Source organism: Apteryx mantelli, chromosome 20 (assembly GCF_036417845.1).
Source record: "Apteryx mantelli isolate bAptMan1 chromosome 20, bAptMan1.hap1, whole genome shotgun sequence".
Lineage (NCBI taxonomy): Eukaryota > Metazoa > Chordata > Aves > Apterygiformes > Apterygidae > Apteryx > Apteryx mantelli.
In genome coordinates, this window is record NC_089997.1 from 86,423 (window position 1) to 158,095 (window position 71,673).

General features: G+C 49.2%; 1 protein-coding gene across 1 annotated transcript; it reads left to right on the forward strand.

The window, feature by feature from the left end:
• The first annotated feature begins 24,422 nt into the window (after positions 1-24,422).
• LOC136993760 (maestro heat-like repeat-containing protein family member 7) lies at positions 24,423-29,983 on the forward strand. Its single transcript, XM_067308704.1, has 14 exons — positions 24,423-24,515; positions 24,955-25,104; positions 25,302-25,456; positions 25,550-25,697; positions 25,952-26,142; positions 26,231-26,368; positions 26,703-26,817; positions 27,159-27,299; positions 27,518-27,694; positions 28,189-28,344; positions 28,675-28,776; positions 29,179-29,281; positions 29,467-29,526; positions 29,802-29,983. The coding sequence occupies exons 1-14, from the start codon at positions 24,423-24,425 to the stop codon at positions 29,981-29,983; spliced, it is 1,911 nt and encodes a 636-aa protein (XP_067164805.1).
• The last annotated feature ends 41,690 nt before the right edge of the window (positions 29,984-71,673 follow it).

Sequence of the window (71,673 nt, forward strand, 5' to 3'; positions counted from 1 at the left end):
CTGCAAAGAAGTGGAAAACTCAATCTGCATCCCACCTGAGGGCAGATTTGGGGGGCAAAAGGCTGGAGTTTGTGCTGCGCCTTCCCCTGCTCGCTCTGGCCTGCGTCTCCTCCTTCACAATGTCCATCAGCCCGAGGAGCCAGAACCCCCAATCTGCCCCCGCGAGGCCTCCCCTTCCTTATTCATGGAAACACATGCACAGCCCATACAGCTCTCCCCAGCGTGCCACATGCTGCATTTAATACTCTTCCAGGAGAAAAAGCAAAATCCATAGCAGAAAATCTTTTAATTCCTCTGCTGCCGAGAGCCCCCCTGAGCTGCCGGGGGGATCCCAGAGGCCAGGGGTCCCCATCGCCTCGCAGCTCCAGGGGGTTTCTCGAGGCTTGGCCAGGCTTTCGCACGCTCCCTGCAGGCAGGAGGATAAACGGGAGCGGTGAGCGGCTGCACGGGGACGAAGCCATCCGGCTCCGAGTGCCGCGGAGCATCCTACCTGCCGAGAGCCTCATCCGCCGGACGCGGTAGCCGTGGGTCCTCCAGCAGTGCCTCCCACTGGCTCTGAGCTTGGACAGCATCTTGGTGATCTACTTTGGGAAGCAGAGGGATGGCAGGAGCTCGGCTCACGCTCACCCCGCGGGAGCGGGTGCTCTGGAGGCCAGAGAGCCTGTGCCACCACCTGCGTGCAGCTGGGGGAACTCAGCGCTGCGATTTCTGGGCATTTAGAGGGGGAAAAGTGACTTACCAGCGAAACCACAGCCTGCTTTTGGACCAGGTGATGCTTCGCTTGCAATTGCCTGTCAAGAAGGGGAGAAAATCAGCAAGGAGCAAGGCAAGCAGGAGACTTGCATCCCCCTCTCCCAGAGGCACAGGGCACAATCCTGCCATCCCAGCTTCCCCCCCAGGGTCCCCTGCAGCATGGTGTGAGGGAGGATTAAAGCCGAACACCAAAGGCAGCTCAGCATTTCCCTGGCTCCCGGAGAGCCTGGAGATCTCTCCCTTCATCTGTGGAGGCACGGAAAGGTCCCCCAGGATGGTGGTGTCATCCCACTGGAGTTGTTTCCATCTCTCCTGGCCTCCTGCCTTGCAGCCAAACCCCATCCCGCCAGGAGAGATAGGACTCGGCACAAACAAAAGAGCGGCAAACGAGCCCAGCGGGAGGGCACGTATCGCGCATCTCCAGCAGGTGCCCAGCAGCAGAGAGGCAGGAGGCAACGGCTCCCTCCCTGGGGGCTCCCGCGCCACCTACTTCTCCAAAACGCCCCAGATCTGCACCTCCATCTGCAGAGCCTCCACGGCCGCGGCCACGCTCTGCTGGACGGACTGCAGGGAGATGCGGGGCAGGGCTCGGCGGGGCGAGCGGTGGCGCGGCCCTGGCTTTACCAGCAGCGGCTCGGCGTGCAGCTGCTCCAGCAGCGCCGCCTGTGCCTCGTCCTCCAGGCGCTCCCGGCGGAGGGGCTCACAGCCCAGCAGCCGCAGCAGGTTGGCAGCGTCAGCGCGGGCATGCAGGGCGCTGCCGACCGCCAGCAGCAAGTCCGCGCTCTGCGCGGGGCCTCCGTCCCGCAGGCGCCCAAGCACCTCCTCCACCACCGCCGCCGCCAGGCAGCCTGCGCCGGGGCCGGGGGCACCGTGAGGGATAATGCGCCTTGGCTGGCAGAGCCCCCTGGCGTGGGGACCACATGGGATGGGACAGGACAGGATGGGACAGGACGGGACGGGCTCACCCAGGTGGATGAGGTTCCGGGTGACTTCACACTGCACCGGCGCTCTGCTGCATCCACACAGCTGGAACAAAAAACAACCAGCAGAGCCCGGCAGCACCCAAGCCCCCAGCACCCGGCGGCTCTGCCACCACCCTCTGCACCACCCCCTTCTCCCCGTAACCCAGCTGTGGGCTGATCCCACACCCCGGGGTCTCCACCGGCACCACGCAGGCAGAAACCCCCCAAAAGCACATCAGGGACAGGTGCTGCCGCCAGCACTACGTACGTGTTCAGTAGAGTGGCCAGGACGGGCTCCTCCGTACTCCCAAGGCAGCCGAGGGCCTGGGGGGCAGAGCCGGCAAGAGGGGGGTCGGAGCGGGGCTGGGGGGGGCCGTGGGGCCGGTGCAAAGAAGAAAGCCCGGGCCGGGGTGCCCGGCTGGGGTGGCAGCAGGCGAAGCCCTTCCCTCCTCCCTGTCCCAGCCACAAAGCAGGGCAGCGCAACCAGGGGCCTCGCCACCCCCCCACGATGCTCCGCCGCCCCCTCGCCTGCACCGCGCAGACCTGCGCCTGCTGCGCCGGTGAAGCCAGGCCCTCGGCAAGCTCCTGCGAGGCACAAATTCGCCGCCAGGGACTTGGGGTCCTGGCCAGGTGAGGGGGCGGCGAAGGCATCGCACCTGACCGAGGACCCCCCCCCGCTTTAAACCACCCTTCAGGTCCTCGGCCAGGCGCGACATGTGGGGGGCTGGCACTGGGGTCGCCCCACCAGATGCGGGCCTGGGCCCGGCCAGGGGGAGACGGGCCGGCTTAGCCCCCTGCTAGCTGGAGAAAGAGCCCGCCGGCGGCTCCGCACCTCGTCACCCACGCCTCCTTTCCGGCGCCTTCCCGCAGGATCCCTGGCGGCGGGACAGGCACTGGCGGCGGCTGCGTGGCGGTGCCCCAGGGGGCAGGTTTCCACCCCGTGGGGTCTGAAAGGGGAGAACAGAGCCCGGTAAAATACCAAGCGGCTGCGGGCAGCGGTGGGGCGTCAGGCGCCGGTACCTGGTGGCAGGAGGGCTGGGGCAGCTGTGGGGGCTGGCCCCGGGGTGCGTCGCAGGTGCCACATACGTACACCCCGGTGCACACACCCACATACATATGCACGTGCCCACCCCTGTGCACATGTGCACCCCAGCACATGCTACCAAAAGGCCCAGACCAGAAAGAGTCTCAAAGGGAAGGGGGGGGAGGAAATTGGGGAACTGTTACCAGCTCGGACAAGGAGGAGTCTCAGCAGAAGCCTCAGACAAACATACCCAAGGACACAGGTGCAGCTGGGACTGATACATCCTGAGAAAGTACAGGTAAAGCAGCAGAAGCCAGTTGGAGCCAAAATTAGGACCAAGACAGCTTTTCTCAGACAAGCAAGCAGGCCAAGTTGAGACCATGTATGGAAAAGTAGAGCAAAGTTCATGGCAAGATGCTGAGTGACACCTCTTCTGACACCACTAGGGACCACCAGAAACCCCCACAGAAGACCCCCAGAGAGTCAGATCACATGCATAAGGATTATGTAAATATAATAATTAGTTCTAGGAAATAGAATGAATATGTATAATAATTCCTGGAAATTTAATGCATATGTATATGATAGAGCAATAGAAACTTTAGATGATGAGGCACACGGGGTGCACGTGGGTTGGAGCTATCCCCCGTGCACCTGGCGCCGTAATAAAGAGAATGTCTGCTTCTTAATGCTACATTGGTGTAGCATTTTCTCCCGATTTTGGTGACACACACGTGCACATGAAAGCATACGCTGCAATGCACACATGTACAAGCACATGTGCACCCTAGCACACACATGCACACGCACATGAAGGGCACCCACTATGAACAAGCACATACACAGCCCAGCACACACATGCAGCAAACACACATGCCAGTGCGCACACACACATGAACTTGCACATCCCAGCGGACACAGGCACATAAGAAACACACATGTTCCCCCCCAGCACACATATACACATGCAGGCATGCACAGACACCCCAGTGCACATGCACACACACATGCACACCCCATCATGCACTTGCACACACTAGTGCACACATGCACATGCCTCCATAGAACACAGCACACACACACACCCCTTCATGCACATGAACACACACACCAGCACACACGTGCACATGTGCACACATGCACACTCCAACATGCAGATGCACACACACTCCCAGTGCACACATGTACATGCACACACATGCACACCCCACCATGCACACGCACACACACCTCCACTGCACATATGCACACACATGCACACCCCGTCATGCACAAGCATGCAGACCCCAGTGCACACCCCTTCATGCACAAGCACACACATGCACACCCCAGCACACACATGCATGCACATGCACACCCCAGCACACACATGCACTTGCACACACGTAGCCCAGCACACCGCCCCCCAAACCCCAACCCTAACACAACCCTAACCCCCTAACCCCAAATAACCCTAACCCTGCCCCCTATTTATGGGGGGGGGGCGGGGAAAAGATTGACTCATAGTCATATTTGCATACTAGACCGGCCTTAGTTGGCACATGCTCAATTAGCCCCTACATATGTGCTGTTTACAGGGAAATCAGGTTGAGGGGGACAGAGCACATCAGTGGGGGGGGGGAAAAAGGAGCACACTGTCACAGAGCCCTCCACACTACACTCACTGTCAGCACGCACACACACACACACACACACACACACACACACACACAGAGTCAAGACACACCAACACCTGTGGCCTCTCAGATTAGCTTCTGCAGTGCTCTGGGTCAACATCTGTCTTCAAGACACATTCTCAATGGCAGCCGCATCCTCTCTGATCTTCCTCCAGTCACCACATTCACCTTCATCACCTGCCAAAACAGAACGCAAGCGGTCAACCCCACACCAGTCAGCTCCAGCCTCATCCGCAAGAGCACCCTCCACACCAAAGCCCCACCAGCACTGCACTCACCTGCACCGCGCCAATCCTAAACTCCAACATTGTGGCTGGCGGGACACCCACGGCACTTGCAAAAACAAAACAACATTTCTCCTCTGCCAGTCAACACTCACCAACCCCACAACACCCAACACCAGTCAACATTCCAGGCCAGCACTACTCTCCCCTGCACACTACCATAGCTAACACCCACAGCCAAGGCAGCTCCAGCCCCAAACAGACAGACACACACAAACATCAGACACAGACATGAAAGGAAAGCCCTACACGAAAAGAACTATTCCTACGCATAAGATGCTGCCAGCCAGAAAGCCCTATGAGGCCACAACCACATGGCTCTGATGCTCTGGGCAAGCCCAGAAGAGAGTCAAACGCCACCACCTGTGATGGAAAGGGCCCGGCAAAGCCAGGCAGATCGATGCAGAGGAGGCTGGCAAGAAAGACCTAACGACGTGACAACACAGGGAAGAAAACCCTGAAAGGAGGCCAGGAAGACGCAAAACGAGGGCGGCCTCAGAAGAAGAGCGGCCGACGAGGCCTCGATGAGGGCCACGGAGATGACCGGCCACAAACAGCCACAATGCAAAGCCAAAGTGACAGACCACCCCTTTTAGCAGGCTGCACAGAACAAGACGCCATCCATTGGCACAAAGCTGATGAGTCAGGTCAAGCAAAAGACAACAGATGCCTACCGCACTAGTGCTGTACAGTGTGGGCTGTACTCCTTGAGCACAAGGAACAAGAGCAACATCAAGACCTGAGCAAAAGATAGCACAGCTACAACGCGCACCACATAGACTACACAACAACACAGACACATGCTGCAGCTGCCCTGCCTAGCACACCCTCACCTTCTGCCATGCACACCCACTGCCTCTGCCTCACACACAGCACTCATCCAGAAGATCCCTCCACTCTACACTCACTGTCAGCACACATGTGCGCACACACACACACACACACACACACACACACAGAGTCAAGACACACCAACACCCATGGCCCCTCAACTTAGCTTCTGCAGTGCTCTGGGTCACCATATGTCTTCAAGAGGCATCCTCAATGGCAGCCGCATCCTCTCTGATCTTCCTCCGGTCACCACATTCACCTTCATCACCTGCCAAAACAGAGCACAAGTGGTCACCCCCAGGCCAGTCAGCTCCAGCCTCATCTGCAAGAGCGCCCTCCACCAAAGAGCCATGGGCGCTCCGCTCACCTGTGCCGTGCCAATTCCAAACTCCAACATTGTGCCTGGAGGGAGCCTGCAGCACCTGCAAAAAACAAAACAAAGTGACTCTTCTGCTAGGCAGCGCTTACCAGCCCTACAATGCCCAACACCAGTCTGCTCACCTGACATCCTCAACCATGCCTGGGAAAGGCCCACACAGGACCTGAAAAAGCAGAGCAAGAGACATCGCCGACAGGCAGCCCAGCACTACCCACCGCACAAGAAACCCCTGACCCAACAAGTGCCCCCTCTCACCTGCTCAGGCTCTTGTCAACGCTCAACTTTGCCACTCCACAACTTCCTGCAAAACCTGCAAACACAAACAGAAAGCAAGCGCTCGGGTCACACCTGCAAAACCACAGCCCACCCACATCAAGCATTTGCTCCCACACCTTAACCTGCTCTGCTTGCCCATCCCAACTACCATGCAACCGGCTGCCACGCCGAGGCCTGTCATGCACCTGTAAAACCAGAACAGCAGTGGGCAATGGGGACAGCACCGATGAGACAACAGCCCTGTGCTAGGCTCTGCCACCACTCTCAGACTGACACTCACCTTGCTGTGCTCCTCCCGCAGGCGAACGACCCACTCTCCACACCTACAAGCACAAAGCAAAAATTAACCAGAGAACCCCTGACCACAATACTCTGCTTCCAGCAACAACTCTCTAGCTCACCTTCCTAGGGCATGACCCTTTCTTCCTCCATCTCCCTCAGGCACTCCAACTGCTGCGCCACATGTACAAAAAATAAAATAAAATAAAACACACACCATAAAGTGGAGCGCACAGATGCTGACTAATCACCATTCCATCACTACTCTCCCCTGCACACTACCATAGCTAACACCCACAAGCAAGGCAGCTCCAGCCCCAGACAGACACACACACACACGAATATCAGACACAGACACAAAGGAAAACCCTACACAAAAACTACTATTCCTACACATAAGACGCTGCCAGCCAGAAAGCCCTACAATGCCACAACCACATGGCTCTGATGCTCTGGGCAAGCCCAGAAGAGAGTCAAACGCCACCACCCATGATGGAAAGGGCCTGGCAAAGCCAGGAATATTGATGCACAAGAGGCCAGCAAGAAAGACCTGAGTTCATGACAACACAGGGAAGAAAACCCTGAAAGAACACCAGAAACACACGGAAGAAGAATGGCCAAGAGGATCTCAAAGATGGCTGCAAAGATGACTGGCAACAAATAGCTACAATGCAAAGCCAGTGGGACAGACCGCTGCTTTTAGCTGACCACACAGAAAGGGACACAATCCATTGGCACAAAGCTGATGAGTCAGACCAAGCAAAAGTCAACGGATGCCTACCGCGCTAGTGCTGCACAGTGTGGGCTGTGCTCCTTGAGCACGAGGAACAAGACCTGAGCAAAAGATACCCCAGCTACAACACACACCACATAGACTACACAACACAGATGCAGGTTGGAGCTGCCCTGCCTAGCACACCCTCACCTTGTGCCACGCACACCCACTGCCTCTGCCTCACACACAGCACTCATCCAGAAGAGCCCATACTACACTGTCAGCACACACACAGCCGAGACACATCAATACCCATGGCCCCTCAACTTAGCTTCTGCAGTGCTCTGGGTCAACATCCATCCTCAAGAGGCATCCTCAATGGCAGCTGCATCCTCTCTCATCTTCCTCTGGTCACCTCATTTGCAGTCATCACCTGCCAAACCAGAACGCAAGCAGTCACCCCCCAGGCCAGTCAGCTCCAGCCTCGTCTGCAAGAGCACCCTACATCAAAGCCCCATGGGCACTCTGCTCACCTGTGCTGTGCCAATTCCAAACTCCAACATTGTGCCTGGGGGGATGCCCATGGCACCTGGAAAACCAAAACAAAGTTTCTGTGCTGCCAGGCAGCACTGACCAGCCCTAGAACAACTGAAACACCATTCTCATCACCCATTCTACCTCACCTGAAATCCTCAACCATTCCTGCAAAAGGCCCACACACTACCTGAAAAAGCAAAGCATACAGCCCCAAAAGCCAGGGTAGAGGTCAGAAGCAGAGCCACCAAAGACCATGCGGCAGTGGGTTCAGGGGCATGGACATAACAAAGGAGCTGGCAGGCAAGACTGCCGATAGTTCCTCACGGTCCAGAGAAGTCCAGCAGTTTATTCCCTCTCAGTGCTGAGGCTTGGCCAGGAAAAGAGGTGAGCTTGTTACTTGTTTGTAGGTTAGTTTCTGAGCCCTTGGGGCACATGCTCTTACTCACAGTTGCGTTTGGAGTCCAATGACATGACTTCTTTTCTCATCATACTGCACTTGCAGGGTGGAAGGGTGCTTCCTTCCCTCTTCAGACAAAGTCAGGACTCTTCTGCAAGTCTATATACCACAAAAATCCCACACAGTTTCTCCCTGAACAGGGCTGACAATATTTCTGAGGAGCAGCAAAACATCTACCAAGTGAGCCAGAAATCAGACTAGCTGATGAGAGCGATACCTCACACACATCCCAATTACTGGAGATACTTAAAAAAAAGACACCACACACACACACACATACCCCACAAGGGTATAAATGTAGGAGGAAATGTCTTCCCAGAACCTCTGCTGCGTCCTCTTGTCTGCAGTCTGCGACAGGGACAAACAATTCTTCAAGTCTGATCATCTTCAAAGAGTCCAGTGATGAAGCTGTGTCCCTTCTGCAGTAAACACAAAAACACCAGATAACAATACTGACAAGTAACAGAAGATACAACTGGACATTCACAAGCCCTCTTCCACCCCTGCACACCCCACACTGAGATACTGACCCAAGAAAAAAAACTGCCTGCTACAAGCAGTTTTTTGGCATGCTCACAACTCCAGCTTGAGTCGCCCCCTTCCTCTTACACTAAAGATAGGTCTTTGCTTCTCCAAAGGCAGCAATAAATCTTCCTGGGTAGCTTCACTTCCTCAAATTCCATTCTTTGCCAAGGCAATTCCAGAGCACTGCTCCCACAGCAGAACAAAAGCAGAATGAACTCCCTGGCCCCAGACCCTGGCTTTATGTAACCCTAACCCCACCCACTGACCCACCCACAAGCCCTTGGAAGGGGAGGGGAAGACCAATGGCACCCATAAATACACAGGGCTAGGCAGAAGCAAGGCTTTTTCTTCCGCTCGGTATCTAGAATGGAGAGCATAGAAAGGATAAACAGACCTCTTTGATGAAGCAGACCATCTGCTTGGTTACTGAGACTTCATATACTGTATCCATAATATCAGGAGGTATGTTATTTTTTATCCTAACTAGCACTAGCCTTTGCATTAAAAACTAGAAATCACTTCTGCTTATGCTTAGGAAGAAAGCTACAACAGTCCACATAACCTATAAAGGGCACACTATACCACAGTCCTGTGATTGGTTCAGGCCTGCATGTAGTACAGCTGTTCTAGCAGGGCGGCATTTCCTGTAGGGTAAAGCAAGAGATCAAAATAAACTCCTGGAACATGTATGCTTCTGTAATGTGAGTACTTCCAAAGAGAGATGTTTCCTATATAGTACCTAGAGTAATTAGAAAAAAGGATCAGTGGGCAGAATGGGTAGATCTCCAGGGGAACACGAGCTCTGTTTCTCTAGATGAATGAGACACACAAGGAGACAAGAGGGGTGCTAAGAGGACTGGAGAACCAACACGGGGCTCTAGGGCACAAAAAAGGCTTCCAAAAGAGGTTCTGAAGGCACTAGAGGGGTCCTACAAGGTCTAAAGGGCCAAAACAGAGCTTGGGAACAAAAGGAAGGCTGAAAGAATAGTCCAAAGTAAAATAAAGGGGCTCCTCAGGGCTCTACAGGACAAACAGAGATCTGTGCAGAACAACAAAGCTCTAAAGAGGAATCCAGAACAGATCAGACATCTCTTACGGAGACTAGAGAGCAACTAAAAGAAGCCAGAAGAAGACAACCAAGGCCTCCCAAGGGGCCCAGAGGAAAACAGGGGTGCTCAGGCAACTGAATGATGAAAAGAGCACTCTAGGGCATAAAAAAGGCCTCAGGAACAATTCTGAGAACACTACAGAAGTCCTAAAGGAGCTAGAAACCAAAAGACAACTCTAGGGAACAAGAAAGGCAAAAAGAGTAGTCCGGAACACCCTAGAGGGGTCCTAGGGGGACTAGATGGCCAAAGAAGTAAAAACTGGGGAGCAAGGAAGACCTCCAGAGGTGGTCTGAGGGGACAAGAGAGGTTCTGCAGGGTGTGGAGGGCCAGAAGACAGCTCTGGGGCACAACCAAGGTCTCTGGAGGTGTTCTGGGGGAACGAGAGGGGTCCTAAGGGGTCTAGAGGGCCAAGATACAGCTCTAGGGCAGAAGGAAGCTGGAAGAGTAGTCCAGAATGCACTGGAAGGGTGCTAAGCGCTCTACACGGCCAAAACATGACTCTGGGGAACAAGGAAGAAACCTGGAAGGCTTCTGAGGAGACTAGAGGGTTCCAAAGGGGGCTGGGGGGGGGGGGGGCCAGCAGACAGCTCTGGGGCACAACAAGCACCGCACGGGGGGTTCTGAGCAGACCAGAGGGCTCCTAAGGAGACTACATGGCCAAGACATAAAAACAGGGCAACAAGAAAGATCTCTGGAGGTGCTCTGAGGGGACAGGAGATGTCCTATGGGAAGCGGAGGGCCAAAAGAGGGCTCTGGGGCACAACAAAGATGTTGGGAAGGGTTCTGAGTGGACTAGACGGGTCCTAAGGGGACTCTAGGGTCACAAGACAGCTTTGGGGCATGACAAAGGCCTTTGGAAGGGTTCCGAGGGGACTAGAGTGGTGCTAAGGGGTCTAGAGGGCCAACAGAGGTCTGTGGGTGTAAACCAAAAGGCCAAAGGAGGGGGCCAAAGCAGAATAGAGGGCTGCTAAAGGGGCTGGAGGGCCAACGGAGGGCTCCGGAAGGACTCTGAGGAGACTACAGGGTTCCACAGAGGGCTGGGGGGCCAGAAGACAGCTCTGGAGCACAATTTTGGCCAAAAGACGGGTCCAGGGCAGACTAGAGGGTTGCTGAGAGGGCCGGGTGACCAAAGCAGGGCTCCAGGGCACAACAAAGGCCTCCAGAGGGGTTCAGAAGGGACTTGAGGGGTGTGAAAGGGGCTGGAAGGCCAGAAGATGGCTCTGGGGCACAAAAGAAGGCTGAAAGAGTAGTCCAGAGTGCACTAGAGGGGGCGCTAAGGGGTCTAGAGGGCCAACAGAGGTCTGCGGGTGGAAACTAAAAGGCCAAAGGAGGGGGCCAAAGCAGAACGGACGGCTGCTAAAGGGACTGGAGGGCCGACAGAGGGCTCCAGCGCATGAAGAAGGGCTCCAGAATGATCCTTGTAATCTTTCAGGATCTAGAGAGAAACAGACTTCTTAACGGACAGGAGAACAAATGTAGTGCCTTGGAGCACACCTAAAGGCAAATAGATAGGTCCTGAGGGAACTAGGGAGCAAATGTGTGAGTCCTGGGAAGACAAGGGGGAAAACTGAAGATTCTGGGGCATTAACTCACCCGCCATAATCTTCCTGCTTGGACCCTATCTCTTACCTCTGAGAAGTTGGCCTTTGCTTTCATTCCACAGGCAGCTGTCAGCTGTTGCATAGTCTTGGCAGACAAGTTAGGGACCGCTGCCCAGGCAGTCGTGACCCACAACACCACATGCTCAGAAAAGCTCTCAGGAAGTCATGCAGATTCATAACCTGAAGGGCAAAAAGCAAATATCTCTTGAGAACAGTTTTTATTTCATCATAGGAGCAATTTTTCCCTCTCTTCTCCACTGTACTGCGTCTAACAACACACCTTCCTCATCACCATTTTCCCCCATTACTTCTACTCCTCTCAGTTGCCCCTGTTGCATCTCAGTTGCATCTTAGTCCTCTAAAGCAGCTGTTTCTCATCCACATGTACTTTCATTTCCTGTCACCGATTCCCCTTCCTGTTTGTCCTATAGCAGGCAGCTGAGACACCCTGGCCTCGTGTTTAGCCGCACACCCCTTTTGCTCTGGCCAGCAGCTGAGACAGAGCAGAGGGCAGCAAGAAGGGTGGCTCTGAACACAGTAGACCTGGGTACCAAGCAACACAGAAGCAGCAGCAAGGCATCAAAGAGATCGCATCTTTGTAAAGAAAATACTTATAGTTCCAGGTCCTTAGAGGCAACTGGGGATTCTCTGTATGCATGCCCAGGCCTCCTACAGGCTCTTTCCACACAGTTAAAGGTACCTGAATGCAATGACCTTGGGAGGCAGTGACACAGTGTCCCTGGGGCTGCTGTGAGGTACCTGTGGCTGTTCCAGGGTCTCTCAGGCTGTTCTAGGGTCCTTGGACAGAAACAGTGCTGATCACGTTTCCTTGAGGACTTTCCCTTGTGCTGCATAACAGGACAGCTCTGCACCAAGCCCTCCCAGCACCGCTGCTCCTCATAGCTGATGCCTAACTAGCCCCAGTCCCGAGCAAAGCTATGACTACCAGTCCACACAGCCCCTCACACTCTCCTTGCCCTCCCCGTTGCTGAGAGGAACAGCCCCAGCCCCTGGGGACAACCCTGCCTGGTCACACCAGAGATGCAAAACACTTCCTGACCTGTACGAGGGAAAAACTGGGAAATTCCACTGTCCCCGATGACCTATGGGGACTCTTGCATGAGCGGCACATGTCCAGTAAGGACCAGACACAGCAGGCCACTGCTGCAGGGCAGAAAAGGCACAGGCACCTGGAACTACAGCTCCAGGCCTGCCACAGAGCACAACGCAAACGGCTGCTGGGAATCCCGCTGACAGAGACCTGCACCTCCTGCCACCTCAAGAGGCGCAACATGGTCTCCCAGAAGGCCAATATAGGAAGACTACACCTCCCGGCAAGCCCTGCAGAGCAAAATGGCCACCGAGAAAACCATTGCCAAAAGACTATACCTCCCAGAATGCCGTGCAGGCTAAAATGGCCTCCCGGAAGCCCCGTGCCGGAAGACTATTGCTCCCGGCATGCCGCGCAAAGCAACATGGCCGCCCGGAAGTCCAGTGTCGGAAGACTACTGCTCCCGGCATGCCATGGAAGGGGGTTGTGCAGCGCTTCGTGAGGTTTGACCCTCTGGCGATTCCGTTCCGTCGCGCCCCTATTCCCCCCCCTCGGGACCCGGATACCGCCGCAAAGCCGGGAGCGCGGCCCCGCGATCCCCAGCACCGGCCCCGGACTCCCACGACACCGCCGCGACCAGGCCTGGGTCAGCTCCGACACTGCGCCTGCTCCAACCCGCGATCCTCCCCAGGGATTCCCTTGGGACCCCTCCTCCCCTTCCCCGACACGCACCCAATCTGACCCAGGCCCCCCCCGCTCTACTCCGACCGCGCAATAAATCCCACCACAGCCCCGCTGCACAGCAGCAGCGCTGGCTCACACCCTTCCTCTCCCCCCAACGCAAACACACCCCTTTCCCCGCCCCGCACCACCACAGCACCGGCGCTGCCCCTTCCTCCCCACTCTCCATGGCCCCAGCGCACTGCTCTTCTCCACCACGTCCTCGCCCGGCCCCCACTGCCCCAGTGCACCGCTGGCCCCGGCCCCGGTGCAGTTTCTCCCGGCCTGGTGCACCCTGGTTGTGCTGCATTGCCCGGGACGCTCCCGTCTGCCGGGACCCCCGGTACGTGGGGGACCCGCAGCCCCGAGCGCGGACGCCCTCGCCCTGCTCACCTCCTCCGCGGTGCAGCTGCCGTGCCGGTCCTAGCGGGCGCTGCTCGGCAGCAGCTCCATTGTTCTGGACCGGCCTCAGTGCAGGCTAGCCCCAACCCTGGTGTGTGCCCACTGTTGCCATCAGCCCCACCTGGGGCTCATCCTGCCTCCTCCTGTGGCTTGTCCCAGCCACCCCCAGCCCCACCTGGGGCTGGTCCCAGCCCTAGGGCCCACAGCTGCAGCCCATCAGGAACCAGGGAAGGGGAAAGGCCATCAGCCCCATCACAGACAGCTGGGGCTGCCAGGCCAGCAGAGGAACTACCACTCTTGAGAGTAGCTTGCTGAGAGCTGAAGGGAGACCCCTGGGGTGTACAGAGAGGAAAAGGCAGCATTCAGGGGACAAGAGAACAAATCCAGAGCTGTGGGTGCAATAAAAGTACAGAAAAGGCAATGACAGAGCAAACAGTGTGACTCTGGGGGCACCAAAAGGCAAAGGAAGGGCCCTGGGGGCAACCCAAAATGTGAACTGGGGAGTCCTGAGGGCATCAGAGGGCAAACCAAACTACAAATGAATGGCCTTGGTGCACACCAAAGGGGCCATAAGGCACATCACAGGGCTCGATGTGGCTGACGGGACGGTGCCTGCAAGCTCCCCTCCAATCCCCATGGAAACTATCTCCCAGCTCCAGGCACGCAGGCCCCATCCCCAGACACACGAGGGACATTGTGAAGTGCTGAAAGCAAATCCAGCAGCAGTCTGGGGACCTCAGGCAGCCCTGGAGGGGCCCTGGCTGCCCCCAGGATGATTGGAAATGCCACCGACACCACCCCAAGCTTCAGGCAATGCAAGGGAAATTCCCCACAGCCCTGCGAACGGTACTGGGTTCCCTGGGAACCGCAGGGATGCCAAAGCACGAGGGACTTGGGGACCAGCTCCCAGCACCACACACAATGTGTAACCTCCTCCCCTGGGCATCATCTTCAGGCAAAGCGACGGCAGGAACCACAGACATGAGTGCAAAGAATAAAGCAACTGTTTCTTGTTTTACTGCACAGAAACAACACCTGGGCATGAGTCTGCCATGGGGCTCAGTGCCAGCATGCTTCCCCTTACCCTGTGACACCTGAAGAGTCATGACCACACCAGGGTTCATCCATCCGTCGGGGAAGGGTCAGCTCCTGCTGCTGCCCTTGACGTGGCAGGTGTCTGCGTAGCCGACAGCCTACCCCCTCTGCTTTTTCCTTCAGGGATAGGATCCAGCTCTGAGAGTTGAGAGCAAAAGGCCTGATCTCACCTGCCTGCGCTTCTGCCCTGCCTCAGACTAGAGCCCTGCAGGACACACTCACAGTGCTCAGCTCACCCATCGCATCGCCAGTCTCGGTGTGATGGGCCTGCGCCACATGAAACCCAGACCTCAGGTCAGCGCACAGAGCTGAACGCTGGGTACAGGGGAAGGTTACAAACCCCAAAGGAGGGTTCACAGCCTGCTGCTTAGGCTTCAGGGCTTCCAGTTTATTATCCAAGGATTTAGCCCTTTTCGTTGATCAGTAAGCTGTAAACCCCGCACCCTAAGTGACAAACTGCAAATCTTGGAATGCAAATGGTTGCCAAGTCTTTCAAATTTATGAATGAGGTTGGATTTTAAATTCTGCGCCCTGATCGCTAAATGAGCAAACTGTAAACTCTGACTGATAAAGACCGAGCCCCACAAAATGAAGTCATACACCATAACCGCTGAGTGACAGACCCTCAATAACAAACTAAACAATAAACCTTAAGTGAAAAACTTCAAACCCTCAGCTTTAAGCAAGAAACACCAAAGCACCCATGAGCATGAGAACAGTACAGAGAAGCCATGGGGTTTTGCCCACAGCTTAAGAAGTTTCCCCTTCCTTTAGAAGGGCAGCAGAACAGAAAGACACGCATCAGAATCACGTTACAGCTGCTGTTTATAGGCTTGGTTTTAGCCACCATTCAAACACGGGCATGTGCAAGAATCATGCCACTGGATTGCACTAAGCTGCGCTTCCACTGAACCTACCTGAAACACCGCAAGCACGAATTCATCACCACTACAGACAATTAATATTTTTGGTCTGCTCAGCTCCATGGGCAAACATCCACAGCCAATGACACCAGTAACCACCTAGGGCAAAACCACCTTCCACCTCCCAGCCCTGCTCACACGCAGTGCAGCCGCAGGACTTAGCTGTGTCCATGCTGCAAGTCAGAGCTCATCCTCCATGGCCAGCCGCAGATCTCCACAGAGCTCCCAGCTGTGACAATGCTCCTTCACCTGCCAGACTATGCTTCAGCCACCTGCAAAGCGGCCAGAACGCTTACTGAGAGGCCTGGCAACTGCACAGCCCTCCTAGAACTACTCACTAGTCCAAGGCCCGGAATTGTTTCCGCAATTATGACTGACCCTCTGTGCTGCTTCACTCACCCTCTCTGGCTCCATTTCATCGCAGGGATGTCACAGCAACCCTCACGTACAGTCAGGCTCGCTCAGGCACCTGGCCACCTCCAGCCTTCAGTAGATCATCCTCCTCAGGGAAACTATGCCGCTGACAGACGCTCTCAGAAAGCACTGTCCAGCCAAGGCAGGATAAAAACTAAAGCCTCCAAAAACTCCAAACTCTGGAGAGACTGAGCTGATGGGAAACTGACTCTGGCCGGGACAGTGACAGGAGGAGGATTTTGCTTCACTCGCTTAGGCTGCCTAGCGGACAACACAAGTGGCCCAAGTCAGACAGACCCTGCTGGAAAGCCCTATGACACGACAGCGTGCCAGAAAGCAGAGTCGAGCGCAGGTTCCTGGAAGAGGAGCAGAGCAAGGCTGATGTAGGGAAGACACCAGCTTGCATAAAGGCAGACCTGACAGAAAAGTGGGCTCGATGACAGCGCCGCAACCGCGACTCGAGCTGCACCGCGCGGCAGCCCTGTCTGCGCACAGGCAGACAAGAGGCAGTAACTGCAGGCCGCGCTGACGAGTAGGACAGACGACGACAGCAGCTCCAGACCGCCCTACCACGAGCACCTGTCCTAACAGCCAAGTACTCAGAGCCTCTGCTGCTCTCTGCCGCTGTGACACCTTCCTTCCCCAGGAGCCTCTTCACTGCCTACTACGTCCCCCACTGCACATCCACAGCCCTCTGCACACAGAGTCCCTGCAGAGGTGTCTCACGTGACCCGAGCCAGACAGATCGATGGGACCCTCTGGGCGCTGCCGATCATCTCCGCTGAGCGCCAACAGCCTCTTGGTGCTTGCCACGCCAGACAAAACACAAAGGAATGACAGACCTTCAGCTGGGCACAGGGACAGGGAGCAGAACAGAAGAAAAGAGGGATAGAGAACTTGGCAGATGGATGGAGAAAGAAAGAGAAGACTAGAGACCTGGCCCCAGGTTTAGGGGTGCTGGACAAAGGACTAGGCAGAGAGGGACAGAGGGCCAGACAGATGGATGGAGGGCTGCACAAAGGACGGGGGAGCAGAAGAGGGAAAAAGAGGGATACAGAGGTGGACAGAAGAATAAAGAGAGGAAAGGAGGGACGGGGAGGCAGACAGAGGGACAGGCAGCAAAAGAGAAGGGGGGAGAACCAGAGAGAGGAACGGGGACTGGAAGAGAGGGACAGGGAGCCAGTCAGAGTGATGGGAAGGGAATGAGAAGGTTGAAGAGCTGGCCAGAAAGGTGGAGAGAGAAAAAGAGGGAGGGAAAGTCAGGCAGAGAGATGGGATAGAACAGCGGAAAAGAGCGATAGGGAGGCAAATGGATGGATGGGGAGCTGAACAGAGGGACGGAAATAGAAAGAGAAGGCTGGAGAGGAGGGCAGAGGGCTGGAAAGGCAAAGAGAGGTCCAGAGAGACAGACGAGAGCGGCAGAAGGATGGGGAGGCGGATGGAAGGACAGTGGGCAGGTAGTGGGAGGGGGAGAGGAAGAAGATGATGAAGTTTTGCAAGCAATCCCACTGTTAGGGAGTGGCTGCCAGAGGCCTGGGACTTCCCTGCAAATTGACAGTCTCATGTAAAAACCATTGGTTTTGTCAGCTCGCTATTGGTGCTGCGGGCTTGGTTTTAGAGGGAAGGTGGCACAGAAAAGCCTTTCTCTAGTCAGAAGAATGCCTTCTTAAGGCATTTGAGATTGCTCCACAAAGCAAGTCTTGTAAGATGAGGAGGGAGGCTGCAGTATCTTAGCAAGGGTTGTTGCGCTGGTGTAGATCAGGCACGGGCAGCAAGCCTGCACTTGAGCAGGCTGTGAAATCGGGACTGGGGAAACACCACCGTGCGTCCTTCTTGAAAGGTGGCAGATCTGAGAGCTGGCTTAGAATATCTTGAAAACTATGCAACACAGCCGCAGCCCTTCACGTGCCTTCAGGAAAGCCTCTGGTGAAGTCTCCTGCCAACGCAGCCTTTGCTAACGTTGTGGGTCTACACAGAGATGCTGCGAGGAAAAAGCAAAAAGCTGAATCCCAAGGCCGGGCTTCAGGAGAGCAGCCTTGTGCCTGTGCCAGCAACTGCTTGGGAGACTCCCATGAGGTACGGCCCTGGAGGGAAGAGGGCTCCAGAGAGTTGGCTGATGTTCAAGGATTCCCCTCCTCCACGTTCAGTAGTGGTCCACCCCCAAAAGCAGGCAGTCAAGCCAAGGTGGCCTGCAGGGAGGAACGAGGAGCTCCAGGCAAAAGTCCAGCATAAACAGGAAGTCTACAAGAGGTGAAAGCAGGCACTGGGGACCTCTTATGAGAACTTCCCGAGACCTGCACTTCAAAGGGGACATGCTGGAGTTTGGGCTCTTAAGGCTTTCTCAGGAAGGACTGGGTGTTAATGTTTCACAGGTCAGAGCTCCCCAACCGGGGCAGCTAGGGTGGCTGTTTGCGTGGCAGCCATGTTGCCCATTAGCTAAATTCAGTAGGGAGCTAGCAACGAGGAGACGGGCAGTGTGTGAGGGACTACCCCCTTCCCTAGAGGGGTTCTAGAGAGAAGGGCAGGAAACTGGTGCAACCTTCTTGGCTGTTGCACTTCCTTCAGGGACGCAGAGAAGCCTTTGTGGCCCAGGACAGGGGCCTGCAGAGAGAAGGCAGCAGCCTGACCTGGGAAGGCGAGCAAGCTAGGCTACACAGCTGACGAGCAAATAGTCCCTGAGAAGGACCATGAAGGGCCGCTTCAGATCTCTTTCCATGGCCCTGCACCGTCCTTTCTAGCTCCTCATCGGCCCTCATCCCTAAGCCCTTGAATCAGTGGTAAGAGTGGCAGCAAGGTTAGTGAGGGAGGCTTTGCCTTTGAGCCCTTCCCTGCCTGAGAGGCCCAGCCTGTGGGATGGACAACCGCTCGCAGCTCCAGACCTCACAGAGCGCTTAAGGCATGGCTTGGGGAACTGCTGAGAGATGCTGGGGTGACACGAGAAGCTGGTGCTGGTGCAGCTGCAGCTCCTTCCTCTGCAGCAAACTGGAGTTCAGGGGCACACTGGGAATGTTGGACAGGCATCTCACGACTCCTCAAATGATGCAGGAATACGAGCCAGGAAAAACATGGAGGACACACACTACCCTACAGCAAGACTGTGCTCTGTGCCCCTGAGGAGTAGCTGCTTGTCCACGGGGAGGGGGACTTTGTGAGGAGCATGCTGTTGCACTACAAAACCAGCTGCCAGGGGGCGGTTCTGGGTGCAAAAGGTCAGAGATGGCCGTGTACCAGCAGCTCCACAGCCTGCTCAGAGTTAGAGCTTCCTGACAAGCCTTGCCTCTTTCTCAAGATCCCCTGAGGAACGGTTGGTTTTGAATCTCCATTTCCAAACCCGTGCCTGTATCCCTTCTGCATAGCCCTGGGGACTTGTTGTTGTCATCGCTGGTGTTTTCTGTTTTGGGGGGGTTGTTTTTTGTTTTTTGTTTTTTTCTCTTGAAACTCTTCTGACCCTAAGGAGGGGAGAAGAGATTTCTTTGCTCTGAAACAGATGCCGAGGTGAGGTAAGGTGGGCTGCTGGAGACTGCAGCCTCCTTGTGATGTGCTTTGAGGTTAGATCCTCCCCTCCCAGCCCTCTTGGCCCTCTGAACAGTTCCTCATCGATTCTGCTGTGTTTTGCTCTCTTGGGACTCAGCACTTGGAGCTCAAGCTCCCCCTGATCCAAAGCACTGCTGAGGTCAGCTGTGACATCCAGGCAGCGGGTGACTTCCAAAGCTTTGAGCTCTCCTACAGACAGGAGCTGCTTGAGAGCCTGCTGTTGAGTGTCCCGGAGCCCGGCCTGTCCTGTAGGAGAGTTTGGGGCTGTGCAATGAGGCTCATTTCCTCCGAGGCGCGATGGTCTCTCTGGGCTGGGGGTGGCCGTGTGCAGCAAGCCCAGGAGCTACCGCAGCCTTGTGCCCAGCAGCCGGAACTGCCCTTCGACCCAAACTAGAACTTTGGCAGTGTTTTCTCATGCAGGCTTTCTGCGTTTCAGCCATGATTTGTCCAGTGGCTGGAAAGCACCCGGAGGCACTTGGAGGGCTCTGGGGGACATGGAAAGTCACCCCGGGGGGGGGGGCCCTGGGGTGCTCGGGAAGGGAAATGGATGGGTTCAGAGGGAAGCAGAGGGCAAACAAATGTAGGCCCTGGGCCACCCGGGGGGAAGTGCCCTGCCCCTCCCCAGGACAGTGGGTGACAGCGCGGCCCTTTGTGACCTCCCTTTGTGACACCCCCACAGTGCTGCCAGGCACCGGCATGGCCTCGCTCCTGCAGTGTCCGGGAGGACAGTGACGGGACAGGGCAGGAGCACGCTGGGCTGGCCGAGGAGCCCCCTGAGCGCTGCCACGTCTTTCCCCGCACCTCCCCTGGGCGGTCTTGCGGTGCCGAGGCGTTTGCCCGAAGTCTTCGAGGAGAGCTAGGGCCAGCCCGGGCTGCGGGCACCCCCTGCCCAGCCTTGCGCCTCTCCTCAGCTCTGCAGCATGGCGAAGGCAGGCCCCAGCAGCAACCCCATCCCCTGGGCAGAGGAGGATGAGAAGTTCAGGGCGCTCATTGCGGCTTGGGAGCAGTCGGGAGCCACCAGCAACCTCCTCCTGCGCCTGGATGACACAGACCCCAGCAAGCCCGTGCTGGTGCTGGAGGAGGACGGGCGCCCCAGCTCTCCCTTCTTGGCCTGGGACGACGATGACGATGACGATGATGGTGGCTTCACCGACAGCAGGTGCCAAGGCGAAATGCGCGAGCTGTGCAAGGTGCACACCTTCCAGGCAGGTGAGTGAGCGGCAGCGCGGGGCTGGCAGCCAGGGGCCGGGAGCCAGGAGCCAGGAGCAAGGAGTCGGGAGTCAGGAGCCGGCTCTGCTCCGCCCCCAGCTCCCATTGCCCCCGCACGCTGGTGTCGGAGGGCCTGAGGTGGCGCTGCCTGAATGCCTGGGCCTGCTCCGGGCTTGGGAGCCGGCAACCCCCAGGCAGCGAGAGCAGCAGAGGGGGTTGCCGGCTCTTGCGCCGTGGCACAGGCCAGGAGAGGCAGTGCAGCGGGCAGCAGGCAGCGGTGTGCTGCAGGGCTGGGACCTTCGCTGCCCCTCTGCTGGGTGTCGCTGGGTGAGACGGGGCATCAGCGCCCCGAGCCGGGGCTTGCTGTGTCCACGGGAGCAGGCCTGCTGCTGAAGAGAGGCCACAGCTCATTCCTCTGCCTCCTGCCAGCGCCTACAGCTCTCCCCGCTCTCTTCCTTCTTCAGATTCAGACTCTTCTGTCTCCTGCCTGGAGTTGGAGGGAGAGGAGCAGGAAGCCCTGGAGTATCTCCAGGCCTTTCCCACAGGCCCTGAACAGGTGACTAGAGACCTTGTCAGCCCGGCGGTGCCTGCAGCTGCCAGCTGGCTGCCTCCGTGTCCGCTGCCTGCTGCGAGGCTCTGGGAGGGCTCTTGGCTGTGCCCAGCTGCTGCCTCTGGGCGTCCTATGCCGTCACTGCGTCCCCCTCGATGCTGCGGTGCTGCTGGCAGTGCCTCTGCCGTCTCACCTGCCCTGTTTGTCTCTCTTGTGCCCGGCTGTCAGGACGAGGCCCAGAAGCTGAGGTTTCTGGCCTCCATCCGCACCCTCTGCAGAGCCAAGGTGATGGGCAGGTACCTGGCTGGTTTCTGCATGCTGGTGGAGAAGATGGAGGTGAGGGGGCAGACAGAGGGGCTGTGGGAGGGGGAAAGCCAGCCGAGCGAGCACAGGACTCGGGCAGCCAGACACAGGGAGGGGTGAGCAGGCCCCCGTGGGCACAGCCCTCCTTGCTGGGGGGCTGCGGAGCCAGGGTGCCAGTTGTGGGGTGGGGGTGCCTGCTGGGTGCTGCCAACTGCTCGCTGGGGGCTGGCAGCTCCCGTGCCCCATGCTGCCTGTGCTCCCCAGGGGCTGCTGGAAGAAGAGTGCCCTGACCGCCTGGACTCTGTGGTGCGGCAGCAAGCCATGCTGGCCATCGCCGCAATGAGGTACCTGCCCCAGCCACCGGTGTAGCCGTAGCAGGCATGGCCCTGATGACGCCATCTGAGCCCCGTTGGACGGTGCAGTCTGTCGGGCCGCTGCACTCACCCTCAGTGGGGCAGGCGGGAGAGCAGAGGGGTGTCTCTGGGCTTTTCCCCTGAGGGGAGAGGCAGGAGATGGAGCGGGTGTGGCGCCCCACCTGCCAGCACTGGCCTCGGCACCTGGGCCTGCGTCATGGGAGAGGGAGGAGGTGCCTCCCTGCAGGGCTTCCCCACCTCCTATGGCTACCAGCCCGGGCACTGCCACCCTCCGTGGCTGCGTCCACCTTCCCGGGGCATCTGGGCACTGCTCCCTGCCCCAGCACTCCACAGCCAGGCACCTCTCTCTCCTGTCAGCAAAGAGTGGCCATTCCTGAAGGACACCCAGGACAACAGGCTGCTCTGCACCTGCATTGCCAGCATCTTCTCTCTTCCTCCCCAAGAGCAGATGCAAAGCCTGGATGCTTCACTCTACCCTCAGGTAGGTGCCTGCCATGGGCAGAAGGGGTTTGAGCCAGCCTCCTGTAAGCAAGAGGGGCCGGCAAAGGGGTGCCCACCCTCTGCCCCCCTTGCAGACCCTGAATGCTCTGGATGAGATGCTGAAGGTGCTGGTGTTCGAGTCGCAGGCCTCCGGTCTCCGGCAGCTGCAGAACATCGTGCAGGTCTGCTGTTTGCAAAGAGTTAGAGGGGCAGTGGCAGGGCTTCTTCCTCACCCCAAGGGGAAGCAACCCTCTCGAGTCGAGGGGCCAGCCCTGCCTGGGAGCAGGCACAGAGAGCATGCTGTGGGGAGGGGCCCACCTCTGTGGGGGGGAGGCAGGGAGGGGCCCCACCGTGCTCTCGGCTGAGCCGGCTGTCTCTGCTGGCAGCAGTCAGAGTCCTTTCCTCTGCCAGCATCACGGGAAAGCCTTGCCCTCTGCCCCTCAGATCCTCGCCCCCAAAAGCCTTCCCTTGCACCAAAGCAGTGGAAGGAGCTTGGCGCAAGGAGGGGACGCAGGGCCCTTTCTGGAGGAGTGCTTGGAAGGCAGCAGAGGCGTCGACCCTGCTGGGCGCTCAGCAGAGCTGTCGCTCCCGGAGTGGCCGTCAGGCACCAGCGCTGACCGGCGGCTTTGGTCTCCTCAGGTGCTGCTGACCTTCACGGCGTCCCAGAAAGTGGCTGAGCGCCAGAGGGCTGTGGGGAGGATTGTGCGGCTGAGTCGGCTCCTGGGCAGCTCTTCTCTGCTGGAGGTAAGCGGGTGGCTCCAGGCCGTGGGCGACCCTCCTCTCAGGCAGGCTCAGGCAGGCTCAGGCAGGAGGAGAGGGCACCTGGCTTGATGTGCTCTTGGGGACGGGGAGGCCAGCGGGAGCAGAAGGAGGCACTCCGTCAGCCGTGGGAAGGATGAGTGTGCATGTGCAGGAGCCGCGGGCTGGGGGAAGACCCAAGCTCTGACTCGTTCTTTAGGCCCCTCAGTGGCATGGGCTCGCAGGGACGGCAGTCAAAAGCCTTGCAAGGCAAGGCAGGGAGGCAGCGTGCTCCTCGCCTTGTCATGGCTGCCACATGCCAGCTCTGGGGGCTGCCCAAAGGGAGGGCAGGTTGCCCTTGGCTGGGCAACAGACCTGGCAGCGTGCCGGGGCGGGCAGGCTGGGACACACAGCTCTGCACCCCACTGGTCACTGTTGGGAGCAGGGCTGGCCAGAGGCCTCCAAAGCTTTGGCTCATGTGGCACTCAGGCCTGGGCCCGCTCTTGTGTAGGGCACAGGCCTTTGGTGCCCGCTGCCGCAGCTTAGCCTTGCTACCAGGCCTTCCTGCCTCCCCCCAGGACTCGCCCAGCTGTGGAGGAAGCAGTGCCAGCCCTTTCCTCTCCCAAAAGAGGCCTTTGGACTTCCTGGGGCAGCTGATGGGGCACCTCACGCTGTGCTGCGCCGAGGAAGACCAGGAGATCAGCCATGGGGCGGCAGAGGCACTTCACGATTTCTACAGGGTCATTCTGCTGCGATGGAGTAAGAGAAGCTGGGGCGGGCTGGCGCCTTCCAGACACCGCAGCCCAAGCAAGGCTAGGCAAGGCGCGCCACGTTGCCTCGGCCATGTGAAAAACAAAAACGGCAGGCACCTCGCTGACGGGACCCAGAGCTGTTATGTCCCTTGCAGCAGTGGTTTAGGAACTGTGCTGAAAACCAGCAGACTGGAGAGCCTGTGGCAGCAGCCTCCCAGGGCTGCTGTCCTGCTTCAGAGCAGGAAGAGAGAGCAAACTCTTCTGCCTTTCTGCATCCTAATAGGCAATTTCCCCTTTGCCACCTGGAAATAAGCCCACGTCCTCCCTAGGAGGCTCTCTGCTGCCCACACAGTAGTGAGAGCCCCTCTCTGCAAGCCACAGAGCTCTCTTGGATGCCTTCGGTCTGCCATCTCCAACTCGCCATCATTCCTCCTGACTGCTCTGTTTCCCCTCCTGCGCAGGTAGAAAGATGGCGGCTGACAATCCAGTGCCTCCAGAGATGAAGTGGCAGTGGGAAGTCCCAAACACCTTCTGGCCCAGCAACGCCACTGACAAGAGCACGGTGAGAAGCTCCTCCCTTGCTGGCATTCTTGGCCACAGGGCTGGCAGGAGGCCTGCAGGAACAAATGGATCCCTGATTAGTGGGGCTGGCATGGCAGCCTCCCAGGCCTTGGGCGCAGGGGTGTCCCACTCTCCCTGAGCCTGGCATAGCCAAAGGCGCTGTGCCAGTGGCAGAGCAGCAGCTCCAGCTGTCCTGGCCACCAGCATGCTCTGCTTCCCTGTAGGGCCAGCACACCGTCACCCTGACCCCAGCCATCCACCTGCACCCCAGCAGCTCGCTGCCCACTGCCCCCAGGCTGCAGTCAGCGCATCCTAGCACAGGCCCCGCACCCGGCTCTCCCGGGGGCACTGTGCCAGCGCTGCTCCGCTCGCTCTCTCGCAAGCCACTCTCTCAGCTCCTCAGCGTGTGTGCTCAGTGCCACGGGTCTTTCCTCCCACAGGTGTTTGGGAGCTTTCTCTTCCCCTCCGAGAGGACACACTTCCTCCTGACAACCATCGAGGGCATGACAGACCCAAGGGTCTCGGACACCGAGGTGGTTGCCCGCATGATGGAGGTGGTCTTGAGAGACCCCGACTCTGAGCTGGACAGGGTAAGCAGCTTGCAGCCGCATTGTCCTGTGCTCGTGCCCTCTGGGCTCTGAGCCCCCTGAGTGAAGGCCAGGGCTCTCAGGCACCCGACAGCCTTTGAGGCCTGCAAAGAGCGATGGGAAGGAAGCAGTTCTCAGTGGCACCTGGGGTAATTGCTACACTCCCGTGGCGGTCCCGCTCTCACCCGTGCCCCCTCCAGGTGCCACAGGTGGTGAGCAGCATCCACAAGAAGCTGAGGGGCATCAGTGAGGCGTCGCTCCAGGCCATCTTGAACAGGACCCTTTTCCAGATGGCCTGCTTGGACCCTGATCAGGTGGTTGAGGGCCTGCTGAACACCTCCCTGCTGTGTGACGGGTACGGGGCCTGCCAGCCTGGAGGACAGCTCCGGAGCTCCGGGGCTCTTGCAGGTCGAGGCAGCCCCCCTGACAGCGTGCTCTGGGCCTGCAGGGTTGCCGGGGCCATGTGGAGGACGCTGGTCTGCGAGCACTGCCCTGCAGAGGAGGTGCTGAAGGAGCTGCTCTTTTGGCTGTGGGACCAGCCACTGCTCAGGCGGGCCAGCTTCATGCCGAACGACAGCTACATCCTTCCGCTGACTGTGAGTTTCCAGGCGAGGCCTCACTCAGCCTTGCGCAGGGCTGCACAGCCTGGCCAGAGCAGGCTGCCCGGCCTGGGGCCGGGAGCCCAGGACCACCTGCAGGGTCCACGAGGCCTGCCGGGGGGCCTTCCTTCCGGCCCAGGAAGGCTCGTTTGCTGGCGTTACAAACGGGAGCCTTGGCTTGCCTTGGCGTGGCTTGCCTTGGCTTAGGTGATCTCTCTGCAGCAAGAGCTGTCTCTGGGTGTTTTCTGCAGGCAATCAGGGCCCTGAACGAGATTCTCCGGCTGCCCTCCAGCAAAGTGCCGGTGCAGTTAATTTTCCCCCAGCTCTACCTAGCGGTGCTCTTCCAGATCTTCTTCAGCATGGAGTACACGCTGCAGGACCTCCAAGACTACAGCCAGATGTGCGGCCAGGAAGACGAGTGTCCTCCAGTCAGCCCCGTCAGGTGCTCCGTCCCTCTCCCCCAGTCTCTGCCGTGGGCGCAGAGCCCGGGCTTGGCTTCTGTGTGCGACCCGCCTTTGCTCTACATGCAGGAGCGCAGTGCAGGCCATGAAAGCTCTGCTCTGCCGTGCTGACTATGCCCATCTGGCCGACTCCGTCGAGAGGCAGGGGGGCTGGGACATGCTTATGAGCATGGAGACCTACCACACAGGAGTCACTTTGCTGACTAGGTGAGAGCCGCCTTCATCCTCGTCTGCCCCAGCGTTTCTGCCCTAGAGACAGAGTGCCGGAAGGCCACGACTTTGGTGTAGCAAGGGTGCTTTTCCGCTCTCTCACCAAAACAAGGGTGACTGGGTGAGACAGCAGGTTTCTGAGCGCAAGGTGTGGTGGGGAAAGGCCGCCGCTGCTCGAGCCAACGCCACCGGCTGCTGGAGCTGAGCACAAAGGCGGCCTTGCCCCGCGGGGCCTGGCCTGCGGGACGACGGCTCGAGTTGGCAGCGCAGGCCCAAAGAGGTTTGCCTGCCCAGCTCCATGCCCACAGCGCCTTCTCCCTTCCCCGGCCAGGGAGCTGTGGATGAACGCGGCCGACGAGTGTGCCTGGGTGTTTGACCACGTGGTCGCGGTACTCAGCTGCAGAGACAAACAGCGGGAGATCGCCGCCATGGCTGTCTTCACCGAGGTGGGCCTGGTGGCAAGCGGTGCCTCTGGGCGGTGCCTGCAAACACTGGGCTCCCTGCCCCATGGGCCAGGGGGCAGGTTGCTGGTCAGTGGAGCTGGGCAGCTCTCCCGCGGCAGCTGGGCTCCCCTCAGCCACCCCAGCCTGGGCTCATTCCCGCCAAGAGGCCATTTCTGCTGGTGTAACGCTCATAACCACTTGCAGGCCATGCACCCTTTGCGCCAGCTCTCTACATTCAACCGCTTCACAAAGGCCCAACAGTGAGAGGCTGCAGATGGTTCAGAGGACACGGGCAGTGCTGCTGGCTCTGCTGCTCGCTCACTCTGCAGCTGCGTGTCTTTCAGCTGCTGAACTGCACGGACTTTGAGCAGGAGATTGACGAGGATGTCCTGGGCTTCCTGCAATTGCATCTGTGCAACCAGAGCTTGGCGATGCGTGAGATGGTGATCGCAGGCCTTGTCACGCTCTCTGAGAGACGGCAAACAGTGAGCAGGGGGCAGCCGGGCAAAGTCAGGCCAGCGGCCTGGGGCTGGAGGTGGAGGGAAAGGCAGTGGGAGGGAAAGGCAGCGGCAGGAATTGAGAGCTGGGGGAGCTGCTTCCACCTGCCCTGCCGGCCCGTAGCTGCAGAGTGTTACAGCCAGAGCATTCGTGCCAATGCAGTCATCCCTTGCTTCACAGAAGGGGCCTTCTGTGTTTCATGTAGGCAAGAAGTCTGCAAGACCTGCTGCCCGCACTCATGGAGCGACTGCAGGGTGCTGACAGCAACTTCTGCACCAAGGCCCTCACCATCCTCAGCCACGTGCTCCATCTCGTGGACAGGAAGAGGGCCAGCACCATCGGCCTGCAGCTTGCTGAGGAGCTCCGGCCACTCTTTGATGACGTAAGGCTGGCGGGAAAGGCAGGGGCTCTGTTGGTGTGGCTCTGGGGGCATAGGCGCGTGGCCCAGGGATGGGGCCTCACGCTGCAGCAGCCCATTTCTGGGACCTTGAGCAGGTAGGATGAGCCCAGGAGCCGATGCCGAGGGCTGGCCCCCATCTCCTCTTCCACACGTCTGCCAGGGGAGCTCCTCTGCAAGTCGGCCAGGAGGTGTCTGGTGGGAGTGCGGCCAGGGCCAGAGCAGCCCTTCTGGGCACAGGCACCTCCACGGCTGGGCTCTCTCTGGCTGCAAGTTGTTAGAGAAACCCGCCATGTTGCACGTCTTGGGGCGGGGGCCATTTTGTGCTGGTGGCCGATCTGGCCCGCAGCTCCTCGGGGCAGAGGCAGAGGCAGAGGCAGAAGCAGGCATCTGCACAGCAGCCACGCTGACCCCCCCCCTTGCTCACCATGGGCTTGGAGCAGCCGTTGCTGAGGTCCTCCCATCTTCCTTCCCCACAGGAGGCTGCTCGTGTGCGAGAGCTCTCCATCCAGCTCTTCCAGCATGTGATGGCGATTGTGGTGGGCAGCCAGCAAGAGCAGATGAGGAAGCACGTGCACAGCAGCCTGCTCCCACTGCTCATCCATGCGCATGAGGAGATCCCAAGCGTGGCGCAGGTGTGTGGCCACATTGGTTGGTTGTGTGGGGCCCGGATTGTTTTTTCTGTTGGCCAGGTATGCCCAGCAAGGCCCCAACACTGGCGTCCCTAGGGGCTTCCCAGCTGTCCTTGCAGGCATGCTAGGCCAGGGCCTTGGCGAGCTGGCTTCTGCTGCCCTGAGATGGTGGTTGCCCCACGCCTCTGCCCAGGGTGTCAGAGCCCAACTCGCTGCTCAGATGCAGCTTCCCATAACGGGCTGGCAAAGGCTCTGAGCCTTGCCAAGGTGCGGGGGATGCGGGATCTCCCGCCTGGGCTGCAGTGGCATCTCCCAGTCTCTGCTGCTCTGCAGGCCTCTCGGGAAGCCCTCCTCAGCGCTGCTAAGCTCCTGAAGTGGGAGCAGCTCAGGCACCTGCTCGAGACAGCACAGACATGGCAGATTGGCGAGTGCCTGGTAAGGACAGCCCCAAAGTCCCCAAGACCTGGCCCACACAAGGCCTGCCACCCTTGCCCCCCTGCCAACCCATTGCTGCAGGCTCTGGAGCTGCACGGGCACTGCCCTTCCTCCAGCACACTGCCCCGGCAGGCTCTTCTCCAGGGCCCTGTCCCCTCACTGCCCCCAGGATGCGGAAAGAGCCCCTGGCCCAGCTGGGCCTTGCTAGCAGGATGGCACCTCAGCCTGCCTGGGGAGCGCTCTGCCCTCTGCTCCCTCCGAACCTTGGTGCCACATGGCTCCTGGCCAGGAGCCACGAATGTCCTGGCACGGCAAGTAAGGGCAGGTGGCCCTGGCAGGAGGGACTGGCCTGGCTGGGTGGTGAAGGTGTGTACCAAGCCCTGGCCCCTGTGCTCTGTGCAGCTGGTGAGGGACAGGAGCAGAGCAGAGGAATACCTGCGGCAGAGCCTGCCCTACTTGGAGAGCCCACAGGAGTGCTTGCGGGAGGTGGCCGTGAGGTTCCTCGGTGAGCTACAGCCCCTGCTGGGCTCCCTCTCTGTCGCAGGGCAGCTTGGCCCCAGCCCTGGCTGCTGCGCTGGCAGCAAGAAGCAGCTGCGGGGCTGCCGGAGCCCCGGCTGCCTCATGCAGGGCCTGGCTGCCCCGGGGGCTGCGTGCCCACAGCGGGGGTTGCGACGGGCTGTGTGCACCTAGGGCTCGTCGGACGGCACATGAGCGAGCAGGGTGAGGAGAAGCTGCAGGACATCTGCAAGGGTGAGTGGGGCCAGTGTGGTGTTAGCTCCAGCATGGAGGAGGGCAGAGCCTGGGTAGCGAGCTCCAATCTGCTGCCCTGCACCGGGAGAGGGAGACTATTTCCGGGGCATTTGGGGCATTTGTGAACTGCCTCTTTCTCCAGCTGACCCATTAGTCCTCCCTTCTGCCTGCTGGCAAGGGCAAGGGCTGCTTGGGCTTGGCCCTGCCCAGGGGGCATGCCTGGGGTCTCTGCAGACACAGGGGTTTTATCTCTTCTCTCTTCCTTTCTATGTCAGCCCTTCAAAGCGTGGTGAGTGACACCAGCCCCTACGTCTGGTCTCTGGCAGTTCAGACCATCCTGATCCTGAGAGCGCCACGGGAAAAGGCACCGTCGGGATTCACCCTTCGAACGCTGTGCTACCGGCTCCGGAGAGCATGGAGGAGGTGGCACCCGCCTCCGCGAGACAGTGCTCTCTGAGCAGAGCAAGAGCAGCACTTCCCATCCCAGGGTGCTCTGCCCACTGGGGCCCTTGAGAGTGCCGGAGAGCCTGGCTCATTCCCAGCAGCTCCGCCTGCGTCAGCGAGCGAGACAGCCGGCGAGCGAGCGTGCGGCAGGACGTCCCCACGTCGCCTATTGCCCCTCTGCTGCAGGCACTGCATACTTACATGTGCCAAATGAAGTGCTTGTGTGAATTCTCCATAGCCTGTTCGAGCCTCATTGAGCCACAGTAGCGTAAACACGGTGCTCTGCCTTTCTTTGACAGCTTCTGCCTTTACGTTAGACTCCAGAGTTGGAGCAGGCCTTCAGGTCTTCAAGTTCCCCATTTGCCACAGCAGAGGAAAGCTTGTGCTATAGCTGGCTTGTAAGCAGCTTGTTCTAAGGCGTGTGTAAATCGCCCTGTCAGATTGTTTCTGTGGTCTCTCATTTCTGTACGCCAAGATGGCATAACGACCGTAACGAAAGGCAACGCCTGAGTGGTGACAAGGTGGTTGCCCTCCTCAGCTCGGGGAGCAGGAAGGATGCTGACTTTGGGGGACAGCCCCTCTGACAGGGGTTTAAGGCCCCAGCTCTCGGCCCTGTTTTTCCTCACTTGCCTCTGTCTCAGGCCAGCGAGGAACTGCCACTCTCTGCAGTGCCTTGTGGGAAGATGCAGCTTTTAGGGTGCCGCTTCTCGCCCGAAGAACTCTTCCCCATCCTCTCCTGGCAAAGCTGATGAGCTGGCTTCATGTCGTGTTGTGGGCTGCGGTAGTGCTCTGAGAGCAGCCGTCGGCAGCAGCAAGCCCCGGCTGCAGTAGCGCGCTGTGAGCACTCGAGGGCGCCATTTCCTGCCCTTCCTCCACCGCCCCGCTCCCCTGGCCCCTCCCGCTCAGGTCGTGGCGGGCGCATGCGTGGTGCTCGGCAGCAGCTGCCGGCGCCGCCGTTCCGTTGCCTTGGCGATCGGCGCATGCGCGCTGCGTGGAGCAGCATGGCGGCAGCTTGGGGTGTGGGTTCCCCTGGGCCGTGGCGGGTGAGGGCCGGGGCTGCCTGGCGCCGAGGAGGCGGGGCGCCGGTGAGGCAAGCGCTTCCCTTGGGGTGGCCGCAGGCATGAAGCTGTGTCGTGTGCGCTGGGGCCGTCGCTGCGTGGAGGCGGCGGTGCGGGGCGAGGGGTGGGGAGGCGGGACAGGGTCTGTGCGGGGCAGGGTGTGCTGGGGCGCGGAGCTGAGCTTCCCTTTTCTGTGTGTTGCCTTTAGGCCCCGGTTCCTCCCCAGGGTGCGCTCGCCCCTGTGGCCGCAGCCTGGAGGAGCGCGGAGGCAGGCCGGCCCTGGAGCAGGGCTGTGGCAGGGCATCCCACAAGGGCGGTTCCTGTTGTGGCAGGTGTGCCCCAGAGTGCTAGTTACTCACGAGGAAGTTTAAAACCACTGGACCGAGCAGTGATTTAAGGTCACTGGGAGTAAGGCCCAGTTAGTGTAATGGCAAGTTACTTGAGAATTGTACTGAGGGAAAGAAGAAGAGGGATAGCAGTAAGGCACAGCTGGGCACCCTGAGGCTTCCTCCACTCCCAGGCAGAGATTGTGGGTGTCAGCCAAGCTGGGTACCACCTGATTCAAAGCCACACCAGTCCTCCCCAAGTGCTGTTCCCCGCGTACAACTGCCTCAAAGCCATGGGGCTCGCCAATCCTTTCTGTGTTAGTGGGTCCTACATGGCCTTTGACATCTCCCTGGGTCCCCCATGCACCACACGGAGGTCTGGATGTCTCTAGCATTGGCCCAGCAATCTGATGTCTTCTCCTTCTTTGAGACGTGGCATCGCTCGCAGGTCTTGTGAGACACAGGGCCCTTGGGGAGTTCTGTGATGTCTTCTGTGGGGTTCCCTACAAGTTCCTTGACACCTTCTCCTCCTCCTCTGTGGCACCTCCTGCAACACCGATAGCCATGTGCAGCACTCAGTCCTGGAATGGGACCCCCCCCCCCGCACCCCATCCACCCTGCAAACCCACTCCCGCACTGAGGGCCCTGCAGATGCCCCCCTTCCCCCAGCCAGCCCCCCAAAACCCCTAAAGCACCCAGAAATCCTGCCCCAAAGCCCCCAACAACCGCCACATCACAGAATCACAGAACAGTTGAGTTTGGAAAGGACCATTAAAGATTATCTAGCGCAACGCCCCTACTCAAGCAGGGTCACCTAGAGCACATTGCCCAGGAGCCTATCCAGACGGCTTTTTGGAGACTCCGCAGCCTCTCTGGGCAACCTGTTCCAGTGCTCAGTCACCCTCACAGTAAAAAAAAAGGTTTTTCCTTATGTCCAGGCAGAACTTGTTGTGTTTCGGTTTGTGCCCGTTGCCTCTCGTCCTATCGCTGGGCACCACTGAAGAGAGTCTGGCCCCATCCTCTTTGCACCCTCCCTTCAGCTATTTGTGCATGTTGATAGAAGGCCCCATCAGTCTTGTCTTCTCCCGGCTCAGCAGGCACAGCTCTCTCAGCCTTTGCTCATATGAGAGCTGCTCCAGGCCCTTCATCGTCTTAGTGGCCCTTCGCTGGACTCGCTCCAGTAGCTCCATCTCTCTCTTATACTGGGGAGCCCAGAGCTGGACACAGTACTCCAAGTGTGGCCTCGCGCGGGCTGAGGAGAGGGGAAGAACCACCTGCCTCAGTGTGCTGGCAACACCCTTCCTAATGCAGCCCAGGATACTATTATCCTTCTCTGCCACAAGGGCACAGTGCTGGCTTACAGTCAGTTTGTTGTCCACCAGGACTCCCAGGTCCTTCTCTGCAGAGCTGCTTTCCGGCAGGTCAGCCCCCAGCGTGTACTGGTGCCTGGGCTTATTTTTCCCTAGGTGCATTCTGCACATCCCTTTATTGAACTTCATGAGGTTCCTCTCTTCCCATCTCTCCAGCCTGTCGAGGTCCCTCTGAATGGCAGCACAGCCCTGTGGTGTGTCAGCCACTCCTCCCAGTTTTGTATCGTCAGCAAACTTGCTGAGGGTGCACTCTGTCCCTTCATCTAGGTCATTAATGAAGATTTTAAACAGTATTGGCCCCACTGTGAACCCTTGGGGAACACCACTAGTGACTGGCCTCCAGCTGGACTTGATCACAACCCTCTGAGCCTGGCAGTTAAGCAAGTTTTCAATCCACCTCATGGACCACTTCTCTAGCTCGTACTTCATCAGCTCATCTATGAAGATGTTATGGAAGAGTGTCAAGACTTGCTAAAGTCAAGATAAACAACAGCCACTGCTCTTTCCTCAACCACCAAGCCAGTCATCTCATCCTACCATGTTATCTGGTTGGCTAAGCATGATTTCCCCTTCATAAATCCTTGCTGACTACTCCCGATCACTTTCTTGTCCTTCAAGTTTCTGGAAATAGTATCCCAGATTAGTTGCTCCATCACCTTCCCAGGGATCGAGGTAAGGTTGAGTGGCCTGTAGTTCCCCAGATCCTCCTCCTTGCCCTTTTTAAAGAGAGGGGTGGCATTTGCTTTCTTCTAGTCCTCAGGAAATTATCCTAATTGCCATGACCTTTCAAAGATAATTGAGAGTGGCTTCACAATGACACTGGCCAGCTCCCTCAGAACTCGCAGGAGCATCCCGTCAGGGCCCACTGACTTCTGTATGTCCAGTAGAAGTGTTCCCTAAAGCCATCTCAATTTGTTACATCTATCCACATTTGCACTCACAGCCTGTGGTTCCCTCAAGGTAGCTCTGCTTGTGAAGCTGGAAGATTTGACTTCTGGAGAACTTATTCAGTGAATTCACTTCATCACAGACCCAAACCATGGTCTTATGGCATGCAATGTCCAATGTAAAAAAATTAGACAGGTACATGTGGTGTACATGATTTCATAGATTTTGTCTATTAGAATGTAAAGTGAGGTATTGAAGGTAATAAGGTATTGAATTCAGATTTTTTCTTTGGTATTGTTCGGATTATGTTGGCTGCTAAAACTTATGTTTAGTCTCATACTTAACCACTAGGTAAACCATTAAGTAGCTAAAGGGGACCAGCATGTACACCACAAAATCCTTATTGAACAGTGGATATAAATTAAGACAATATAAAAAGATGTATTTGCCCTAATTGCAAATGGAAGGATCCTGCTGCCCAGGACTAGATCAGACATCCGACCTAGGGAGACACTTTATGGTATGGCAATCATTTGGGGAATTATCATATTGGTGGCCCAGATATTTCATGTGCTCTGTTAGAAAAACTTCTGCTTTATCAGATGGTATAGTCTCATTTCTTTAGAATCTGAATGGCTCCTATTGGAAGTCCTGACTGGAGATAACAACAGGAAACAATCTAACCTCAGTTCTGTATGAAGTAACAGGACAAAAAATGAGAAGAAAAAAAACATAAAACAACCAAGAATAACTTTTAATAAACAAACAAGAATAATTTGTTACAAAAAAACAAGCTGCCTAAGATCATGAAGACAAGAAGTGCCAGTTAAAATTGATTTTTTTAAGTGATAGAAAGTTATTGGCTAGAGGGAGATGTGAGAGGTACAGGAGTTAAATTTAGCAATTGCCAGCTCATATCTTGAAAAACTCAGAAAATTCACACTGAATTGCGTGCACATTCAAACCAATGATTAATAACAGCGCTCAAAAAATTGGTAATGTTTTAGATAAACTGGGTTCCATCTGAATGAAAGAATGTGCCTGTTGAAATGATAATCTTGTAAAAGTTCTGTTATTCAAGCTGCCATCCAAACAGACCTAAGGCATGTTTACACATTTGCAGGAACTAGGCTGTACTTGTTCTGGGGTTTGTTCTTGTTGTTTGGTTGAGATTTTTAGATTTTTTTTAAGTGTTGTGGTCACAAAGTCTGTTAGTTAAAGACTTCCCTGTTTTTCCTGATGGTATCTATGCTTACCAAACTATCTATTGAGTCATTTGTATGTACCCTTTCTATTTTGGTGAAGTAATATGATCCTGCCCTCAAGTGACAACTATTCTAGCATCAGGAGAGGTAAACAGAGATGATACACAAAGGTAAATTTCCATTGTCATCACCTGGGAATAGGCAGAAACTCATTATTTACTACCTGAACATGTATTTCCTGATATATTGTGTTAAAAGCATAGCTGCTAGTTAATCAACATATGGTACATCGTCAAAAAATTCGTTATTAAAAACTATATTTTCTGATGGCTTTGCATGTCGTTCACTGACATAGGACACTTGGAAGTGATTATTTTTTGGCAAGAAATATTTTGTAGAACATTCTCACCTGGATTCAGTGGATTGTAAGCTACCTGCAAAAGCAGAGTGATCATATTTCATACGTGAAACCAATATACAAACAAAAGTATTTCAAACCCTGTCATGTGCCCAGAAGTACGTGGCTCTGATTTTATTGCCAGTATAGAATATAGTTATGGAAAAATGAATTAGTTATGGTTTGAAACTTGTATTTCATATGAATAGAACTGCAACTTTTAAATATGATACTGCTGAAGTATGACTGATTGTCCTGAAAAACTGTCAAAACATGATATGTCAGATTTAGTTTCCTTCCATAAACATATCACAATCTGTTTTGATAGGGAAGGGATATAGTTTAATTATTTGTTTTTAATCTGACTCCAGACCTGACATATGGCACCTCATTAAGTTCTCTCCACTATTCTGTTAAAAACAACAATCCACTAAGAAGGCATACAATTTCTGGCAGAAAAGTTAGACTTCAGAAACTGTGTGCCATCCTACAAGGTCAGTCATCCTGAACTGAACACCTGACTACTGGTTTTGAAGAATAACTGTGGCTCAAAGCCAGAGCACATGTAACAGCCTCTTAGCAGAGGAACTTTTCACCCTAGAACCTTAGAACTTTTTCCCTGCCACAGGGTCTGATAGTCTATCAAAATCATGTAATAAGTCTATAATCGACTGCAAAAAGGCAGGCCAATACCTAAACATCTGAAATCAAACCAGAAAGAAGGACACAGGTAAAGCTGTTTTCTACGTTAGACAGTCTGTTATTATCATTCAGTTACCCCTCTGAATCCCATAAATCCATTCTACAGTATATAGAAATTCAAGGCAGAGATACAACAACTATGACATTATTTAAAACAGAGAGAATACTATTATATGATAGTGCTTTGTCAAGCTCTCCATAACACAGCTAGACATTCAGCATTTAGACTAAGGCTTTCAAAGAGGATGAAAGGCTTCAATAATCCCCAACATCCTCTGCCAAAAGTCTGTGTAAAGCACACAGTTACCATCAGGTACATTATATAGAGCTCTAATGTAACATAACAATAATATCTTGAACTCACATAGCACATTTCATCTGGGGAACAGAAAATACTTTAAGACATGTATTTTAAGCATATCGACCCATGCAGAATTTTTCTGCCTACAGGCCTGTGAAAGGTATCCTCTTACTTGCTGAGTTCCCATTTGTACTGTTCTTTGATGACCCATTTTCTACATGGAAGCAAGCAAGATTTCAATTCCTGAAGTACACAGCAGCCCAGGGAATTAACACATTATCCTTACACCTTTGTGCCTAAACCAACAGGCCCCCAGCCTGGGCAAGAACTCGAGTTTCCTGGCAGCCATGTCCCTATTAGCTCCAACCCCGACCCCATTCCTTGAGGAACATCAGAAGAAAAAGGATGACAGTCATACAAAAACAAAATGTGAGGAAGGGGCAACGCACCCTCCTTTCACCTTGAAGCCTGCTGATAAGACCACACTTTCTAGCAGAGGGAAACCAGTGTTTGAGGCATTCTTCAGCTTAAGAAAGGACCTTCTACCCCCCACCCCTATGACTACTTTGATACAGGAAAAGCACCACTCTCCAGCCTCTCGCAGAAGCTGTGCCACTACACACAAACAGGGTAACTGGAGATTCCCAGGCCAAGGTGGAGCCTGTATCTGTTGTCCAGAAGGTTAGACATTCTGGTTTTAGTAATATTTAAGGCTTTATCTATGTGCTAGAAAGCCAGTTTACAGCAGCAGCAAACCTTATCCTGCTACAACTTCCCAAATTGATTTGGGAAATAATATTTTTTATGGAATGCTTTTATCATTACTTGGGAACATAGCATATTCAGCTTTTCTTAGGTGACATCTAGCACGTTATCAGTCTGTAAACTTCTTTATAGAAGCAGTGTTACATGACAGATATAATTGTTTGTTCAAAATAAAGAGTCGAAGGGTTTGAGTAGCTCTTCAGACCTATAGAAATCTCTGTCTCATCTCTTTTGAAATACCAGAGGCTCTGCTTCCTCAGGAGGTGATGTTCAAGCTCTAAAGATACTGACAAATTTAAGAAGAATATGTTATAATAATTCAACACAGGAGGGAATTCTTTTTACTCAGGTGTATTCAATCCAGAGAACTGACACTTTTGCCATAGGGTAAATATTCTCCTGACTTACTCTGTAGTCCAGCTACACAATTCTTTGTCTCATTTGGGGAAAAAAAAAAAAAAGGTTTTGTTTCCCCCAAGGCTCTTTTGCTTCCATTTTTTGAAATACCTTCCTTAGTGTTGACAGACACTCAGCATAACCTCTGCTTGTGCTGAGAACATTGTCAGTCCTTCCTACAGCATGAGGATACCTTTCAACAAATTTCATGGACCTCTGAAAATTTGCTAGCACTGACAGTATCCCATATGGCAATATACTGAGCTGGCATAAGTGGCAAATTTCTTGAATTCCTGCTCCAGGCTCAGTGGTTAACACACCTTTAGCTTACTACAGGTTTTACAACCATCTCACACAACCCTGCAAAACCTCCTATGTAGAAAGGGATAACTAATCTAGAAAACTGAGCCACAGCCTCTGTAAACAGGGTCACTCTTGCATTCATTAGGGACTTTGCACTGCTGGTAGTTACAGTCATTGATCACAGCCACCAAAGGCCCTGCTCTGCACTCATTTTGACCTTATATTACTACTTGCAAGGTTCCACTTTTCTCCAGACCAAATCTGATATTTACATTATCCTCCTTTGCATTCTTTTCTCTGACAATAAGAAGATCTCTTTGTTTCTTCCTTTTCCTACCCTTTTTTGGTTCACACTGCTGAGTTTGAGTGGCTGCAAATGCCCCTTAATATTCTCTAGCTTTGCAGTCACCAATTTCAAAGCATTTATGACACTCCATCATTATTAATTTACAAACAGGTAAAAAATGAACTTCTCTAAAGCAGAAACATCTTCTTGAGTAAACTGCCTTGGCATTTTATTTGAATCAGGTTTAGTGCTTGTGCTATGTGTGCAAAATCTGTAAAGTCTTTACTGGCGCTTCTGTCACTGTTAATTCTATCGTTCAAAAAAAAAAAAAAAGTTTAATTTCCTTTTGCTGAAATTGTGTTTGTGTTCACTCAGCTCTAAGACCACAAACCTCTCTGCCCCATAGCATATCACCTACAACACCTCCAAGTAAACAATACTCAGCTGGTCTTTTAGATGTGCCACGTAAATAGCTATTGTTTCATTTTGCACTTCTACTACTATCAGGAAATGTGAAATACTCTATCTTGGTAGGCTGTTTTGGTATGTAATTCAGGAGAGCCCAACAAGTTCAGATATTCAAGTGTGCATAATATATTTTTTGGTATACCCCTGACTGGTTTTAAAATCTGATTCCATAAGAGGAGCCAGATACTGAACACTTCTGAAAAAGCTCATTTTGCATGCAAAATTCTCAAACCTTCTTGCACAGCTTATAATGCAGACAAAGTGTCTTTCACTCTGATGTACTAAAACACATCTATTCATGTTGTTCACAGTTATCTTTACATGTAATGGAGATCAGGGAAAAACTCTCCAGTGTAAGACCAGAACTGCAAGTAATACAGCACCAGCTGCTTGACCTGACTTAGAGGTAAAGTTTCTGGCTTAAGCACAGAAACTGCCCTAACATTGCCTCTAGGATGCTCTCCTTGCTCCAGGAGCCTTCCCTGTGCCAGGTTTGGTTGGCTGGTTGGTATTTTAGTTTGGTGTTTCTTTTTTTTTCCCCTAGGGTGGTTATGCTTGGTGACGATTACCTTAAATTAACACAGATGCAGTGCAGTGAAGAATGACCTCTCCTGTCGGAAAGGTCATTATTGCAGTATGTTTTCGATTTTGGAAGGTAAAAACAAACAGAACATCAATTTAGCTCATTTTACAATCTTTGAGCTCTTTTGTCCAAGTTTCTTGCACAAAGGAGTTGTGGCTTCTAGTCTATTGGAACAATTTTTTTGGTGAAAAGTTCAGAATAAATCTAAAATAAAACAATTACTACAAATACTGGTTGAATTTAAAACTTCAGTAATGTTTAAAGCCTTGATATTATAAGTGAGCAAGCAGTGAAACATGCAAACAGTATTCTAGTGATGGACACCTCAGTAGTCAAAGGTGAAAATATGAGTTGCAATAATCTAAATGAACATAAAAGCTTCACTCTGGATGAATTTAATTGAAGACACTTCTGCATGAAGGTGTATTTCTCAAATGCTATACATCAAATTATATGTCTTGTTAATGCCACAATCAACAAAAATAGTTTATTAGTTTCCTTTAGACTCTGAGACTTCTTTTAGCCATTTGCAAATACACAGAATACTGTAAGTACATAATTATTTTCATTGGCCAGGACAAAAGCAATACCACAAATAGGTAAATAGAAGTGAGCTTTTGAATAATGATATATAGAGGCCATTTAAAAAAAAATGTTGAGAAGTAATTTCCAAAACACCATCTGGAAGATAATTGAAATGCTTCTGAAAAAAGTATATTATCCCCAATAAATGTTTTTTTTTCACCTGAAGGGCAACATCCTGTTTAAAATGCCAACACTAGTTAAAAAACATTCTTTCTTTCTGTGTAACACATCACTTCATATTATTGAAATGTTGATCAAAGCTGCTATAAAAACTACATTTTGCATTTTTCATGTGTAATAGGCATGATTTTCAGGAAAAGACTATACATTTTAGTAAAGCAAAACCTTTAGTAATGATTTTGAAAACAATTTTAATTAAGGAGCAGGTAAAACACACGAAAGGTTTCACATTAATGAAAGGCGAAAAAACATTCCAGGCAAAAATTGACCCATTTTCTTTAACATTTGCAGCCAAATTTTCAGTTCCTTGAAAAGCAAAGTTAACTGCAACAGTTTCAGCTGAAGGATTAAATCTTGAGGAAACAAATCTGGAAAAAAAGAAAAGAAATCACTATGGAAAATGACTGGCTATATTAAAAAAACTGAATTGTCCGACAAGTTTTGAAACATTGCAGTAACTCCCAGACAAACCACATCAAACCCAGCCCAGGCTAGATCATTCATAATCAATTTACCACTGTATCATGTTATTTATGTAACTAGGATGCAGTTTTGTACCTTCCTATGTTTGCGAAGATGCATGTTATTCAAAATTAAACAGCCCACATACAAGAATGACACAAAGGTGGACTAGAAACCCAAATTGCTACCTATGTCATGTCATGTGTGCAATTAGTTTATCTATCAAGTAACAGCAACACCTACGGAGAAACTGAAGAAGAATTATTAAAAAAAAAAAAGATTTCAAAATATGATTTTCTTCATAGTATCTGAAATTGTAACCAGTAGAAAAGTAGTTAAGGAATAGTCTTCCAGGGCATTCAGCTGCAGAAGAAGAAAAACTTACTCCTTATGCAGGCCTGTTGATTTCTGTATTAAAGACAAATTTTCAGTATAATTAAGTATTATTGTTCAGAAATAGAATTCAGCTGGATTTTTGAGGAGATGGTGAGGAAAAGCTGTTACTTCTTAAACAACCTTGCTTTTCAGGAAAAAAAAAACAACATTTTCATGAAAAATGACATACTGGTCAAAAGTCTATACTTGGGTTCAATATTTTGGATTTTCTGGAAGACTAAATATTTTGAGAACTATTTGTAAGCAATGTGTTCTTTTTTATATTACCACTTATACTTTAATTTTGCTCAATGTGTTCGAGTCCCAGAAGCAGGATTCCTCAGCTACTCAGATGCCTACAGAAGGTTCTCCTGCTGCCATAATTATAGCACAAACCTGAATGACATTACCTAAGCTGACATATGTTCGCATCTGCCAGCAAAGATGTGTCCACATGTTAGGTTCTTCCACCACAGCAAGGTAAACATGGTGTGAGTGTCGCCACGCTCTAGCTCGGTCTCATGGTGCCACCGGGAGTGCACTGCAGCTTCCCGCCGCAGGGCCACAAAGCACAGACCTCAATGTGAGAGATGCTAAAATGGCGTTTATTGTGAGCTGCGCTCAAGCTTTTATACAGTTGCATTTCGCCCCCACCCCTAGTCTGCGCGTCACACCGCATGATCTTCCGCTACGCCTACTCTACCGCTTCTCATGCAAATATCTTTGCCTACTCAGTTTCCCAAGATCCCTCACAGTGTGAGTGTAAGAGGTTTTTGGTTTTGTTTTTTTTTTGCCACCAAGGTGGCACGCAGAGCTCTGCAATGCAAACCTTCCCTCATCTGAGGAGACTGGGAGCAGACTCAGAATGACCAGGGATTTCGTATCATAAGCTCAATTTTTACATTCTTTGTTTTCATCCTCATTTTGATTATAACAAATGGGTGGAATCCCAAAGTGCAGCATGCTGCCCCCACACCTAGCAGAACTCAGCCTTCTTGCTTTGGGTAGAGTTTCTAGTCCTTAGTAACAGGAGGCCGCCAATGTGAGCTGCTTTATCCTCACTGGCCTGAATTTTAGTCAACCTGTCCTAAGTACCAATACATGATACCTGCAAGGAAAGTGACCTTTCAGGGGACTTGCACGGTGAGGAAGTATTCACAAGCAGCAATTGAATTTGGGGTGAAAATGTAGAATCTCGGAGTAGAAGCCCTGTGAGCAATTGGTACCTAACACTCTTACCTGGGACTTTGCTTTTCCCCACTAGGAAATTACTTCAGCCATCAAAATTAACTGACTTACTGACTTGGTTGAAATAAAAGCAGGTTTGACAGAACTTAATCTTAGACAAATCACCCAAATAAGCATGCTGGGGAACATTGGATTTTGCTGAAACACTAAGTGTAACCATTGTTGCATGATTTTATGTTGGCATTTTGAAGCAATAGAGTGAACTGAAATCCTGACCTCATGCAAGAAATTATTGGAAAAGTGGATGAAATGGTGCTTCCACTGAAGTCAGCACATATAGTTTGAGCCCATGTGTGCAGTCCTTTGAAAAAAAATGAGCTGGAAATACTTATTCTTTGCAGCCTATTTTCATTACCACTGTCTTAGAAGAGAGGCAATCACTTATATGTGTTAATAAAAATGCAGTGCAAAGCTACCTGGCTTTGCTGACACTGTATTTTGAGCTAAGAGTTCTGCTTAAGGCTTCAAATGCACTGGAATAATTAAAGTGCTGTGTTAAGCAAAAATATTAAGAATAAGGAAGCTTCCTCCCAACTAAAGCCACCAGAACAAGAAACCCACTCATTTCTACAGCTCATTGGTGGGTCCAGGCCAAACCAGGCATCGCTGAGAGGTCAGCCCTGTTCTGCTGCAGGAGGTTTGGCCAGGCCTTATTTTTGAAGTCAGCTCCATGCTATAATGACCAGATTCATGCGGTCCTGTCAAAGCTTTTAACCCTAGACCTTAAAAAAATATGGCAAGATTGTGTATCTGAAGTATCTGAAACAGCAATGTTGACAAATGAAAATACTGAAGTGTACCATACAACCAATGTCTATACTGCCTACTACTGATATGCAGCATGGGTTTTTATCCTGATTCTTCTTCTGTGGGTGATATTACAGTTATGCATAGACAGCCTTGCTATTATCAGAATATAAATCACAGAATCACAGAATTGCTTAGGTTGGAAGGGACCTCTGGATATCCTCTAGTCCAATCCACTGCTCAAAGTAGGGTCCACTACAGCGGGTTGCCCAGGACTATGTCCAATCAGGTTTTGAATATCTCCAAGGATGGAGATTCCACAAGCTCTCTGGGAAACCCGTTCCAATGACTGACCACCCTCCCTGGAAAAAAAGGTTTTTTCTTCTGCTTAAGTGGAATTTCCTGTATTTCCATTCGTGCCCATTGTCTCTTGTCCTGTTACTGGATACCACTGAGAAACATCCCCCCATCAGTTATTTATAAGCGTTGATGAGATCCCCCCAGGGCCTTCTCCTCTCCAGGATGAAAAATCCCAGATCTCTCAGCCTCTCCTCATATGAGAGATGCTCCAGTCCCTTCATCATCCTTGTGGCCCTTTGCTGGACTCGCTCCAGTATGTCCATGTCTGTCTTGTACTGCATATAGCACTCCAGGTTTGGCCTCACCAGTGCTGAGTAGGAGGGAAGAAACACATCCCTCGACCCACTGGCGACACTCTTCCCAATGCATCCCAGGATGCTGAGCCACACTGGTTGCTCATGGTCAACCTGTTGACCACCAGGACCCCCAGGGCCTTCTCTGCAAAGCTGCTTTCCAGCTGATCGGCCCCTAGCCTGTATTGGTGCATGGTGCATTCATCTCGATGCAGGACTTTGCATTTCCTTTTGCTGAACTTCATGTCAGCCCATTCTCCAGCCTGTCAAGGTTCCTCTAAATGGTAACACAACCATCTGGTGTCCTTGGATATATATTAAGATATATACTCAGGTATATTTGTTAGGAAAGCAAAGAATATATGATAAGTGATACAATTTCACTTCATGTGCAAAGAATTTGCAATCTAAGTGGACAAAACATGAAGGTAGAAAAAGAGGGTTATCCTTAATTTAGAGATCAATTGAAGCACAGATTTTAAATAATTATCTTATGGTTGCAAAGCAAGTCTGTGGCAAAGTAGCTAATTAATATCCCCTAGTCTACTGAATTAACCAGAAGGTAATTCCTACATCCAGTGTACCTCAAAATACACCTACCATGCAGGTAAAGTTATGCAATGTGCAACAGTAGAAAATGTAGTGAAGTAGATTACTATTGCATGTAATTTAGATAAAATGACCAAAACCGAAAAAACATTATCAGTTCTCCGGTAAAAACGGCAAGTCAACTAACACGCCAACCCTAAATGTACTTTCTAAATATCTATTCAGCATTTAAATATCCAAACATATATCAAAAATTAAACCCTAAAATTCTCTTCTATTCAGCAAGCCTTAATTTCTGTGATCAACAGCATTTAATGTGCAAAATAGAACCCATGCTTACAAAGTCTGCTATTTCATGTCTGCAGCCAAGTTAATACGTTGACCTATAGTGCAGGTCCCATACAGCTTGTCCATTATTGTTTAAAAACTGTTCAAGGCAAAAGTGGTCAGGTATCTTCAGGCATTTTAAAATTTACACTTGCAAAATATCTGTTTACTGAATGCATCAAAAGCACAATAGATACTACCCTGCACATATTACATATAGATATTACTGCATACTACAGCATTTACATAATACCGGAAAATATTCATGACATCTGAATTCCGTACGCAAAACATGCATATTCAATATTATTTAAATTACAGCAAGACTTTTCAGACATTAGCTATGGCTCACATGTATTTAGAGAGGTAATAGAAAAAAAGGATTATTTATTCCATGTCTCTAATCTTTCAACTGTTATAAAAGAATGAGTATCTTTTTAAAAGCTTAATCTCCTATATCACAAATATATATTTTTTAATATATCCTGTATCCACACCATTCAGGAGCAAAATTCTCATTAAAATTTCCCTCTTTTAAGTTAACACATGCACTAACAGCACAGGCATTTATATTGCATTTTAGATACACAAATTCTTATCAGTATGCTGAAACCAAATACCCAGCACTGTTTCGTGCCTGAGCTAGTCTTGCCCAGAGCTTGTATACATGTCTGTTTTTGCGCAATCACATATATCAAGGTAAGTGTAATTTTTTTCTTTCATACATCAGAGAATTTCTTCTTATATCTATGAAAAGACTCCTCTCAGAAGCATGCAGTATGCTGTTTAACTACACATCTGCAACTTTAAAGAAAGGTTGAATTGTACTATGGACCACTGCAAAAAGGGCTTGTAAAAACGATGAGGATCTTGTTTTCCGTAAGCTTTAACACCAAAAGGCTGCAGCTAACATGCTTATCTAAAGCAAGCTTTGGTCTGCTCTTGCCAGTCAAAACCCAGAGACACTCCAGCCTCTTTGTCCTTTATTTCAGTTAGGTTTAGTATTATCTGGTGGGGCACTTCCATCCCTTATTAAAAAAGAAAAACACCCCACAGAAGTGTCACAGATGTGAACATTGCAGGTGTGGGGTATCTTCTGGGGCACCACCCCCTGCCTTTGGGCAGCGTAATTAATCTAGCTCTGCAACTGGCCCTAATGAAGATAAGGTACCAAAAATCCTGTTTGCTGGAGCAAATGGGGGCCCAGGAAATGAAGCCAACTGTAATCTGAATCAGAGCACAGAGCCATCCAAATGTATTTAATTATTGCTCAGCAGAAGCCACCAGAACTTTTGGAAGGTGTCAGTAGCCACAGCAAGAGTAGGATGCCCAGAGGCTTGAAGATCCTGGATTTATAAAAATGTTTTGCAGTAGACAGTGAAACTTATATTAACCAGGAGAAAAAAAAAAATCCCATTCTGTGCTGAAACATGTCTCTGTCTTATTACAATCTTTATCTCCCTGAATAAAGTTCTCCAGTAGGCAGAATCCTTGTTTCTAATCTGCCTGAGTCAGTGACTCAGTCTGTGACCTTGGGCTAATCACTTGACCTTCCTGCAAATCAGTCAAGCCAGCTGGAAAATTGGGTGAAAACATCACCTCGCTGAAAATCAGCTTCTGCACCTAAGATGAGTTTTTCTTCAGAAAAAAAAAAAATCAACTGCAGAGAAGAAAATAAATTATTATTTATCTTGAACTCTGGGTTAGAAGGCCAAACCAATAATTTGCAGTGTTCACTCTGTAATGATATGATACTTGCCCCATAAATACCATGACACTGTGTAAGGCTGTCCATATAAATAAATTGTCTGCAGTTACTTTGTAAGCTAAGTTTATTCATACATATACAAGTTTTTAAAAAGTGCTGTGCTGTCAGTTCATTTTTTCAGCATTTAAAAAAAACAGTGCTCTCAATGGTTGAAACATCCTTGCAGAAAAGCTGAAGCTCAGTAAAACTTACGTAATTCAAACCAAGGTTCCAAACACATTCCCATCTCAAACCAGTGTGGTTTGAATGGGAACATAAATTTTTTTTTACAAATTCATAGAAACCAGCAACATTTTTAATTCCTCAAAAAATCCTTTAATGTGATTATTAAACACTTGCAAATAATATGTAATGGATGCAAATTTATCTACTCTTCAGTTACTATCAATTATTGATCTTTCTGGTGGAGAAAAGCTGATTTGGACCCCTTCTGTTCCAAATAGCCCCGGAAGTTTACTATTTTAACTCATGCATTGGAAATCTAATGTTCCCTGATTTTGTTATGCATATGTTGTCTGAGATGTCATAGATAAGTAGAAGGGCATAAATAAACAGAGCCATAGAAAGCAAATAATGTTACAAATACCTATAGCAGACTGAAAAATAGACTTCTCTATCTGACAAAGTCGCATTTTACTTTTCTTCCGTTATCTATCACATTTTCCTTTATTTCACGCTAAAAAGAAGTAAAAATATTGAAATTTTCTGCAAAGAAACAAAACAAAATTTTTAGAAAATACTAACATAAAACTTGTAGTATTCCCAAAATAGAAAGACTGACTTTTATGTTGTGGGCCTGAAATGAAAAATCTCATTTCAAGTTACCTTTAATTTCTGACACGATGTTTTTCCCAATTAAATGCATTTCCAGTTCCTTCATGACTGTATGGGTGCAGATCTTGCCCAGATAATATTTCTCATAAACAAAATGCAGTTAAGTCACTCAGATCTATAATGGAAACATGGGAAGTTTGTCTGGGGGGTGGGGGTGGGGGGAATACTGTTGAGGAAAAAAAAAATTGCAAAATTTTCCTGCTGAATAAATGTTCAGCGTTTTCAATTTGCCCTAGATATATGGAATATTTGAAACTAAAACACATCAATGTTTTAGAAGACAAACTATTGTAGCTGACAGAAATACCTTTGAGAGAATTCAACTTACATCATACACTGAAATTGGGACTCAGAAGCCATGAACAGGTGGCCTAAATTCCACCGAGGTTAATCTAAGTCAAACATTGGTAACTCGTCTGGTTAACATCTCTGAAAACCTGGATGGAATTAATGGGAAACAGTAAGTAAACAAATTCAGATGTGATTTAAGGTGATCTTAGGTATCTGTTCATCCATTCCATTCATTCTAGTATTAGTTTAGATCAGAAATGGTTTAGTGAAGCTTTTTGAGCAGATATCCTTATGTTCTTGGCCAACCAACACTGGAGTTCTTCAGCTCCTGAAGTTCCCTTAGGCTCTTGTTCAAGAGTAAGATTCTGCTTTCCCTAAAGTTAGTGCATCCAGAAACTATGGTATGAGAAGGACTTTATGCATGGGAGGGGAAAAAAAAAAAAAAAAGAGATGCTCAGGTTCTCACTTCATACGAACTGCACAGGACTGGACTGAAAGGGTGAACATTCAACAGTCTCTCAACCAGTTTGCTTTACAGTTTTAATATTATTCATTCCAGAAGTAGTGTGCTGAACTAATACATAATTTGAAGTATTGGCCACTGTTACTGAGATTTATTGACCATAATGGTCTAATATTTACAAAGGCTTTGGCTCCCTCAATAATAATTTCTTACTTTCAACAAATAAATCTCTATGTTGGTCTCCTAACAAGTCAATATCTAGTTATTATACACAGATAAAGTAGTTTGAATTACATCCGTTTCTACTACCTTCATTTGCCATCTATGCAGTTGATTCTGCCCTGATTATATTAAGTGGAAAAGCTATATTCTTTGAATATACTTTTTAAATAATACAGAAAATTGTTCCAGCTAGTTTTATTTACTTTTGTATTGAAAGAAACATAATTCAATTTCTACTTTACTTAAAGGAATATGCTTCATTAAATGGGAGAGGTTACTTTAATATTTTAAAGAGCTGACTTTCATTACAAAGTAGAAATTATTTAAAACTTGCCTTGCCCTCTGTGTGATATAATATAGAGCTGTATTTAACACTGAGAAGCAAAAATTCTTTAATTTGCTAACAGTAGTTCAGCAACTGAATACTGAGTCTTATCAGAAAAGTTGATTTTGTACTTGTAAAACTACTGCATATTACTTTCCCCCTTTCTTATACATTAAAAAACAGTGATCACATCTCGATTAACCTTTCTGTAATTTTATTCCACCTCTCAGACATATTCACAGGAGCCTAATAAATAGAAAAATGTAACTTTGACCCCAAGTGACCAAAACCAATTCCAATCACTTAGATGCCTCAAGGTATCTAACAGCCATCATATGTGTGACCTTTAAGAATTGAAATGCTCTGTGGGTTTTCTTACCAGTGGCAGCTCTCCTAAAATACACACACTTCTGTGTGTGTGGCTATGAGTTATATACCCACCCAGTTCATGCTCACTATTGTGATGTTAGGGAAAAAATGAAAAGAAAAAAGGAAATTGTGGCTTATCCGTACAAAAAAGAAATCTAAAACCAAAGTGCTCCTTCAGACCACAACTACGGTGGGAGTAGTGCCTCTGGCTGTCACTGCTGGGAACCACAGGGTCCAAGCTTGCTCACCAGATTGCTTTTTGTCCTCCTCACTCTACTCACTTCAGCTCAGGAGGTGCTCTCTTTTGGCCCTGACTTGACCTTGGGAAAGGCGTGCTATTTGCTTGCACTGCATCTTGGTTTCTTACACTGTTCCACATATGTAAGGTGTCTATTCATTGCCCAGGCTGTGCCCCAAGGCACTGGTATCACTAGAAGACCCATGATTATCTCGTTCCTGACCCTTTCTTCCAGGTGCTATTTGTAGAGAGGGAAGTAGCCTCTAGACCGTGGGCTGTCTAGTGTACATTATTCATATGACTTGGTATTTCTTACTAGGAAACTAACTAGGTTTGATTAAAAAAAAAAAAAAAAGCTTAGTGAATATATTCACAACTAATTATGAATCTGACAGATTTAGCTTCTTGTGCTTAGGGAATATGAGAGCAATCATGATTACTGAAAATGTATCATTTGATATAATTATTTTGGGACTAATCTAAGGTATTCCCTAAAGTTCTCCATAAGTATTTGATATTCCATATCAATAGTTGGTATTTGCAAGTTGTGTTGATTTGTGCTCTGCTTCAGCAAGGTGTTTAAGCACGTACATATCCTCAGGAGGCAAGTTATCTCATTACATTTAAATGGAAGTTCATATGTGTTTAAATGTAGTTTGTGGAATCAGGCACCTGGTTAGATATGACTGTTCAGATAGTCAAGTATTTTGATGACCTCTTGATAAAAATAAACTGCAATGAAAGAGTGAAATCAGTGTAATTAATCCTGCCACAATACAGCAAAAAGGATAGTTTAGTCTCCAAGTAACAGACAGAAGAACATCTCAGTACATTCTCAGTGTTATTAACTGTCATATTTGCTGTTCTACCAAACTAAAATATTGAACATTAAATAGTTTTTCATTCTTCAGAACCTAGGTCATGGAGCTGATTTTACTGAGGTTAGCTTTTCTTGAGGTTTTCTATTGTAAAAGAACAACACAGAGATAGGACAGACATGTTCCACCTAACTTTCACCACAAATGACTCTGTCGCTATCAGCAAAACACTCGGAGAGGATCAGCTCCTGATGAAGAATACCAGTTGAACCTGAACACAAGCAAGATTTGAATTATGTTGATGACAGAAAACGGCCTGAGAATCTGCAGCCATGCTTAGAATCTTTTTCAGTGAAAAGTACACATCTTAAAATTGTCAGGTCAGTCTATACTCTAGAATTGTTCCTCAGTTTCTTATTGATGATAAAGTCCCTGAGACCACCATCCCTGAGCATTTTTTCTACACTCTCTATTCCTCACACCAGCAAGCAGTGACCTTCTGTTTGTTGCTCAAGTTTTATCACCTTTTGGTTGAGCTAGAGCAGAGCTCTATACCTGGGCTTATGGTCTTCAGCACTTCACAGATTCCCATCAGTGCAAAATCAGCAGTGCATCTTCCCAGACACAGGCACTGTGAACAAACCACAGGTCCTGCCCCTGCCCACCCAAAGAAACAAATGCAGTGCCACAACCCTCACCCTCAAGATCTCAGTTGCCCGTACCCAGGGGACCAAAGCACAGATTAAAGCACTGTGAGAAAGACAACACATAATCACCCTGTTCCTTTGGTGCTAAGAAATCTTCTGTATTAAAAAGTATATCAGTGCAGACATCTGTGAGCTTGGCCTAATATTGCAGAATGGTCTCCCAGGAAATTAAGGACCATCAAATACTGCACAACCTTCCCTTCGAAATGCAAGCTGTGCTCTGCTTCCTCGCCTGCACTCGCCCAAACCTATTGTTCCTCTGTGCATCCTTCAAGCCAAACCACGCCACGCTGCTCGTTTCCCCAAAAGGGAAGACAAGAGGGCAAACACAAGACAGATGTTAGTTCTGCTGATTAATTCAGTACACAGATACATCGAGCATGTGGTTTAAGAACCTAAACAAGCACTACAGACTACTGAGTTACTAACGAGTCTAATTTCATGATACCTTAGGAAAGCTGGTTTGAGAAGTACCCCACAGAATAATAATATACCTCTTATCCATGCCTTTCACTCAGTGGCTCAAGAAGTCCAGGAAATAAAGTAAATGGAAGTGAGATAACAGAGTTTTCATACTCTCCATACCAATTTAAAAACTATTGAGAGGTTCATGCATTTTCAGATTATGTCAGGGTGTCATTTGTCTTTGTTTGGCACCAATTCTCTAGTAAGCTTGTCTTTTCACCATATAAATGGGTCTGATGTTGTATTAGCACAGGGGACTAAACAGAAGCAGCCATATAGTACTACCCATGCATTTAAAAGCACAACCTATTTCAGCTGATGTCAAAGGAGCTTTCCCACTATCAAAGCTGAAACAGGATTTGACCATAACAGATAGCTATATTCTACTCGCAGTGAGTAGAAATAAATCGAGAAAAATGACATTCTCACCAGATTTGCTCTGAATTTACACTGCTGTCTCTGAAAGCAGAATTTAGTTCTGCTTATCCTCAGTTTTAGTTTATTTGCAGTAATGAAAAGCATGGCTAAAGGAATTTTTCATAGGCAGTACCACTGAAAGAAAGGTACATTTCAAACATTTAAATGTTTCCAAATACAGTTTTTTCTCTCCATTTACTGTGATAGGATTTGACGGGCGAGTGAAGAGTTAACAGGACTGAAGTTTGTCAATTGATATGCAGAAGAACTGATAGCACAAGAGCTGAGGTGCACAAAGCTGTTGAACAGAGGACTTAACAGGACTAAAGTCGTCTACCAACCGATATGCGCAAGGATTGATATGCGCAAGGCTGAGGATTGGAAGCATTAACAAGACTGAAGAAGTTTGCCACCTGGAATCTGCACGGACCCCCGGGGAGGGAAGAAACAATACGGAGGTCCTGTGGTCTTGCCTCGCTAGCAGGGTCCTCCCAAGCAGACAAACAAACAGTCCTGTGATTGTGAAACTTGCTAAAAGTCAGCAAAAGCGTTGTTTGCCCAGAGCCCCAGCCGTATAAAAAGAGACTTGGGAGCGAGGAGAGTTTGAGCAGGGACGGGAACGTGACCTGACCATCCTCTCCGGCTGGACCGTGAGTATTCCCCCCCCTCCCCTTTTCCTGGGACGCTGGGTTAAGGGAACTCCTCGAGGTTGAGAGCCCTCTCACTAGGAGAGTGAACAAGAAAGCTTTCAAGTAGGGATAAGCAATGCAAGTACGAAAATTCCAGTAATGTTAATCTGAGTTCTGCACCTGTCTAGATGGAAAAGTAGTCTTTTTCATGTTTTAGTATAAGACAAGGCCCAGCAGAGTTATAAAGAGCTAGAAACATCTTTAAAAAATTCTAATATAAAAGGACAAAATCATGATTTTTGTATTGCAGTTTTCATCAATAAAATTTATTTCTGAACTTATCGAAAAGTTTATTCCCTTCAGCCGACCAGTGTCAGCATTATTAACAGTAATGTTTATATGGGACAGACTTACTGCAATGACAAATTATCTCATTTACGGTAGTGTCCAGAAGTTCCCTTGTTATAAAAGTTACAAATTATGCCAATTATTCATCACTTGGTTATAATACCTTCCTGACACACAATATAAATTTGTTCATAAAAAAATACGATTCCGTCCTCTACCCCTCCCCCTCCGCCTTTCACTAAGGAGATGGCATGACTGGGGGTGATGGTTATGGGTCCTGGGTTTTTACCGCATCAAAGTGTTTATACTGGAGGTAAGACAAGAAATTGGAGCTGCATCTGGGCAAGCTATAAAATCTACATATTAATATCTTAACACGGAATAGATCCATTCCAAGGAATGCAGCTTTTCCAAAGGGGCCTGGACCCTGATAATCCTGCTCCCAGCAGAGTTTTGGACTTACTTTGGAAAATGAATATACACCACTGATCAGTGTACGCTGCTCATTTCGTTTCCCTGAAACAGTGCAGTGGTTCGGCTGTATGACCCTGAACGCTATAATATATATCCCTGGGGTGTGTAAAGCCACTGCAAGATAATATTACAGAATACAAAAAGCAGATTAAGAATAGCACATGTGCTTATAGCCTTGCCACATTGGGCCTTTAATGGTATAGCTTGCATGCTTAACTGCTGTTTTGCAGACGGTGAACTGCCATGGAACACCTTGCACTGATAGGTACTAGAGATTTAAAATGCCTGCTTTGCTCATGGCTGCTATTTGTTTTAGTTCTGATTTAAGAAGAATGCTAATCTATATGAGGTATTTAGAGCCTGATTAATGTTATGAATTGCATTGGATAAGGTTGATTTACTTTTTGAATTAAATATCTATTTAACTGTAAGTTTCAGTACATGCTAGAGTGCTTGCAAGGGGTGCTATTTTATTGCCTGATGTAGCTTGCTTGCTGGCTTTTCTTAATATTTAAATAAAACCTTTTGACATAGCTGCAGCTTCCCATTTCCTTACTAATAATTGAATGTAAATGGAAAATAACAACTATTTTTAAAAAACACAGTTTTTATTAAACTCCTGAAAGAATATCAGGAAAAAAAGCTCTTGAATTTGCTGCAAGTTGATCCTCCCCAAAAGCCAGCTGAGGGCAGTGAGAAGGATGGGATAAACGTAAGGATGGCATAAGCTTAGGGATGGGATAAGCTCTCACTCTCTTACTTGTTCTAAATAGAGATCAGTAAGGTATGGCTTTCCTTTACCTCTTTTTGCCCAGTGCTTCTGAAGAAGGAGGGAATGGGATTGGGACCTGAAGTACTATTGTGATTTCTGTATAGTGGGGCCAAGTAGTGAGAGATGTTTCCAGACTTCTGGCTTGTATTTTTTGTTTGAGGCATTTGTTCTATTGCTGTACTGCAGTTCTATCCTGTCCTCTTCTCAGTTAAGTACGATGGCTTTAAACTGCACTCCTGCTACAGCCAGTATTGACTCCATTGTTTGACTAAAGACAGTATGTTTTTTTAAACAGATAGATAGCTTCATTTCAGGACCATGAGGCTGACAGAGTAAGGACTAACTAAAGAGAAAAAAACACTAAACAAGGAGTTATAGCTATTGTCAGATATGCAAAAGGGCTGAGAGATACGGATTGGCATACTGGGGGAGTGCCAGTGAAGAATGCAAATAGGCCATATAAAGAGGCAGACACCAACAGAGGCAGGTGCATACTTTACCCACAAACTTTGGTTGGCTCATACTGTGATACCCCTCTGAAACAAGTCTTGGGGCTTTCAGTGATAGGACATAGCCAGAATGTAGATTCTGTGGAGTGTATCTATCAACTTTGACAGGCCAAGACATTTCTCAGCACATGTAAGTAAGATAATTTCATGGTGAAGTTCCTTGTTTAAATTCTAGACCTCCTCAAATGAACCATTTATCATAAAGATCTGATCAGTTGCCTTCAAAACCAGTGCCAGTCTTCTCATTAACTTCCACCAGGGCTAGATGACTGTGTCATCTCATATTCTTCAATTTTCTCATTCAAAATCAAGTTGCCAGTAGGACACGAACAATTTGAAGTTTAGACTTTAAAAAACAGGTAAAATAATGCTAGGGATATGAACTATTCTCAAATTCCCTGCCAGCTTTTCTGTTTTTCTAATAAGGCCTGTTTTAAAGATATTTCTTTTAACAGTTACTGGGATGGGCAGAATAGAAGGAAGAGGAGTAGCTACACAGTTAAATAATAAAACTGATTCTATCTAGAGTGCTCACAGACTCTCAAAGTGAACAGAGAGAGTTAAAAAAAAACAGTAATTAGAAGTAGGCTTCTCTAAGTAATAAGGAACTTTGGTAGTGCTTGTAACCCCAGCAGATTTCAGAAATGTTCTGCCAGATGTGATGCTGACAGGACAACACTTAGCTCTAATAGAACCCGCATGGCTTTATAACCCTAAAGCTGTATGTTAAAGGTATAATGAGACTATGAAAGACCAGAGGAAATTAAGAGCCTGTTTCTGATCTCACTTAACACCACCTGTATCCTCTATAACTGTTGACTTTAGTGGACTTGTTCCCAATTTTCAACCACGTAAACAGAAGTAAAATCAAACTCTTAATATCTAGGTTCTGCAGAAGCATACAAGGTATGTTTTATCTCCCTTCTATTAAATCTTCTGTGTTAGTTAAGTAACACATTCCTAGGGCCATGCCAATCTCACTGATGATACTGGTGCATGAACAAAGTAGACGTTTTGGCAGAAAACCTTAAAAACTGGAAGGTGAAAATTTGGGCCCAGTCCAGCTAAAAACATCCGCGGTCTTCGAGGTTAAGCAAGGCCAGAAGACTACAGACGCTGGCTGTTCAACAGGCCAAAATACTCAGAGACAGGTTGGCCTCCAGTGTAAGGTCAAATAAAAATGTCTCTGTGTGTGGTGGAGAAAGTTTAGTAACTGTGATGGAAAGGAATCTTAGAAACTTATCATATTTGCTGCCTGGTGACCCAGCTGAGATCAGGGACTCTGTATTGGTCACTGTAAGACACAGTATGATCACATCTTGGGTCATTATGTTAACATAAATGATAACATAGCCAAGAATTTCACAACTGTTTTTGTATTCATTCATTCAAATACTCAGTCTCACAGGCATAGAAACCTCAAAGAAGCCTCCAAAGTCCAAATTCATCACACCTTCCTTGAAGCATTTTCCTGGGGTGATGTCCTATATGTATTCTGCTGTTTCTCCTGTTTCCTAGCTGTGCTCCATGCACCTATAGGTATTTCTCATATTTTGTCCAGTGTCTGAAGTTGACATGTTCTTTTTTCTCTTTATTTCCCTATCAAGGTCAGCTAGTCTGGTAGGAGCTATAGGATCTCCATCTGGAATCTTCTTTTGCAGGGACTGACCTTTTGTATGTAGAATTTCCTTTGGGTTCTAAGGATTTTCCAGCTTTTTCCTGTAGTAACACAAGTGCAAAATATTCATGTGATTCTCTCTGTGGGAAGAAAATTTGTTCTGATGTCTGTAACAAAACAGTTTTGCAAGTATAGTTTATACAAGAACATACATGGCATGTATAGCTAACAAATGCAATTTATATATGAGATGTAGAAAAGACTTGTGTCCCATAACATCCTCATAGGTAAGCTCAGGAAGTGTGGGCTAGATGAGTGGACAGTGAGTTGGACTGAAAACTGGCTGGACGGCAGTGCTCAGAACATTGTGATCAGTGATACAAAGTCTAGTTGGAGGCCTGTAGCTAGCGGTGTCACCCAGGGGTCAGGACTGGGTCCAGTCTTGTTCAACTTCTTCATCAATGACCTGGATGAAGGGACAGAGTGCACCCTCAGCAAGTTCACAGATGATACAAAACTGGGAGGAGTGGCTGATACACCAGAGGGCTGTGCTGCCATTCAGAGAGACCTGGACAGGCTGGAGAGGTGGGCGGAGAGAAACCTCCTGAAGTTCAACAAAGGCAAGTGCAGGGTCCTGCACCTAGGGAGGAATAACCCCATGCACCAGTACAGGTTGAGGGCTGACCTGCTGGAAAGCAGCTCTGCGGAGAAGGACCTGGGAGTGCTGGTGGACAACAAGTTAAGCATGAGCCAGCAATGAGCCCTTGTGGCCAAGAAGGCCAATGGTATCCTGAGATGCATTAGGCAGAGCATTGCCAGCAGGTGGAGGGAGGTGATCCTCCCCCTCTACTCAGCCCTGGTGAGGCCACATCTGGAGCACTGTGTCCAGTTCTGGGCTCCCCAGTACAAGAGAGACGTGGAGCTACTGTAACAAGTCCAGCAATGGGCTACTAAGATGATGAAGGGACTGGAGCATCTCTCTTATGAGGAAAGGCTGAGTAGAGCTGCGACTTTTCAGCCTGGAGAAGAGAAGACTGAGAGGGGATCTTACCTATGTTTATAAATAAAGGAGCGGTATGAAGAGGATGAGGCCAGGTTCTTCTCAGTGGTGCCCAGCAATAGGACAAGAGGCAACAGGCACAAAATGAAACATAGACAGTTCCATCTGAACATGAGAAAAAACTTCTTTACTGTGAGGGTGACAGAGCACTGGCACAGGTTGCCCAGAGAGGCTGTGGAGTCTCCTTCCTTAGAGATGTTCAGAAGCTGTCTGGACACAATCCTGGGCAACATGCTCTAGGTGACCCTGCTTGAGCAAGGGGGTTGGACTAGATGATCTGCAGAGGCCCCTTCCAACCTCAACCATTCTCTGATTCTGTGATTCTGTCTCTATACAGCCTGACTGAAGCTTGGAGATAGCATCAAACTTAATTTGTCTCTGGGGTCCTCTGGGGTCCTGATCTCACTCTCAGTGGCAGCAGTAGTGACTAAGCAGGAGCTGTAAATGCATGCCTAATGGTGTGCACTGCACTTGGCACCTTCTCTAGCGTGCGCTGGTGTGATCCTGAGGCAGGCACTGGACGGGTGGCCTGGGAGCATGGTGTGCACCAGGGGCTGGTGTTGCAGAGCACACCGCCGCCCAGGACAGCTATGCCATCGTCGTGCACACCCGTCTCGGGGAGGCAGCATGTAACCCGCTTCTTCAGAGTTTAGCTGGACACAAGCAGGGCCAAGTGCATTTGGCTGCGAGTGGATAGGAAAGACAAAGGAGACCTCTTGATCTGCCCCAGCTTCCAGTGACCATTAGCTCCTCATATCATTAGATCAAAAAAGCCTTTTCTGAGTGTTTAGTTTTTCTTTTGCTTCTACTCTTTGGGCCCAGAATGACAGCTGTGCGTTGCTTTCATAAGAGCACCATAAGTCAAATTACGTTTGTATGTGCAGTTGGAAGACAAACCAGTTGTTTTATTGGGAGTTTTTGATATAATTAAAACTAACACGATCATTTCAAAATATTTGGAATTACTAGTAAGTACCCCTAAATATCACTCATCTGTTTTAGGTCTTTTTCCTGAGAGAGAGGGAGAGTTAGAAGTTAATTATTTGAAAAAAGAAAGCATACATCCTGGGGAAATTAAGTTAAATAGATACATTCAGAGTAAGCTTCCTGATCACACTGGGAAATTTTAGAGAGCTTTGCTTCAGTTAAAAGTGCACATTGTAAACATCATTAAAATTGAGTTTCAGTATCCCTAAGAGTCTTGGAAGAAAGGGAGATATGATAGCATATGGCAAAATGCTTAATATAAGTCTTCAGAGACTTAATGATGAGACATTACCTTTAAAACACTGTATAATTTCTACATGTAGTATATGTATGTTTTTTTAGTTCTTCTGACTGGTAATCTAAATACAGTTCTTAACTAGTTTCTAAGAACTAGTCCTATAGCAATAGTCTAACTGATGATTGCTTGTGGAAATCCCATTTGTTTTTCTCTATATCATGTTAACATTTTCTTAGGATGAGATTAAAAAAACCCCTTATGCTATGGCGATCATTCAATAAGAATCCAGTTGGATAAGGCTGGTAAATACATTTTGCTTCTATCTTTTCTAAGAAAGTGACCGCAAGCCTTTCTGAATGTTTTTGTAATTGATAATATGGATGAAGCTACGCAATACAACTTAAAATGTTCATATTCTAAATTAGCACCCAAAATGTGTGGGATACTTTTTAATTACAGAAGTTATGTTTCTAGCACCACAATTTGCAGAGTTAAAAAGTAAGAAGACAGACATTGTATGACGGCAAATGGCATGGAATATAGAGAAAGCTTTCAGTGAGAAAGCATGTTATTTATAAAGGATTGGGTTTTGTTCAAAATTAAAAACACAAATTTCTTCCTCATGGAACCAGTAACTAAGTCACCTCAGTTTCCTCTACAGCCATCTCTTCCAGTACCCTTGAGTTCTTCCCAAATAGGTGGGAAGCATCTCAGTCTTAAAATAAACTGGTGAAGGAAGATGACTCTGTGATATCTCTTCTTTTATCTACTGCAAGTATGGGCTGCTTAAAGGATTTAAGTAAGCAACGACTGACGTGGGCAAGAGAAATGTTTCAAAAAGGGGGACAGTCATAAAATTTTAGATGTTCTAGCTTTTCAAGTTTTCAGCTTGAAAGATTAAATTCAAAATATAGGAATCAAACACTAACGCTAGCACTGGTTATTTTCCTAAAAATTGCTTGTTAGCTTTCTCTCACTTTTGTAAAATATTCCTGTTTGGAATACAAGGGGATATCAACAATATTTTACACTTAGACAGTAAGAATGTGGCACACCTTTTGACCTTAACCTCATTTCATTAACCTGTACACTAAGGGAAATGATTTTTTCCATTTCAAGAACCCAAACTTTTCTTCCCCTCTGTCCCTTGTAATTTCAAATGACTTAAAAGAATTTGCTTTCATGACTGGTGTACATCTCAAGAATTACTATTAATTTGGGATGCAGTGTTAATACTAATAAGTTGTCTTTAGGAAAAAGGGTCAAAATTAGGTATTTTAGCTAGAAAAAAATAGTTTGTGCAAAACATATATAATATGTGCATATCAGCAAAATTTAACTCAGTAGATTTTTGACACTTTGAATTCTATTTAAAAAAAAAATATGTCCAGTTAGTTTATTTTTATTCTGTTTATTCTCAGCTTCACAGTGCAACTTCAGGTACTGTTATACATGGAGAGAGGAAGAGAATATAACAACAGTACAGCAATTAAGCAGTATTTTTGAAATATCAGTATACTTAGATGATACAAATGAAAAAGGAAAATAAACTCCCTTAGCATGTTGACACAGAAGAATTACAAGAATTACACTCAGAGCTGAATGAACAATTCATGGACAAACTTAGGTTAAGCTGGGAAAGGAAGTGGGAAAGACAAGAACAGAAATTTGTGCTGGGAATGAGTTACTTGGAGACCATTCAGAAAATTGACAGTTTTATTGAAGAGCTGCACAATGAGCGGCTCCAAAGCATGACATGGCTGACAGAAAATTATGCTCTATACAATATTCTGACTTGTCCTGTTAGACCAGTTTTAGCCGCACCAGGAATATAATAGCTACAGGAGATGAAATTTCTCAGGACCTGTAACTGGAGCACCATTCAACCAAATGAATAGCAGGTGGCATGAAGCTCAGCTGGATGGAAATACCACCAGTTTCCACTGCAGCTACGTATAAGGGCGCAGGCAGGGCTGCTGCTGTGTGGCAGTGAGGCCACCAGACAGGGGCCTCCCTGACAGGCTGGTCCCAGTGAGGGGGGCAGAGCACACGGCATTGCCCCCATGCTCACGTTTGCTTATGCGGGAGACAAAGACATTCCTCTTTCGCCAGGACCAGCTGATTGAAACCTCGGGACACATTTATCAGCATATAGGGAGCTGAGCCGGGTTAAGGCTTTGTGATGCATCGCTGACTATAGGTGACATTGCTGGCTATAGCTCTGTGATGTCACCGCTGCTATAGGAACTGCCAACCAACGCAGGGGAGCAACACCTGCCACTCAGGGAGCATGGACAGATGAGAGAAGAAGCAACATCGGCGCTGGCAGCAGCTCAACCAGCAGAAGGAAACTGATTCTTCATGGTCCTGTTAAAGACTCTGCTTTGAGTCTGAGAAGGAGTCTGAGGCAGCTGGGTGGTCCCAGCCTGGCAGGCGTGTGCGAAGGGGACATCCGCCACCCAGCTGGGCCGAAGGATGAGGAACGTGAAGTGATGTTCTGCTAGTGTCACCAGCTTGAGCAAAGAAGCCAAACATTCACCAGCAAAAAAAAAGCTGCTAGCCAGTGCAGGAGCATCTCTGAACCTTGAAACAAACTTCACCTGGAGAATCTGGCAGAGCAAAGAGGTAATTGCCATAAAGGAGGCAAGATAAGATACAGACATATAACCATACTAAAGGCGGCGAGGTAATTCAAGGGCTGAAGGAGTGGTCTGTCCTTTCAAACAAGGTTCAGCTGGTGAACTTCACGTTGTGTGCCAGTTCAAGAAGGACCTTCCGAAACAGGCAGTTGTTTCCAGCCTGTTCTGGCCTGTTCACATGGTCACTGGAAGCACAAAGGTAGTGACCAGTCCCTAAGCCATGCCAGAGAGACTTCACTAACGTGCTCCAGTGGCCAAGCAGGAAATAACAGCAATATAAAGTCTCATACTGCATAAATAAAGTCCATCCTTTGGCTGTGCAAGTGGCAGGCAAAGTCAGAGATAAATCTGCAAGTAGAGCCAGCAAGCGCATACACCAATTAACGGTGGGAAGATTCATCAAGTTTCTGTGAGCAAAATCGCATTGCCGAAGGTGAGTGAAGCTGCTGAAGCAAGAACACAACCCAAATACTAAGCAACCATCCCCAAGTCATAGCTAGAGAAGGCTAATAAGAGCAAAGACAACCCATATTCCAAGGAAACTTCACCCTTCTGAGGTAAGATGGCTAATCAAAATAGCGGCAAGCGAGGAGAAAAACAAATGAATCATCAAGGAAAAAAATCAGATGATGGTACTTCTGGAAGCAAGGCTCTAATGGTGTCTGCAAACTGCACTGGTTCAGACATGGTATTCTCTTTGCTTGAAACCATGCAAGTACAAAAGAAAGGAGATAAAAAAATGCCAGCCTGTGTATTTCTGAAGAAAGTTCTTCTGGAACACACCAAGGAAGTCATATCAGATCTGATAGACTCGACCATGAAAAATCTACACAGTGTCACTGGAGTGCTCATGACAGACTCTGACTTTGTTTCCACACGGAAGAAGAATCTGTTCAATGTAGGAAGCCAGAAGGCTACTGAAATTTTGGAAGCAATGGTGAAACACCTGCTTAAGGATTTATCAGATGATAAAGGGCATGCCAGAGGTCAAAGCCTAGCATTTACAGCACTTAAAGCTAGATCCCAATCAGACTTCAAATCTCAAGGCATGCGAATTGCAGCAATGAAGGGTGAAATGCATAACCTAGGTAAGGATAAGGACAGAGGAGCCAGTACGTCTCACTCATCATCAAACAAGTATTCAGAAAAAAATCGCTCAATTGATAAATATGCGAAAGACCTCATCATGACTGCATCAATGCTGATAAAACAACATTTACTGCAGCAGACAAATGGTAACAAAAACTCTTCTGAGTTTGGCAGCGCTTCCTTTGCGTTTGTTCATCGAGATTCTCACTTAGAGAATGCTGGGACATGCCAAAGTTCAAAATCCCTTTCAACATATTCAGGAACAAAAAATGATCTCCAAGAACAACTGACTATTGTAAAGGGAGACATAAGAAATAAACTCTTAAGCCTCATACAGGAGATCTTATGTGAGGCAGGCTCCAATATGGATGATAGCTCCAGTGAAACACATCCGAGCTCTAACAAGTACGGCAATGCAAGTGAGTCCCAGAAACAAGTTTTGTCTGGCCAGACACATTCATCCATGGATCAGTTCAATGGTATAGCTCAAGTAAATGAGCAATTCATTGGCCAGCTTGTGGAATGTGTGATGAAGCTGTGTCAACTCATGGCCCAAGGAAATGCTGCAGACTTAGCAACAGGCAACTTTTCGGATGATCACAATGCTGCTTCTTGAAAAGCCTCCATAGCTCTCATAAAACCTTTGTAACATAATCAATAATGAATGAGAGGAAGAAAGAAAGAAAGAAAGAAAGAAAAAGACCTATGACCATTTTATTTACCACTTCAGCAGAGCTTGAAAACTAACCAGACACCTTCTTGTCAGAGCAGTATAGTTAATACCACATGTGTATGTGAAATCAAGGGATGTGGGCAGGGAGATAAATCAGAGAAGAGGGGAGCTTGGATGTGGCAAAAGGAGGTCCCGTGTTACAAAACCTGCCCAAAGTAGCTTGGAGGTGATAGGCTTGATGAAATACTGGGTACTGTCTCTAGTTGCTGTTTTGAGGTTTAACGTTTATTTACGCCTGTCAGTCAGAGGAAGGAAGTGACAGGCTGAAGGCTACTACACCCCCTTCTAGCGGCTGGACAGATACAGACTTTCTCTATCTTCTTCCCCGCAAAGCCTCGTAAGAAGACAGGACAGCGCCTCCTCTTCCCTGTGTCATTCCCTGACCCTTGCATCTCTCTCCAGCAGGAGCAGCCTGCAGTTAACACAATTTCCTACTTTTGTGGTAGCCCTCTCTGTTGGGAATGGTAGCGAAACTGAGAACGGTTTTACTCCTTTCACCCTGGTATTCACCAGCAAAGCGACAAATGGGTGCGGGGGGCTTTACACGGATGTACACCAAGGTAGAAGTGTGTGTGTACACGCACATGCATACACATGCATTGTGCGTGAGAGAGAGAGGCAACATGGACAAGTTATTGACTGTAACATAGCTAAGCAAATGTTCTTACTACTGTCAAGTTCCCAGAAAGCACTGGATGGTAAAAATATTCTCTTATTAGTTCTTTTAAGAGATGTATAGGCCAGATTTTTGTTAGGAATACTTTTACTCGACACAGATACCCTTTGTTTGATCTGCCAGAATGGCCTTGCTTCTTAATAAATTACACATAGTGCTATACTTATTCTGGATAGGTTTAATGTAAAGCAAATATTGTACACAGTTAACAATTTTTTTTATATATATGTTTTAGTTATGCAAACTTATCAAAGGTATCTCCTGGACCTGAGGAGAAATTTAACCTCCTTGAAAACAAAATTAATGACACTGCCTCCAGTTCCTAATTTGTCAAGGATACTGCAGTGAAATAGACACCCAAAGTCTTCCCTTGCCACTGGACAGAAGCAGCAACATGAAACACGCTACTTTTTTGGTAAAAAAGTGTCATAGTAGTTGCAGCCATGCAGCAACCCTTATGTTTCCACATCAGCGAGAGTCTCTCATCTGACATGATGTCAGCTACAAAGCACATGTGAGTCCAGGATAATTTCTGGTTGGTTGAAGGCACTCAGCAGGATGCAGCATCCCCGGGGAAGCCTGACACTCAGCGTCACCCAAGGCCGGCTGACGTGGTGCAGATCCTTGGTACAAACCCACTCTGTGCTGGTGTCCAGCTGTAGTTTGGGATAGCTCTGTAGTTATAAGCAAAACTACACCAGTTTACACTAACAGAGAGACTGGTCTTGGGCTGTAGCGCTAGATTTGCAACTCAAAAAAAAAAAAAAGTTTCTGTTCTGATTAGTGGTAAATCCAAACCAGGCCTTTTCTCATGGGCATCACTGAACTTTGAGTAGGTCCAGTCTATGGATTCAGGCTATAATGGGTGGCTCCCTTCTCCTCCATTAGCAAAAATAAATCTTCATATCTCGTGGGGAGGTGGGAGGAGCGGGTATTAGCCTCCAGTGTGAATTTGGCAATTCTGGCATAGTTGCTATGCCAGTCCTTTTAAGGCCATTTCCCTTATGCTAGAGATAAAAAATTTGTTTTAACTCCAGTTTGATGAGGCATTTGTTTAGGGTTGGCCCTGCAGGTGCAACTGTCATGTCAGGTTGTTGATTCACGTCATGCCTGTTTTTAGGCCATCGTTGCCTTTTCATCTTCACTGCCTAAATACTGGTTTGCATCTCTTTTCTTAGAGAGAAATGTTTACACATCTAGTGTACATTATACACATAAGGCATGCCAGATCTGGCTTCTTTCACTGCTATATTCCTCCTGTGATATCGTTAGCCTCTTATAGTCAGATACTGTTGGCAGCCAGGAGGTGGACATCACAAAGATATGGTATCCAGTGGCATGGAGAATTTGAAAGAAAGCCACTTGTTTTTTCTTCTCTCCACTTGTCACCTGTAAAGGCAATTACAGGCTGTTCAGGCACTAAATTCCCTGCTCTATGTTTGTTACAAAGTGGCAATGTACGGACAACACTTTAATGCTGCAACAAATGATATCACAGCTTGGCTTGCTGACAGTCAGCTTCAAGTGAATTTGCACAGGAACAAGTAGCGCATATGGACCTCCTAAGGAGATGCACCAGTGACAGGCATCAGTCCTTGACCACAGTTATGCTACTTCTTGATGTTGCAAGGGTTCAGTGTCTCACTGAAATCCCTGTAGAGGCTTCTGTTGTAAAGAAAATGCCATCTGAACCATGGTGGCAAATGGGCCCTAGACATGTGATGCCTATTACAGCCATGCTTCAGTGGGGTTTACAATCTTGAGAAGTGCTTTCCTGGCTCTGAAGAAGAGTCTTCTCAGACTTTTGGTACATATACAGGCGCCGGTACCTGGTGGCAGGAGGGCTGGGGCAGCTGCGGGGGCTGGCCCCGGGGTGTGTCGCGGGTGCCGGCGGGCGTTTCGGGCTCCCAGCCCGTGCTGGGAAGCCCGGGGGCTCTGGGCAGCGCTTGGCAGCCGGCACCTCGAGATGCTGCTGCGCCCTGCGGTGCACCCCGGCGTGGAAGCCGGGAGCAGAACTGGGGTGATGGCAGAAGGAGCTGTTACACTGTCACGCTATGAAGGTTCCACAGCAACGACTGAGACAGTAGCATAATAATAGTAAAAAAATGTTTATTTCCTCACACAAGTTATTGGATTAGTAACATCCATTAAAATAATGCGATTACTAATTTAGAAAGGATAACACAAACCCATCTGTTACTAATTTAGAAAGGATAACCCAAAACCGTCGATTACTGTGCTCTTCATTGGAAGGACTGCTTATCCCTGCTTGAAAGCTTTCTTGTTCACTCTCTCAGTGAGAGGACTGTCAGCCTCGAGGAGTTCCCTTAACCCAGTGTCCCAGGAAAAGGGGAGGGGGGGGAATACTCACGGTCCAGCCGGAGAGGATGGTCAGGTCACGTTCCCGTCCCTGCTCAAACTCTCCTCGCTCCCAAGTCTCTTTTTATATGGCTGGGGCTCTGGGCAAACAACGCTTTTGCTGACCTCTGCGAGTTTCACAATCCCAGGACTGTTTGTTTGTCTGCTTGGGAGGACCCTGCTAGCGAGGCAAGACCACAGGACCTCTGTATTGTTTCTTCCCTCCCTGCGGGGGTCTGTGCAGATTCCAGGTGTCAGACTTCTTCAGTCTGTCTTGTTAATGCTTCCAATCCGCAGCCTTGCGCATATCAATCCTTGTGCATATCGGTTGGTAGACTTCTTTAGTCCTGTTAACTCCTCTGTTCAACAGCTTTGCACGCATCAGTTCTTGTGCATATCAGTTCTTTTGCATATCAGTTGCCAAACTTCAGTCCTGTTAATTCTTCACTCGCCCGTCAGGAGCAGCTATGATGATGTCAGAACCCCCGATTACATCGTCCTCCCCCTCCACAAGAGCGGAGGGAGGCAGGGGCCCCCAGTGCACCCAGGGAGCACGCTGAGACCCGCATGCTGCCCTGGCGGCCCCACGCGCAACGCATGTGTCCGTGCACCGCCCCCCACGCATGTGCCCAGGCCCCCCCCCCCCCACACCAATGCACGTGCACAAACACCAGTTCGCACGTAGTCCTGCACCCCAGTGCACACACATCCATGTGCCTGCTCACGCATGCGCCCACCCCCATGCACATGCTTATGTGCGCACATGCACACTCCAGCGCGCACAGGCATGTGCACGGCCCCCTCCGTGCACACATGCATGTGCACACATGCATGCCAGTGCACACATGCACACCCCTGTGCACATATAGACATGCCTGCTTGCATCCCACACACCCCCAGTGCACACATGCATGCACATGTGATATGTGCTAATTTGTTACATCAACTCGGGAAGTGATTGTACGATGAAACTAGGCGCTAAGTACGGGCTAAACTACAACATCCTGTAACGAGAACATGTCCCCCACCCAAACTGATCCGCTGAGCTAGCGAAACGGCAATGTTAGCTTGGATTGCCTAGTATGGTAATATTGTAAAACTGCATTGTGAAATGTGTGCGCACGACCTAAAGGTCACCACTCGCAACGCAGAGGAAGACTACGGCCTTCATCCCCGTGACCACCAGAGGGCTACAGAAGACCCCCTAGCAACAGTCAGCGCAACCACAGAAGTTACAGGAAGTGCCACGTATACCCGGAACTAGAACCGCATATAAGGAGACTGTGAGCGGGGGAATTTTGCGCGCCGCTGGTGGAGCAGGAGACTCCCCGGCCGCCCAGCGCTGTTTTGCTTACTTGTAACTTGCTCAATTATTCTATTAAATTGGAATTTATGCAAACCAATTAGAGTGGTCATGTTTGCCTATAACAATTTTGGTGCCGTGACTTGGATGCAGGTTTCCCTGGTTTCGGGACTCTGACTCAGGGGAGGCGCCCCATCTTCGGATGGCCCTTGAGTGGGTAGTTCCCCTACCACAACCTGTACTTCCGAACCCTAAATCGGACAAGTAAGCAAAAGAACTGCAGTACCCCGTAAACTTTGTGCACGAAGATCCGAACGAAGACTCAGGATTGAGTAAGTATTGGTAAGTGGTTCCGTTCGGTTGGGGTGGGATACCTGGAGCACGTCTGCGTGAGACGTCCCCAGGGGATGAAGCGAGTGCGGACCCTACAGTAGTGCGGTTCCCATTGCCCGCGAGGGCGTGGGCCGCGACCTAGGGGAGCGGTTGAGCGTGTGTGCGTGTGTGCTCCGGAAGATGGGACAGAAAAAGAGCAAGTCTTCTGATCCCATAGAGGGCTTTACAGTATGGTTACCAGATATACTGCCCGATAGCCCTTTAGGACTAATGATTAAGTATTGGAACGATTGGCCCTCCAGAAAAGGCAAAAGTCGAGAGAAAATGGTACATTACTGCATGCAAGTATGGGGTGGGAAGCAGATTAGAAGAGACCACCTTTATTGGCCAGTATACGGGTCTTTTGAAAATTGGATATGTCAGGCCCTAAATATATATGTGAATTCAAAGGAGCCCTTTAGTTTAGAAGAAAGTGAGTATGCTAGTTTATGGATAAGACCAGATACTCGGACCATGATATTTACCCTGAAAGAGAAGGGTTCGAGGAAGAAAAGCAAAATACTGGAGGAACTTCCCGTTTCTCCTCCCCCCTATATTCCCTCAGCTCCGGCTCAAAACCCAACACCAGCCCCTTCTCGTAGCCCCTCCCCAACGACCCCAGACTGGGATCTAGACCCTCCTAGTTCCCCAGAAGAAACCCGAAGGGTCACGAGGAGTCAAACGAGGGGAGGTGGGCAACCTGATCAGCTGTACCCCTTGCAAGAACTCCCCATGGGAGGACCACAACCAGGGATGGGATTTGTGTCCATGCCCCTGAGTTCAGGGGACGTACGGGATTTTAAGAAAGAGATGGGGAATTTATTAGAAGACCCTTTAGGGGTGGCTGAAAAATTAGATCAGTTCTTAGGTCCTAGCCTTTATACATGGGAGGAATTACAATCCATCCTGAGCATATTATTTACAGTGGAAGAAAGGGAAATGATCCGTAGGGCCGGGATGCGGATTTGGGATCAACAACACCAACAAGGTCCCGCAGCAGATATCAAATGGCCCACCCAACGGTCGGACTGGGACAATCAGAATGCCAAACATTGGACACATATGTCTGATCTAAGAACCATAATAGTTCAGGGAATCAGGGAATCTGTTCCCAGGGGGCAAAATATTAATAAGGCCTTCATGGAACAACAGAAGAAGGACGAGACACCAACAGAATGGCTCAAAAGACTTAGGAAAAATCTGCAACTTTATTCTGGGGTAGACCCCAGTACCCCTGTGGGACAGGCTCTATTGAAAACACAGTTTGTCTAGAAAAGTTAGATGGTTGGCAAGACAGAGGACTGGATGAATTGCTGAGGGAAGCTCAGAAGGTGCATGTGCGAAGGGAAGAGGAAACCCATCGGCGGCAGGCAAAGATTCTGGTGGCAGCAGTCCGAGAAGGACAGAGAGGAATTCAGGCGCAACCCCCTAGGTCGTATAACAGACCTAAAAGAAAGCCACTTCACCAAGGACAACCCAGAGAAGTTGTGACGAGGGACTTGAGGCAGGTTGAGTGTTTTTATTGCCAGAAGAAAGGGCATCTGAAGAGAAATTGCAGGAAACGAATGCAGGATGAGCAAATGTTCCAAGAAGATTAGGGGGGTCAGGGGCTCTATCTGCTGGGGACTCATAAAGGAACCGAGCCCTTGATAAAATTGAAATTGGGTCCCCAGCGACAAGAAGTAGAATTCCTTGTGGATTCTGGGGCAGAAAGATCTACTGTCCAAACGGTACCCTGGAGGTGTAAACCATCCCCAGAGAAATTACAAGTGATAGGAGCTAAGGGAGAACCCTTTAAGGTCCCAGTAATTAAAAATGTGAAAATAGAATCAGACTCTCGATTAAGTGTTGGATCCTTTTTATTAGTTCCCGAAGCTGAATATAATATACTGGGCCAAGATATGATGGTTGAATTAGGAGTCAATTTAGAAGTAGAGAATCAAGAATTAGTTATAAAATTATGCACCCTTACTATTGAAGATGAGGCCAAAATCAACCCTGAAGTTTGGTATACCCCAGAATCAGTAGGGAAACTAGATATTGCTCCTTTTGAAGTGAATATACAGAATCCAGAAATCCCTGTTAGAGTCAAGCAATATCCAATGTCACAGGAAGGGAGGCAAGGACTCTGACCAGTAATCCAGAGGCTAATAAATCAAAAGTTACTGGAGCCTTGTATGTCTCCGCATAATACCCCCATACTACCGGTAAAGAAATCAGACAGTACTTATAGATTGGTACAAGATTTAAGAGAAATTAAAAAAAAAAAAAACTTTAGAAGCTTTGCGGGGACCCCGGAGAATTGCAGTAGTCCATCAAAAAGGCACATCTTACCACATAAGGGGAAATAATCTAGCAGATAAAGAAGCAAAAAAGGCAGCTTTACACCTATTGTCTGAAAGGAAAGAGGGCCAAGATAAGCTAGATACCAGGATGAGTTTTACTAAACAGGAAATAGATAAGTTACGACAAATAGGAGCCATAGAAAAAGAAGGTAAATAGGTGCTGCCCAATGACAGAGAAATTGTATCCAAAGGCGTGGCTTGGAGAATCATGAAAGAATTCCACCAACAGACTCATTGGGGAGTGCAAGCATTAGTAGACCAGTTTGGGACCAAGTATATGTGCATTGGAATATATGACATAGCAAAAAGACTAGTGGGAGAATGTTTGACCTGTCAGAAGGTTAACAAGCAGCACCTCAGAGAAAAAGTCCCAGGGGGACGATCAATAGCCAAGAGGCCGTTTGAGAAAATACAGGTTGACTTTACAGAACTCCCAAAAGTGGGCAGGTATAAATACCTATTAGTTATAGTAGATCATTTAACTTATTTTGTAGAAGCTTTCCCCGTAGCCCGAGCAACTGTGAAATCGGTAGCCAAGATATTGTTAGAAAATATTATACCCCGGTATGGGAATGTATTGGTCATAGACTCAGACAGGGGACCACATTTCACATCCAAAGTCATTAAAGAAACATTAGATCCTTTAGGAATCAAGTGGGAGTATCACACTCCTTGGCATCTTCAAAGTTCAGGAAAGGTAGAGAGGATGAATGGGGAAATAAAAAAACAGTTAATGAAGCTAATGATGGAAACCCAGATGAATTGGATCAAGTGTCTACCCTTAGCTTTGCTGAATATACGAACTCAGCCCAGAACTGACACAGGAGTCTCCCCTTTTGAAATGTTATATGGGATGCCATACGATTTAGAAATACCAAAAGAACATCCTAAAGTAGAAGAGAGATTATTACAGAAATATATTACAGAGCTTATGAAGACAAGAATTGATAAAGAAAGGACTAATAGTACAGAGACCTCCACTAGATGTAGCCATTCACCGAGTTAACCCTGGAGACAAGGTTTTAATTAAAACCTGGAAAGACACGTCCTTGACTCCCCACTGGGAGGGACCTTTTCTTGTCTTACTTACCACAGACACTGCTGTTCGTACAGCAGAGCGAGGATGGACACATGCCAGCAGAATTAAAGGACCGATCTCAGAATCATTGTGGGAAGCCTTTGGAAATCCGGACAATTTAAAAGTAACCTTTAAGAAGAAACCTAGAAACCTCAATAAGTGAGACCACATTTTGTAAAACCCCACATTGTATTTGTTATCCCTTTGTGTGTTATGCATGTAGGGTTTGTAAAGGGAAGTAGTGGACTCATTGTTAGTACGGGTATTTCCCTAGCGGCATTTGCCGCCCTTGTTACGACAAATTGACTTATTGGACATTAAAAGATCTTAAGAAAAGATCGGTAGAATGGTGGCAAGCTTTTGCTAAGGGAGTACAACCAGAGAAAGGTGGTACCCACGCCAACCACCCCGATCACATAAGGCTAAAATTGAAAACACCAATTGTAGGCGGACCGTGCCGTATGTTGAGTGTCACTCTTGAGAACTGGGAAGCCTTTAAAATCAGAAAGGCTCATAAAGGAGGTTCCCCTGAAGAATACGGCTGCTGTCGAGAAGACGGTACACCCTGCTGCTCTGAGCAAAAGAGTAGGCAGAGGAGACAGAGACGTATAGAAACTGTGGGGATCGAGGCCGACAAGCCACCTCCTAAGCAGGAATACCTAAAGTTATAAGACCCAGACTCTTTAAAGTCCCAGAGACACTTGGCATCACGGGTCGCCCCTCCAAGGCATTAAGAGTTCGTAAAATATCCGTTAACCAAACCATGGGTCTACTACTCCTCTGGAAGATGACTGTGCTAGGCTTATTAGGAAGACGAATCAAAGGGGAACATAATGTACACCAACCCTTTAAATGGTCATTAATAAGATGGGAAGATCAAAAAGTGATCCAAGTACGAAGTGTACCTGGGAGCCCTACATTCACACCTACCTTGTGTGAATTGGTACCCATTGAGCCATGTTTGAGTCAAAAGGAGCACGGAAAAGGGTTTTACTTTTGCCCTAGTTCTAATCCTGGGCAAGGATACTGTAACTACCCAAACTCTTATTATTGTGCTTATTGGGGATGTGAAACTATAGCCTCTGATTGGACTCCAGGAGCAGGATCAGATAAGTTTTTATCAGTAAAATGGGGGCCTTCTGGGTATACCCCCCCCTAAAGAGGATTTCCAGCTGGGGTATTGGGGAAGTCCCCACTATACCCCCCCGGGAACTTGTAAACATTTAATCATAAATATCACCCGTCCGGAAGATCCGGGATGGTTTTTGGGAAAGACCTGGGGAGTCCGGTACTGGGAGACCGGGACCGATAGAGGTGGATTAATTTTCATAAAGAAAGAAAGTGTGCGACCTACTCCTCAAGCAATAGGGCTGAATCTAATTAT

Bases quoted from the DNA above. Each gene is read 5' to 3' on its own strand.
- LOC136993760 (XM_067308704.1), top strand. From the start codon at position 24,423: ATGGCGGCTGACAATCCAGTGCCTCCAGAGATGAAGTGGCAGTGGGAA. The intron at 26,143-26,230 runs GTGCTCCGTCCC...CTCTACATGCAG, and splicing joins CCTCCAGTCAGCCCCGTCAG to GAGCGCAGTGCAGGCCATGA. The intron at 29,527-29,801 runs GTGAGTGGGGCC...TTTCTATGTCAG, and splicing joins GCTGCAGGACATCTGCAAGG to CCCTTCAAAGCGTGGTGAGT.